Genomic DNA, 72,089 nt, shown 5'->3' with positions numbered 1-72,089 from the left:
AGTAAGTACGACCCTCCAAGCCACAGCCTGAGTGTGCTCTGCGGGGTGTGGGCGGCGGTCCTGCAGTGACTGAGGTGAAAAGCCTAGGCAACCCCAGTTCCGCTCCCGGGTCTCAGCTGAACCGCGGGCTCACAGCTTTCTCTCTAACTGCTCACCTGACACCCGCATGCGACGCCTACCCGGTGGTCTGCCGGGAAATCTTAGGGCTTTTCTATTAGATGTCTAAAACTTACATTTTCCCAAACTAGAACAATCAGTCCCAACGTTTTCCCTGTCAGTGCTTATAACTGCTAGCGTGGTGACCTGGTGTCCTCCAAAGAAAGTGCGTTTACGCCCGTCCTGGCTCTGCGCTGTGGGGAAGCACCGTGTCTGATGTCCATAGACCTGAACTCCGATCTTAGCCCCTTGTTCCTGCTCACAGGCAAGTCACATCGCCTCTGAGTTTCAGCTTCCTTGCTCTAAAATGGCATAGCCACACATGTCTCTACTACATGCAGAAAAGTATAATATCCCTTCAATAGGCTGAAATAACCCAAGGATTTTTATTGTCCTAAGCAAGCCCTAAAACTACAAATCATTGTAATGAATAATCCAGCAATGGAGATAACATGGAATACAGAAATACACAATACAAAGAAGTTACCAAAACAGAAAACGTAAGCAAGTCCCAGATAAGAATAATTTTTTTAAAAAGAAGAAGTGTATGATGATGAATTTAAACCCAACTAAAAATAATCACATGAAATGTAAGTAGTCTAAAACATTGTACTGGAGACAGAGATACAGAAAAATGGTATCAAACAGAGTAGATTTTAGAGAAAAAAATATACAAGGACAAAGAAGATCACTCATAATGATAAACCAGTCAATGAAAAATTCACCAAGAGTACCCAACCCTAAACCTTTATCCTACCAGTAAAAGAGCTTTAATATACAGGAAAATAAAACTAACTGAAAATAGACAAACCCACAATTAAAGTCAAATACTCAAGTACTCCTCTCTTAATAATTAATTTTAAAAAGTACATTGAAAATCAAGAAAGATGTACAAGACTTGAATAACATTATTTACCAAAATGATTGCCTGATGGACTTAATAGAACATTGCATCAAAAATAGCATAATACACATCTCAAATGTGTGTGTCTACATAGAGAATGCTATGCACTCCATAAAAAACTTAAAATTCTGAGTTTGGCAAAGTGATACAAGATCAACATACAAAAATAAATTATATGTCTATGTGCTAAAAATTAACAATTTGACATCGAGCTTAAAACAATAGCATTCATAATAACACAAAGTATGTAGCACAGGGATGCAAGTGACACAGATGTCATTCGTCACTAGGGAAGGAGAGGAAAGAGCAGGTGCAAAGGCCCTGAGGCAGGAGCCTTGCTAGCCTGAGGGAGGCAGTAGCTGCAGTGAGGTGGAGAGAGGGAGAGAGTCAGGGGAGCGAGCCAGGGAGGCTGCAAAGCACTGGATGTTGCGGGGTCTTGAGGCCTCGGTAAGGACGTCAGATTTCATTCTTAGTACAGTTGCCCCTTGAACAATGAAGGGGTTAGGGCACCAACCCTGGCGCAGTCTAAAATCCATGTATAACTTCAGACTCCCCAAAACTTAACTACCAATAGCATACTGTTGACTAGAAGACTTACTGATAACGTAAACAGTTAATACATATTTGGTATGTTACATGTATCATATACTGTATTCTTGCAATAAAGTAAGCTAGAGGGTGAAGAAAATGTTATTAAGAAAATCATTAGGAAGAGAAATATAACTACAGTACTGTGTGGATTTAATGAAAAAAGTCATATGTAAGCACAGTTAAAACCCATGTTATGCAACAGTCAACTGTAATTATTTTTCTAAATGATGAAATATGTCTTTACCAAAATTGTAGCATTTTGCTGATAATCATTTCCCCCAGATTCTAGGTTTTAACATCCACCTGTTCTCGAAGGATCTCTCAGACCACATGAGCATGAGGACCTTAATTCGCTTCTTACCCCAGCTCCACCTCTAACCCCAACCCCACGGGCTGTGTGGCGCTTTGTTGAGTGGGCAATGGCTCCTGGCAGCCAGCCGTTCCTGCGCTGAGACGGCGAGTGCGGCTATTTCTGGAAACCTCTTTCCTTAAGACACATGCTGAGTAGAGAGAATCTGCTTCCTACCATTGTGATTTGAGAACTTGTGACTCCTGACAACACTGTTAGTGGCTAAAAGACTTTAAACAAGTTACCTAACTTCTCTACATCTCACGTTCACCATGTATCGAACAAAGGAGTGGCAGCAAATACCTGCCACTGTTGTCATGGAGATGAAAGGAGGGTCGGCCAGGCAGATGCCGACAGGAGGTTCAGAGTAACACGCCATGTACAAACATTAATGATTGCTGCTGCTAAGAGTGTGCTTAGAGTAAACATAATAGTAAAACATTTACTTACACTCACTTGCTATGTTTTGCCTTAAAGTCTTAGTCCTCTCATTTTAGTGAAGAACACCCTACGTGACAAAGCATGCAAAGCCAGAAGCCCTGTCTCTAACAGTAAACTGAGCCTGTTTTAGGACCGTACAGCCTGCAGAGGCTCTGACTAGCCCCCACGCCTCTGAGGCCCTGAAGGAGCCCTGTGACCAAAAACCACTGTCCCAAAGACCACCACACAGAAACCAAGAACAGCGGAGAGCTGTGTCCGATGTTGGTCCTTGGCAAAAGTTAGACTTGAACGAAAAGTGTAGACTAGAATCCGTTCGTCCAACAAACAGAGCCAGTTCCTTGCAGCCGTGCAAATAATCAGAAGCATGAGTCCTCACATCCTAAGGAAGCATCGGTTAACTCCTCATTCTGACAGTGGGGCAATGACTGAGATTCTGCAGAACCCCGTGTCAACTCCCAACCTCGGCGCTTGGCTGTAAGGCATCTTCCGGCTCACGCAGGAGATCCTAACAAGGGATTCACACATGTCTGTGTGTGTGTGTGTGTGTGTGTGTGTGTGCGCGCGCACGCACCCTAAATGACTGCTCAGTATGTGGAAGTCAAACCAGGAATCTTTTGAAAGACATGTGGAGAAAGACACTGACTCATTTTCCCAGAACTGGTGCGGCCGGTTCAATCTGAATAATCAGAGACAGACCTCTTGGTCTGCCGGATGCCACTATGCCAAAAGGAAATGGAAATGGCACACACTTAGAGCCACTAACTGCTGTGCGTGGTACAGAATAAACGACAAAACTACAGAAGAGCCGAATTCTTAAAAGTGACTAGGTTTCTATGGAAACTCTCTCTAACACTACGAAAAGACAAAAGACATTTTGCATGATGCTTGTTTTTATCCACCATGGATACTCCCCTCAGCAATTTGCCTTTTCTTCTAATTAAATGGTTAAACACACAATGCTTTTCAGAGTTACCAATAATTATGGCATCACCAAGAATTGAGTCAATGTCCTTTCTAGGTGATAGAGAATTTTAAAAACTGGCTTATTCATGTCTGGTCATTTATATCAAGATGCAACTGCTTTGCTGAAACCACACAGATGTAAAAGCATGCTCCTATTTCTTCTTTTGGTAGCAAACAAATGGCTAGTACAAGGCATAGTGAAAAATACCACAGAAAGACTGTGTCACTGAAAGACTGATACAACAGATATCCTTTGACAGAAATATAAGCAGCGGGACACTGTAATTAAAAAAAGGCTGGAGGAAAGATGGTGAAGGGATCAACCAAAGAGCATTTGTGCTGGAGCCAGGGACCTGGACTCCGACATGGGGACTGACTGAGGGAGGGCAGAGGGCGGGGCTGGAGGGAGGTGGGAAGAGGGAGGAAAAGTGGAAACAACTGTAACAGCATAAACAATAAAAAAATAAAACAACAAAAAAACCAGCAATATGTGCGAACGCCCCCTGCACAGAGGGAAACGTACACTTACGTTACCATCACGTGACAGTTGAAAGGAAATGCTAAAAGTGGTTACCAGGTGGTAGAGAGAGCAAATAAAGGACTTAGTGCTTATCAAGAACAATATTACTGTATCAAAGGTTTCTTTTTCTTTTCTAGCAAAATGATCTCTTCAAGTAAAATCTTCCACATCAGTCAGTGGCCATGGGTAGAAAAGCCCCGGCTGACTGTGGGGAGAGGCAGTGATGGTGGAGGAGCCGGAGTTCTGGATACAGAACCTGTACCTTTCTAGGTTGCTCCCAGAACGATTCCAGTTTTTAACAATGTTTTACAATAAGGAAAATAGACGGAATAACCAACAGTGACTATCCACCACAAACAACCCTGAGGAAAAAAAAATTCAAGGTGAAAAACATTACTTTAAAATCCTATTATATACGTTTGCACATTCTTCTCTCATCCTCTCCCGCCACTCTCATCTGCAACGGTGCTGCCCAGCCCACCCAACTTACTGCCTACATACCTGCTCTCCCCTCAAGGCAGATGCTATGGAGACCTCTGCTAACACCTCCCACGTCAGTGAACGACCACTGGACAGCTGCTTGCTGCAGGGCAGTGTGTTTGAGACCAGGGAAGAGAAATGTCAGAACTGGACAGCATGTAACCCACTCTGTGTGGCCTGAGGCCAGTGCAACCGCCTTCTGTTGCCCAGTGTCACCTCCATAAGCAAGAAGGACGTTCTCTAATGAAAACGCCTATTATTTAATGAGAATCTACTGTGAACTCACATACACTGTTAGCTGAAGTACAAACTGGTACAATCACTCTGGGAAACTGCCAGGCAGTGCACACTAAAGCTGAACATGTGCATAACCTCCGATCCAGAAACTCCACCCTTGGAGGGCTGTGAGGGGGTGCATGTGTCTTCAAATAAACATGTGGATACAGTGGGAGGGACCTGTCTGAGACTGGTGACGTATGCACTGATCATAACCAAATGTAAACAAATAAATAAGATGTAAACTAAATGCCAATAAACAGTAGAACAGATAAATAGATTGTCACATATTCATACAACGAACACTGTCCAGGATGAGAATAGAAAGCTACAACTACTTGTAATAAAGACTGGTTATGCAAACATAGTTTTGAATGAAGGAAGCCATACGACCTCTACCCTAACCCCCCCACCCCAAATAAAACAAACTTGATCCGTGGCATTAAAAGTCAAGATACCAGGGACCTAACCCCCATGCCGACAGGAGTCGCAGAGTATTATAGATGTCCGAGCAGTGGCCCGTTTCTTCTCGTGAGAGTTGGGCGCTCTCACTTCATTTGTCAAAATTCACTGAGTTATACATTCATTGATTTCTGCACAGTTCCCCCCAAACAAAGGAAACAATCCATTTAAAAACTCACCACATTGACAAAATAATAGAGAAAATAAAATATCCCCACTGATGCAGAAAAAGAAAACCACCTATAAAAGTCGGCTTTCATTAATGAAGGCTTCCTTAGCAAACTTGGAATAAAAGAGAAATTCATTCACCCAATAGAGAATATCTATAAGAATTTTCCAGCAAACCTCACATTTCATTGTGAAATATTGCAAAGCTTCCCTTAAGATCAGAAACAACTAAGCACGCTTGCTTTCACTGATTCTGACATTTCACCGAAAGTCCTGCGTGATGCAGTAAGGCAAGCTTAGAATTAAAACCACCATCATTCATCCATGATCAGATGCACAAAGAGCATCCAACTGAATGCAGAGATAAGCTATTATAATTAACATGTAGGTTTAGCAAGGTCATTGGACAAAAGGAAAGTATGGCAAAATCAATTTCATTTCTAGAAAGCACAAATAAACAGAAACATGTAGAAATACACAGAATCAAAACATATCCAGATGTAGGCATTGTTCCATTACAAAGCAACTCAAAAACACTGCAGGGACCATTTCAAACCACTATTTTAAGACGTGAGAAAACATACAAGAAATAGTCTACTTATTGACATCCTAAGTAGTAAACTTTGGATGCAAGAGCCTTATTTTAACAGTGTTGATCAATGCATTTTTGGACTTTTTTCTGATTTCACTTAAAAATGATTCATTGCCACAGACTTTCATTTTACCATTAATAAATTATAGGCTACTTTTTCTGTTTAATCAGCAAATGATTTTCAGCTTCTTACAAACCACTAAATTTCCCACTTAAGAGAGGAAAACAAGATAAGGCCTTCATTGGAACTATTCAAAACAATGGATCTCAGATTCCAAAATAAATTTAAGAATTTTGAAAAGGTTTGTGTTTGAGGCTATCATTGTAGCATCTGAAGAGACCGGGCCCCACCTGACTGATTGGGAATATCCAGGCATCATTCACAGTCACCCTTGGTCAGTGAAGTTCCCTTGAACTTGAGTCATTTTTAATCAGTCACTATTCAGCCCACATTGTGTGTGCTCATCTGCGATGGGCCCCGTGTCAAGAATTAAAGAGAGGATGTGAGTGTGGTCTGCCCCAAACCACCCCCTCGCTGCCCCTCCCTTCCCACATGCTCGTTGACTCTCACACACACGGTTTCAGTTCCCACGAAGGGCTCTGCTGTCACGTGGCCGTGCTGACCAGCCACGGACGTCCCTCATGAGTTTCTACGTTTTCCTTCCAAATTACGAAAAGTATTCAAGTTTAGTTTCCCCTAACCATCTAAAGAGATTACCACAGAGATGAAGAAACATACTCTAAAAAATTAAAAGTATGATGGAGCCAGTATTTCATTTCAACAGGTTATGTGGTTGCTAAACACACGCCATCATGAAGCAGTCACTACCCGTCCCTGCAGCTCACAGTGAACCCTCGACATAGATGTTTTCAAGAAGCGGTTTTCTCATACTGAACATTACTGATTATCGCAAAGTAATCCGATCAAACCTGCGGATGTTAAAACATTGACCTTGAGAGCCCCGTGAAGCAATGAACCAGAGTTCTAGTGAGTACTGAGGATCGGGTTATGGTGTCAGACAATTACATTCATTTGTGAGGGGTTTGTGACACCACAAAGACGATGGTGACCGACATTGTTCAAGACACATGTGGGCTTCCCTTCAATTTCCTTTTCTGGTCTATATGTAAACCTCACAGACTAAGAGAGCAAGAGGGAAGTCATATTTCTTCTGTTTCCTTACTGAAGATAAAATTTGCCTTCAGTTTTGCTCGTTTCTACCTCGGCATTGATGGTGTTTTATAGAATTGCTGTCACTAGTGAGGTTATTCTTTTTCAAAAATATGTTCATGCTTTTGCTGCAATTTCTTTACTATTGAGTTGCCCAAAAAGCTTGTTTAGTTTCTTCTGTAAAATAAAAGACACATTTTCATTTTTGCCAATAATTTTATTTATTTGGATGTTTTGAGTATGTAATCTATCTCTGCTATTGGCTTCTAGTGGGCAGAGGCCAGGGGTGCTGCTAAACATCTTCCAACACATGAGATGGCCCCACAGCAAAGAATTATTTGGCCAAAGTGTCAGCAGTACCAAGAAACTTCGTAAACCACTTTGACACATTCTATCAGTCACAGCACCTTCTCCATATACTGCACAATTTTTTTTTGCATTTCAGGTGCATTTTTACCTTTCTTGAAATAATAAAGCATAATACACTGAAAACGTTGCATATCTTCTTCCATCTTCAATATTAAAATAGATGCACAAAAATTCACCAATTTTGATAAGTTTTTTTAATGAATGCTGATATGGCAGCTGTCACAATACAGTCTAACAAAATTTTGATGAAGTTAAAGCACTACTAGAGCCATGGTATGGAAAAAACTAAATGAACTTTTTGTCCAATCCAATATTTTTACTGCATACTAAAATGCTCTGTTGACTCTAAAGTAAAAAAAAGAAATGCATAATTGGTCTTCTTTATTTCTGAGATTTGAGATATAATAGACTGAATTATCTTAAAGTAGCATGCTATTATGACTTGGATTAGTATGGTTGCCCTTGGAAACCCAGAATATACCTATGTTTTAGGACCTGAGGAAGGTGGACGATGATACCTTACCATCCCTAAACAACCTTTTGAATATTTACTTCAAATCAACAAGGGTCTAGAAGAGTTGAGAAACTTGCTGATATTTATTTCTTTAGAACACAGGTTGAAGCAAAATTAAGTTTATAGTGGTGAGTACACGAAACATGGACTTTATCCTTGTATTATTTATAACTGTTTTATTTTCCATAGGAACAACTATACACCTATGTTTGCCTCCCCCTGTATGTCTGACAAGAATTATTTCTCATCCGCATCAGTGGTCCCCAACAACGTCTAAGTCAGCCCTATGGATTTGAAGACATGCTTACATTTTCAAAAGTCTCGAGTTCGAAAATTAAAAGCTAATTTGAAAGTGAAAGAAATGAGCCGGTGAGAGGCAACATGAAAGTAAACAAGCAACTAACTTTTAGAATTAGTATTGGCATTTCATTCAAAGCTCATAAACCCAGTTTTTGATGTATAAACCAATATTATTTAAATTCTACAGATGAGAAAATCTAGACATAGAATTTTGCAAGATTGGTATATTAAGGTTATATTTCCACTTAGGCAATGAGCCAGAATTTGAACTAAAAAAAAGCCTTTCTGTGACTTGTTTGGTAATTTTTCTAGAATAATTAGGTCAGAGAGTCCATCTGTAGTGGGTTCAATAGTGTCCCCACAAAGCTCATGTGTACTCAGAACACCAGAATGTGACCTCATGGGGAAATAGTGTCTTTGCAGATGTAACTAGTTAAGGATTGAAATAAGACCACACAGGGCGAGTGTGGGGTCTAAATCCGACAAGAGTGTCCCTAGAAGAGGAGGAGAGGAAGCCCGGAAGCACAGGGAGGAGCAGAGTGTGAAGACGGAGGTGGAGACAGGAGTGATGTGTCCCAGAAACACCAGAGCTTCGCCACAACCCCCAGCAGCAAGGCGGGGAGCACGGGGCGGCCTCTCGCTCACAGCGCCCAGAAGACGCCGACCCCTGCCGACACCTGGGTGTCCCACTGCCAGCCTCAGGACTGCGAAGGAACACATTTCTGTCGCCTTCAGCCAGTCGGTCTGCGGTATTTTTTCTCAGCGGCCCTAGGAAGCCAGTACACCATCACTCAGAGAAAATAATTTTTATTTACTAATAAAAACCATTTTCTTCATGAAGCCCAGTGACCCTTGACACCAGTGTCTCATGAAATATGAAATGCAGATTTGTCCTATAGAGGATCTGGAAGTTGTGAGAAATGAGAATGTTTCATAGTGTTTAGATTAAATCATCATCACTACTTCCATTTGCAGTTACAAATGAAATAGCAAAAGTTATGGCTGCATTTATTTGAGGTATAGAAGTTCCTTCTAAATTTCCCACCAGACCTCAATTTATTTTCTTATATTTTTATTCAAGTGTCCTTCCTTTTTCAAAAGAATTGAATTACAAACTCATTCAGGGTGAAAATCACGTTTGTGTGCATTTGGTTGATTACCTGCTGGACTGAACAACTGAAGTACCATTCGCTGCCTTTCTACCAAACCAAACCCTGGAAGTGATTTATATTATTCCACCTATCTAACTTTCTGAACCTTCAATATAACACAATCAGGAACAGGAATGTTTCTAGGGCCAAGGAAGAAAAACAACACCTTCTCTGAGGTTTGTAAATGCCGTGAATGCAGCACAACCTGCTGCCCGGCTGCAGAACCCACGACTGAAATGTTTTCTCTCACAGAACAAGCTTGTCCTTTACATGTCAGTCATAGCTGTCACACTGCACGGGATGGCCTGCCCTCCTGGGGATCTTCACGTCTCTTTACTTCACCTCCCCAAACTCCCTCACCCCTTCCTTTTTATGTAAAGTCATATCAGGAATGCTTTTTCCTGAAACTCATTTTTAGTAAAAATCTAGCACTTCTCTCTCCAGAGAAATAACAAATAGGGCTGGATTACAACCCCAGCTTTCATGTTTAGAATCAGCTCATTTGTAAAGTGCTTAAATGCAATACTGTTTCTTTCTTGACCACTTTATGGGGGCTGGGAGACTGAATGCACAAACAGCCAAGCACAAATGAAGCAGCCCTGACCCACCACCTGCAGCAACTGCAACCTGAGGGAAGCCGACCTACAAAACCTCCCCCACGCAGCAGCCACTCCCGCAAGCAGACCTTACCCGCTTCAGCAACTGTCCCAGGATGGCCAGGACTTGATTAAAAACTGATGGTTGCCCTAATTTTTGTCATTTCTGAATCAGAACCCACAGAAGAGACCTTACCCACTGCAACGGGAGAATGCACCCCCACTCATGACTAGGAGGCGCCACCAGCATTTTACCGGTCACAGCGTTCTGTGACAACAGCCCCCGAGTCCGGGCCTGGAAGCCTTCTCTCCATTTCCCACTCCAGCGCTCTCCTTGCCCCTCCTGCCTTCCTGTCCCTGCCAACCGCAAAGGGGGGCGGCCCACGCGCCTGCGCAGGGGGCTCTGCATCAGCAGCCTTCCCTCGCTCCCACCGGGGTGCCCCTCGCTGATGGCACGGGCTGAGAAGTGATGTTTGCTGCCTGACTGGCTCTGAACAGCAGGTGTCCTTGTCACTGTGGAGGAAACATGGACTCTGCTATCGCCGTTTTCAGTGGCCGACTCTTCTCAGGAACCGGGGCCTTTACAGTCAAGTCCCGTTTTCCTGCGCTCTGTGCTCACAGTCCCACTGTATCAATGCCTGCACCTTTATCCGTCCTTGATTCCTCCCATGTGTAACCTAACTCACGGGTTTCATCCCTTTAGGTTCTGCCTTTCCACACCTGCTTGTATTTTTACTCCTGTTCACCCGTGGGGATTCCCACTTACCATCCAGGCCAACAGGCTGTGCGTCAAATGTAATCACATGAGGACAGACTTCTGTTCTCTTTGCCCAGATGCCTTACAATACTCAAATTGAGGCTTAAAATTTTTAAAAAATATATTAAGTGCAACTGTTTGAAGAGGAGGTGTAATCCCCAGGAAAAGAGGCTGAAGAGAGAGAGGGGAGGGGCGGGAGGGACGAGTGAAGACTCGTCAGGAGTCACCCAGGTGGCAGGCGCTTCCCCAAGGGAAGGAGCTGCTCCCCACCCACCACAAGGGCCTCTCTGACCGCCCACACAGCGGCTGCTCCCTTGGACCAGAGCACCCGAGGACAGAGGGGGAGCAATATGTCTCCAGCTCCCTCTCATGGCCCGAGGTCGCCCCACTCGCAGTGCCATCCTCATTTCCCGCCGGGTCTCCCGGGCTTGTCAGACATCCTGTGGTGAGGCCACAGGGCGCACACTGTGCCAGGCACGTCACTCCCACCCGGGAGTGCTGGGAGGAGTCAGAGCCTTGGGGTCTCCCTGTCTCCCGCCCAGTGGTGACACAGCAGTCCCTCCAGATGCCAGCACCCACCCTAGAGGAGGGCAGATGGGAGAGCCTGCGCTGCTCCTACATCAGGTGGCTATGGCCACAGGGGGGCAGGTGCAGGTGGCAGCAAAAGCTGGGACCCTTTCCAGGAACAAGTAGCCAAAAGCCTAAGACACACCAAGGCCAAGAGAAACGTGACCCAGACGAGTATCACATGGGAAGATCTGACCAATGAGGTGTTGACACAATAAAGCTTCCCAAGAAAAGTAAATAAGTTCTGCCAAAACTGGAAATACAAAGCCGTAGTAAGTTACTGGGATATGGAGCCCCCTGTCCTCCCAACCGCGGAGCAGAATACAATGACAACATGTGACGATGGTCACCCCCGAACCATCGTCTCCAGCTGTTGTGAGCACAGAGACGCATCAGTGGAATCAAACTAATCTGCCCCCTGCAGTGAATAAGGGTTTCAGTCCGGCTGACCAGGACTAAGGCGCCGTACACAGAGGACACAGACACTTATGCCCAGACGCGGTTACTTTGAGGGAGAAGATGGATGCTGCCTGTGGGGCAGAAACACGCTCCTACACACACACACACACACACACCGCGGGAAAGGACGCTGGCCAGCGGGAACGCCCTGCTGCACGGGAAGACAGATCTTTAGCTGTTTAACTGCAGAAAATACTTTCCTAGTTAATCAACATGAATGAAAGTACCAATACAGCGCACCTGTCTCAGTATGAATGAGTCAGGCCCTGGGGCCCGTGGGCCCTTGTGAGACGGTCATCATCAAGTGTCCCCGAAGCGTGTGGATCTGAGGACGTGAACTTGAACACACATGGGACACGCGAATGTGTGGGTGTTGGACGGCTTTTCCCTCTGTGCTTCCGTGATCCCGTGGCCCACGGCACCACTGCTGCAAGTTCCCACTTGTGTTCAACAGTGTGGGTGAGAGAGGGCACTGCCGAGACCCCTGCCCTCCCCCGTGACCGCCCAGCCGGGGCCGTTTGCTCCCTCCTGCTCACTGCCTTCTCCAAACTGCACTGCTACGGCACTTCTTTACCAGAAAACCATTTCCAGAGAGGAGCCCACTGCGCCTCCGCGGAGTCCCCAAGCTGGAGGCTGGTACTGGTTACAGACTGACTGCCTGACATGATTAGCAACAGGATGTAACTGGAATCTCCATGGACCTGGAGTTAAAAGAGATAAATTATGTCTTGGCTTACAATGCCGAGTATGAGACTTCCAGCCCTGTGGTGTTGGGAAAGCAATTTACCTCTCTAAGCACTGGTCTCCTCACCCAGACAAGGGAACTCTGTTGTCTAATTGGAATACAGACAAGGTAACAAACTCTCGGGATGGGAGTAGCTTCAATGAGGTTACTTAGCAGAGGGGAACCTCTGCCCAGTAACAGGAGCACAGGGAGTCGGAACTCAGGCTCCTCCTTTCTAGGTGAAGCAGTCCCGTCCCTCCGCAGTGAAAGGGGGCCCATAGTCATGCCTGCTGGGCTCACCATCCCCCTGACCTGAGGGAGGAAAACCTGGGATGAGGAATGCACGCCTCACTCTCTGCTAAGGGCACGAGAGCATTGTTGCCCTGGAGGTGACTAGGATGAGCTAGTGAGAGCCAGTTAACTCGTCAGGAATTGTGTGAGTTAGTTGTTAAACACAACCTTTAGTAAGAAAGTAAACTGCAGAAACTCACAATTTAACAAATTAAGTTAAAAACAAGGGCAGCAGACACTCAAACTCACCCCTCCTTAATCACACATTAGGGTTTGCTGTGCCCCGAGCTCACGTGTTGCGTGCTCCCACCGCATGAGCATGGAAACCCGGAATCACGTGCACTGCTGCCGACGTCTCGTGCCGGTGCAGACCCTTCACGTGGGCAGCCTGAGATCAATCACGACCTGGTTACACTGCAGAGACGGACAAGCACCGCGATCCAGGCCTGACTTTATTTTGTTCCATCCATGGTTTCCACCAGAGCCTGGCAAACCAGCCCACAACCTGCTTTGGTTCCTTCCTTAAACTAAGTTGTTTTTTTTGTTTTCCTTTTTTACATTTTATATACAGAAGTAAGGAATGGAGTGGGAGGGACAGAGAAAATATGTGACAGAGAGAGGCTGTAGGTGGCTGCAAAGCCTGAAAATATTTACCAGCAGGCCTTTACAACAAATGTTTCACAGACCTGATGGAGAAGCTTTTAATAATTCAGTGGAACTGAAAAGTTTCCTTGCCGGCTGTCAGCTGGATGCTGCCCTCGGCTCAGAGAAGCAGCTCATGCCTTGTCCTGTGGCCCCTGGAGCCTGAAAGCCAGGAAGGGAGCACACCGCTCGTGCTGAACCCTTGTCAGACACTCAGTCTCTTTGGCTGCCGAGAAGCCCCTGGTCCCTGTCTCAGGCCCACGGACTCCGGCCCACTGACGTAATCACCCTTGTTGAAGTCAGCTGTGCCCTAGAGTACTGGTCTAACAATCACCGAGTGTTGTCCCACCCAGTGAAAGGTCCTGCCCCCAGGCACGAGGGTGGGTCACCTACACAGGGCTTTGGGTCATGGGGTCATCCTAGTCTTCCTGCTGCTTGGGGAACCTCAGTTTCTGTCACATCTACCCCTTTTGTTTAATAAATATTGTAAGAACTTAATGAGCTCATGGATATATACATATATATCAGCATCGCTGATGCTTTCAGCAAGAATAATTATGGCATCTGATCTGAGCTTCTTTTTAAGTGAAAGCAGTATTTTAAGATCAATAGTTTACAAGAACTTGCTTCAGAGGCAGAAATAAAGCAATAACCAACCAGCCGTATTTTTCACGAGGTCCACAGCAACACTTGGTTAACAAGAACTTGCTTCGGGTGCAGAAATCAAACAATAACCAAAAAGCTGTACTTCCCACAGCGTCTGCAGAAACACCTGGAACCCGCATGCATGCAGATGATACATGAAGAAGGCTGTGCACCTGCCATTTCACAGGCCCAGGATGTCACCTCCAGCCTGTCTTCTCAACAAGGACAGTGCCCCAGCCTTAGTTATGAACACGACCTCAGGCCTCAAACGGAGCTTGTGCTCGGCCCAGCACCAAACCAAGGCCCAACGGAATCACACTTTCAGCTCTCCCAGGAATGAGACCTTGAGCCAGTCAACCAGATATCCCCCCAGGGCAGCTGCTGACAGGCCACCGCCATCCCCTCGGAAAGGAACTTGGCCAGAACCAGCTTGCTTTTCCGCCTAGAAAAATGTCCCCGTTCCCGCGCCCTTCCGCCCATGAGAGTCTCTCACCTTCCACAGCTCCTCGGAGTGACTTTCTGGCTGCAAGACAGAATGCTGCCCCGTTATAACCAATTTTTGCTCAGACAAACTCAGAATTTTTAACCTGCCCCAGTTTATCTTTAACAGTTCTGGCCTCAGAAGAGGGAACCACAGACGACCCCCAAGTCACCCCAGGAGAAGCAAGCTGCCAGAAGGTACCTGCTGGGCCCTTGTGCGCACGGTTTGTTGCTGCCTTGGGAGGTTCTGGCCGAGGCCCTCTGGGCCCCTGATCCTGGCTCTGTAGCTTTGCATCGGGAGCTTTCAGCCTGTCTGAACACCCCTTTTCCTGGACTGCGTCTGGAAAGCTGCAGGAGTCAAACTGGGTCTGACTTAAAAACCAAGGGCAGTCAGGGTCGAGCTGGGTGTGAGAAAGGCTGGAGGGCCGCGTGAGGCCTCAGGTGAGTGGAATTTTGTGTTAGGGCTGAACAAGCAGGTTCAACTAATCAAAGTTAATCCAATTAGAGTGTCCACAGTGGAAAACTTTCAACCTAGAGGAGCACATCCGTATCCGAAGTCGGCACAGAGAGGTGGGTCTCAGCCGGGCACTCACCGTAAAGGGTGCAGGGAAAACTGTTTTTCCTTCTCTACCGCTTCAGGCGACTGGAAGGAGACCTGCTGGGACACTTGTCCCCGCCCCCCGCCCGCCCCCAGACCCTGCAGAAGGGACCCTGGGGAAACTGGCAGATGCCGCCCGGGGGGAGGGGGGGGGGGGGGGCGAGCGTTCCTGCTCACGGCAGCTCTCCCAGGTCTCTGCCTGGGGTGCTGGGCCGAGAGAGAGAAGTCAAACCCAAATTGTCCTTTGTAAATTCAGGCTTTTGTGAATTTGACTTTGGGGTACCATTCGTTGCTGAATCTTTCTCTCCCAGGGCAGCTCTTGTCTTCTTTTGTATCTGTCTGTATTTAAAGAGCAAGGGCCCCTGTGCCTGGGGGACGCGTGTGCCCGTGTCCGTGTCTGCACACTGGCTTGTGTGGACTGCGTGCACAGCACACACTTCCTCTGCCATCTCCACCAAGTCTGTGTTCTCACCAGAGATTTTTTAAATCTAAATACTGTGCTGATGCTAATTTTATTGTCTTGATGGAATGTGTCTTCCCCGTAAGTGCTCTGCAGGGCGTAAACGCTAAATCAGCAGACTCTACAGCGTGCAGTCAGCCTGCTATTGTGTAAGCTGATGCCGTTCCTGTTAAATGGTTCCCAGAGGCTTACAAAATGGGCTAACTTTGTCCTAAATGTCAATTTTTTATGGTTTTATTTACATACATTGTGAAATGATTACCACAGTAGGCTCAGCTAACATCTATCTTTTCATATAGATACAATAAAAAGAAAAAGGGAAAAATTTTTGTGATAAGAATTCTCAGGATGACTCTCTTAACTTTCCTATATATCACACAGCAGTGTCAGTTGTACAGGATTGGCAGTGTCATAGCAGAGTTGCCCTGTGGTACATCACATCCCCAGGACTCACTTATCTGACAACCGGGAGCTTGTCTCTTTTGGCTGTCCCCACCCCCTGACTCTGGTAAGCAAAAGTCTGACCTCTTTTCTATGAGGTTTTTTTGGGGGGTGTTTTGGTGGTTTTGTTTTTTAGAGTCCACATATAAGTAAAATCATACAATATTTGTTGAGCGTAGTTAGTATAATGCCTTCAAGGTTCATTTACATTGTCCCCAAAATGGTAGGATTCTTGTGGGGGTTTTTTGTTTTGTTTTGTTTTGTTTTATGGCTGAATTAAATTTCATTGCAGTTGTTCACTGCACACACACACACATATTGCAAATATACATACCATATATATTTACATATATAGACCACAGCTTCTTCATCCATCCTCTCCTGATAAACACAGAGGTTGTCTCCTGTCCTGGCTATTGTAAGTAATGCTACTACGAACACGGGGGTGAAGATATCTTTGGAGTTAGTGTTTCTGTTTCCTTTGGATGCATTCCCGGACGTGGGACCATATGGTAGTTCTATCTCTAATTTTTTGAGGAGCCTCCACACTGTTTCCCACAGGCCTGTGCCAACTGACACCCCACCAACACCGCACAAGGGTTCCCTTCTCTCCACCCCCACGCCAGCGTTCGTTCTCTCTTGTATTTTGACAGTGGCCGTTCTAAGGAGCATGAGGTGCAGTGTCATTGTTTCTAACTTGCATTTCCCTAATGACTAGTGACATGCATCTTTTCATGCACCTTTTGGCCTTTGGTATATCTTTTTATCAGAAACGTCTATTTGGGTTCTTTGCCCACTTCTAAACTGGGTTTTCTCTTGCTCTTGTTGGCAAAATAGACAGTTCAGGCGTCCCAGGTGCCGCGGTGGAGATGGGGTGGACTTGACACTCACTTATGCACTGACAGCAGTCACTGGACAGTGATTCACTGACAGGAACACTGACAGCATCCATCCTGCGTGAGAGCCAGCCAGGGCCTGGGGGGTGGGGTCCAGCGGAGGCCCCACCCAGAGTACCTGGAGCCCCGCCCCCTGCATCGGCCCCACCCCTCTCCACCAGCCCCACTCCTGCAACACAGACTAAAGCCGAGCGGGTGGAGGACTGTCTGAAATCACTGCCTTTATTTCTCGGTGGGCCTTGAAGTTCACTGGGGACCAGGTGGGTCCTGCTGGACTAGCGGGGCGTCAGGTCCAGCTCCACTGGCGGCTCCAGGTGCTTCCTCCTCCTGGCAGGCAGGTGCAGAGAGTGAAGCTGCGGGTCCTCAGCTACGTTTGCCCTGTCACCGTCACCACCCGGCGTGGGGCAGGGGGCCTGCTCCCCACGGACCCTCTGTCCGAGGGGCTCTGGGGACATCCTCATCCCCTCTGTCTCCCTCTCTGCCCACCGCGCCTCCATCCCTGGCTCCCGACCTCTCCTCTGTCATCGCCGTCCTCTGAGCTGCTCTGGGTATGGGTGGGAACTTGCTCCCCGAATTTCTCCAGCTCCACCTTCGGCCTGCAGAGAAGGGGCAGAGGAGAGAAGAGGAGGGAGAAGAGACCCAGAGTCGAGGGAATCCAGGAGGAAGCCACTGAGACAAGGCGACCCCACATGCTGTGGCCCCGTCTACCAGCCCCAGAGCCTGCCCGGGGCGGGGGGGGGGGGGGGGGGGGGGGGGTGCTGCGGGGAGCAAAGGCCCATTCCCTTCCTCCGCACCCCTTCCCCCTCGCCAAAGCCTCCAATCCCGTCTCACCCTTCCTTCGCTGCCAGGGTGCCCTCACCCTCGACCTCCGGCAGCGAACGCAGCCTCTGTCCCACCAGCTCCAGCTTGGCTCGCAGGGAGTTCTCTGCGGGGGTTGTGGGGGTTTCGGGGAGCCTCAGGCGGGACCTGGAGCTCCGGAGAGCAGACCCTGCTCCCTTGCCCCCCACCCCAAGCTGGAGTCCCACCTTCGATGAGCAGCTGATCCTTGCTGCTCTGCAGGGCACAGATCTCCCAGGCCAGTCGCTGCTCCAGCATCTGTGGGGAGAGAGGCCTGAAAATCTGTCTGCCCTGTACTCTGGGCCCCCACCTCCGACACGTCTCTCAAAAAGTCCTTACTTGAATTAAGTCATGCATTCATTCCACTATAATTTATTAACTAAATGCACAGTTTCTGCTGCGACTAATTGCTGGTGGGGACATAGTTCCTTGCAGTCGCTCCCCACGTCCTCACCTACCTCTCAAATCTCATGTCTTGCCTCTCTCCTCATCCTCCCTGCCCACCCTCCAGTTTGCTCTTCCTCAAAAGCTCCAGGCATGGTTCAGCCTTAGGGCCTTTGCCTTGGCCTTTCCTTCTGCCACAGACATTTGCACCCAGACACCTGCATTGCTTCCTCCCTCCCTTCCTTCCTGTCTGCACTCAGATGTCATTTGCCGAGGCCTTCGGCAAATGCCATTACATGATCTTATTATTTAGAGTCTGGGTATGCCTCCTGCTGCTCCCAACCATCCTGGGACAGGCAAACACTTGGCCCCTAGGGCTCCCCACTGTCTCCTTGTGCCTGCAATGCTGCAAAATGCATCCAGGGACATTAGTTGAAGGATTAACCTGAGCACAGCTTTGCCACTGCAAGGTACCATACTCTAGGTAAGCGGGAGGAGAGCAGGATTAGCAGTGGTCACTGCACCAGTCTGGGCAACCATGTGGCAGTGACGGGTGGTGGGAGGTGGCCGATTCAAGGTGAAAGCTGAAGGACTGGGTGGATGGGCAAAAAGACTGACGGAGGCAAGGGCTATTTCAGGAAGTTGGGCCTGGGCAGGAGGTGGGCCTGAGCAGCCAGCAGAGACACTGCAACCGGGCGAGGAGGGCCTTTGGTTGGAGGCAATGACGAGGGCTCACCTGGAATTCCCAGAGGTCCTTATGCTGGCCCATCAAATCCTCCAGCTGTTCTTCCACATGCAACCTAGGGGTCAACACCCAGGAATGACAGGACACCTGCCAGGACCAACACACAGCCCAGTCCAGGCGGGGGTTCCTCCTGCCCAGGCCTTTGGACTTCCACCTCCTGCTCCCTCTGCTGGGAGCCCCTTTCTGGGCTCCATCCTCCAGGCATTGGCTCCAGTAGCTCCTCTTCCAACAAACTCTCACTCCCCACCCAGAGCCACACCAGGGCCTAGACCTGGAGTACCCCAGCAGCTACCCCAGCTTCCTCTGTTTACAACCCTCTTCAATCTGAGAGTTACAGGTGGAAGTTTGGTCCATGAACGCCTACAAAATGTGCTTCCAGGGAAGAGAAAGACAACCTCGATCATATTCTCCGAATGATGCCCCCACTCCCTCCAGCAGGAGGAGAGGCCCTGCAAGGTGGGGGCAGTCTGCTCAGAACCTTCATCATTAGCCTTTTCTTCTATTGATCGAATGTGAAACTTCATGGGCCTCTGCCAAGACCATCATCCTGTCCATCAAACCAGTAGCTTAGGCCTGAGCAGTAGGTGACCCTGAGCAGTGAGCAGACATTGAAGCCATAGAGGAGTGGCTTTGATTGGAACAAAACTTTATAAGGGAAGCAGTTTAGTTTCACAGATTCTAAAGTCCTGGCGTAAAGCCTGGATCGGCTATTCTACTGTGATTCTGGACAAGTTACTTAACCTCTCTGGGTCTCAGTTTACTCATATGTAAAACAGTGGTAATGATGGGTGGATGGCATCACCCCTTGACACATTTAATTGGCATTGTGAGGGTTATGTTTGCAAATAAACATAAACCGTTTGTCAGACTGTGTGTGTGGTGTAGTTAAGCCTGTGCATACTTAAACCACCATCAGGTTTTCCTGCACAATTAAAATCACAGTGAACCAAGGTGTGACCCCTCTGGTCACAAAAACATGTTTAAGTAAAGGTTCAAATGATGGAGAGGTGGGTGGTTGGATGGACAGGTAACTGGACGGATGAATGGCTGGCCAAAGGGATAATGACTGGTGAGAGAAACGATGGGTGGTGGGAGATGGCTGGGTGGAGAAATGAAAGGACCGATGGGAGGATGGACAGGTGTTCGGGTGGATGGTTGGGTGAAGAAATGAACTACTAGATGAACGATGATTGGAAAGATGGAGAAAAGATAAATGAATGACTAAACTGATAGATGAGTGCATGGAGGGCTGGAGAGATGTCTGGCAGGCTGACTGGATGAAGGGCTGGCAAGTAGGACAGACGTATTGATGGGTTCATGGATAAATGGATGGACTGGCAGATGAGTGGGTAGGTGGAAGGGTCGGTGAATGGGTGGTTGGGAAGCCTGAATGAGCAGACAGATAAATGAATCAATGGCCGAAGAGCTGAATAACAAATAGGGGAAGATTTGGAAGGACACCAGTGGATGAAATTTATAAAGAAGCTAGGAAGGAATGGTTAAATGAGTGAGAACATCTTACCACCACTATCTAGTATCAGAGATGAGCAGAGAAGTGTTTTGTTTAGTTAATCTGTATTATTAAAAGGGGAAATGAGGAGAATGTGTCCAAGATTTATTTCCTCTAGCTCTTTCTTGCCCTCCTTCAAGCTGGGGACTGAGGTTGGGAGGAGCTGGGCAGGACCTCTTACCTCTGATCCTCACTTGACTTCATCTGGCTGTGCAGCTGAAGGGTCCTCAGTGCTTCTGTGGAGAGGAACCAAGGCCACATGCGAGCTCCTGGGGAGTCAGGTTTGGGTGGAGGTGGTGGGCACTGGAGGCACTAAAGGGGCTTTAGCTTTTACTTTGAGTCAGGTGGCAGCCAAGGAAGAAATCTGAGCAGAAAGGGAGGCACTGTGGCTCAGGTTTCAGTGGGGTTCTTCTGGCTGTTCTGGGGATTGTGGGCTTTTGTGGGGTAATGGGGTGTAATGAAGACAGCAGAGAAAAAAAATACCTTGCTTTTTACTCAAGACCTCCTCTAGGTGCACTTTCTCTCCATTCACTGGAAACACAGTGACACTCTGAGCCTCCAAGAAAGGGGTTATGTCCTCTGCCCCACTGCAACTTCATGCAAAGGGCATGCCCATGGTCGCACAGAAGGTCTGGAACAGCCCCAGGACAGCGGAGGTATGTTCTTGCCACCCTGCACCCATCTCCCACTGGGGACCAACCTGATCCAGCTCCTCCCCCTCGGTGCCCACATTCCCTGTAATTGCCAAAGGAGTAAAGGCTCTGCAGAATGCACAAGGTTTATACCGAGGAAAGGGATGACTAGCAATAAATACATGCACCGAGTCAGATGAAAACAAGGCTATGAAGAAACAAGTGGAGCGGGAGAGTGAGAATGACAGAGAGGGGATATTTCTATTTTCACACAGGACCATCAACGTAGACTTGTTGGATAAAGTTTGAGCTACGAGCTGAAAGATGACTTGAGATAGCAAGAGGCACTCTGGACTGCAGCGAACAAGAGCATTGCAGGTGGAGGGAGCAGCCCATGCAAAGACCCTGATCTGTACACAGGACACCAGCAGTGGCCATGGGGTCTCTGGGCCCCTCTTTCAGTCTCACTTACAAGAGTCCAATTCCCTGTGCAGGGTCTCCCAGAGAGCTTGGGCTTCTCCCAACTCCTCACTGGACTTCTTCTTTGCTGGGCCAAAAAGCGAAAGAAGACACTATGTGAATGCAGCCTTTAGCCATGCTGTTCTCTCTTAGACTGTGACACTGCACACTCATCTTCAAACATCCTGGAGGGGCCTGGGTTTTACAGGTGAGGAAGCGGAGGCATTCAAAGTAGAGGGCCTTCATGGCCAGCTGGCCAGCCTAGGTCCCAGTTTACCTTGTTGCAACTCATTGATTCGATGAATCAGGTCTTCTATCTGTGGCTCCAGGCTTCCCTCTGCAGAAGGCAAGATTGAACCAGAGAGGACAGATGCCTGACTGTCCAGTTCAGACGGAGGGGGTAGGTGTTGGCACTGTGTCTCCGCTGCTATCCGTCAACACATTTACTGAATGTGTGCTGTCTGCTGGGCTCTGGAAGAGGCCCTTGCAGGGTTGGTATGCTGGATGGGAGAGATGGACACTGCCCAAAGATGTATGATACCAATGCAGGTGAGCGGTAACTGCTGAGAAGGGATTAAAGATGAAAGGGTACAAGGTGCCTCTTGAAATATGGAAAGGCCCCAAATGAAGAGAGGGAAGGGAGCCCTGCAGTTTTGCAGGGGTGGAGCATGTAGAGGGAGGAGCTGTGTCAGGCAGAGGCACGAGTGCATACTCCCTGCAGTGAGAGTGAAGCCAGGGCCCAAAGCAATGCGAAGGGGCTGGTGTGGCGGTGAGTCTAGTAAACCAGTGGAGAGCAGCAAGAGGCAAGGGGGGCAGGGAGTGAGGGTACAGACCACTCAGGACCTCCTGGGACATGGTGGAGGCTTCCAGATGTCATTCTGAGTGTGGTGGGAGCCAACAAAGACCACCTGCCTATTAAAAGCCTGGCAGGGCAGATGTCACTCCTGTCCACCTGGACTCTGGTGTTGTCTCATTTGAGACATGGAGAAAATGAAGTTTTAATTTTGTGGGTGGCAGTTTTCAAGTTCTCCAGTGGCAGGAGGGTCACTGTCTCTTCAGGGGACTCATCTCTACCTTCTCACAGCCCCAACGGCAGCGCTTTATACAGAGAAGCCTTCTTCCTCTTCCCTCTTGGCTTCAGATGGACAGCACAGAGTTGGGGCAAAAAGCTTCCCAACCCTTGCTGGGTCTCACTACCAGCCCCAAACCTTGGATTTGATTAGGATCCAACCCTGCAAGGGCCTCTTCCAGAGCCCAGCAGACAGCAGACATTCAGTAAATGTGTTGACGGATAGCAGCTGGGTCTCACTACCAGCCCCAAACCTTGGATTTGAAATCTAAAACCTTTAGATTTGATTAGGCCCAAGCCTTGGATTTCCCAAGGCCATCAACTCCAGCCCCTGTGACTTCTAGAGCAGTGGGTGCTTCTAAGTTGCTAATGATGATGGACAAATCTCCAGGGGAGATTGTTTTACTGGTGGTGGGTCTGCAATTTCTCTAATTTTAGCCTAGGCGGGAGCCCCAGCGCACCTCTGCAGGCAACCAAGGAAGTGAGGGGGGAGGTTCTGTTTCATCAGGAATAGACCAATGGACGGTAGAATGTAACCTGAGAATGGGCTGGGGGAGCCGTGTGTCCAGCCTCAGACCCAGCCAGCATTCTGCTCAGCCCCGAGGTAGGCTGGCTACCAGGTGCTCCTCAATGAGCCAAGCAAGGCTCAGAGTCAATATATTTGTATTGCCATTTGTATTATACTAAGAGGGCGGACAAAGAATACAAACTCATGAATGCATTTTTGTATATCTCTGGAGAAATACCCAAGAATTTAAAAATAATTGTTGCTGGTCTGTGGGTCAGGGAAATGGATGGGGTGTGTATGTGTGTAAGATCCTAGGTTTTCCATCTTCTTATACTTTTTGAATTTTGAAGCTGTGTGTTTGGTTCAGAGAATACATTGTGTTTAGGGAGAAAGTGCCACGGGATAATTTCCTGAGGTTGTGAGTTGAGGGTTCTGCCTGACTCAAAACCCCGGGGCAGCCTCAGATACAAGGAGACACATGACCTTTCTGTAGCTTCTTCACCATTGCCAGCAAGTCTTCCGTCTTCGAAGACTTCGTCTGCCCTGTGGAGATGAGAATAGGAATTGCAGGGCTCAGGGAGAGGGAGAGGGACCGAGGCTTACATGGGAAGGGACGAGGTAAGTCCCATGGGTTCTGCAGACACCCCTGGGCTGGAAGCAAAGACGGGCTGAGGGCCAGGCTTCCAGCGAGAGCAGGGGCCCTGCGGGGCTCTGTCCCCTGTCCCTGAGGTTCATGGTGTTGCTGGATGAATCAGGGCCCCTATGGTCAGCTTCTCCCTGAGAGGTCAGATGCCTTAAGGAAGGTCAAGAATGAGGGAAGGGGAAGCACTTTTGCTGCTACTATTCAAAATCAGTATGAAGTTCTCATCAATGCACTAGAGCAGAAAGATTTCATACGAATTTCTTCAAAATCATTATAGGTCACAATTTACATATTCTTAAAGAATTTATGAGTCTAGAAAATAGTTACTAATGAACTCGAACAATAAAAAGAGACAACCAGCTAATGAATTTCTTGATGGAAGAACATAACACCACCTATGAAGGACTCTAGCCAACTCCCCCTGCTCCCCAAAAACGTCAAAAAAGAAATCAAGGTTTCTGTATTTAAATGTCAATTCAAAGAAAATATAAGGAGCTGAGAAACATGTTACATTATATCATGGGGATATGATCATGGGAATTATAAGACTCTGGTAAACTCCACAGGACAATCTTGTTTCTTCAACAAATAAATTGCAAAGAAGAAAAAGGGAGAGGAAAAACTATGATTAAAAGAGACTCAGGACAACAGAGTTAATTTGCATCTTGATTCAGACACACTTTTCACCATACATACGTCTATATATTCTTAACACGCACCTGTGTTACTTTTAGTATGATAACCCAAAAATCAGAAAAGAAGATTGATGTCTTCAACTCTTGAAATCCCCGATAAAAGGTCAAGTCCCAGTGACCTACCCCCTCCAAGGAAAACTGGGCAGAGAATGTGAACGGCGGCTCACAAATCACACGGCAGCCAAAACGCAGTGCGCAGTGAAAAGCCCCTTCCCCCCAGGCCCCAAGTTCCTCAGTTTCCCTCCTCAGGAGTCACGAGGGTTACAAGCTTTCTGTGTAGACTTGGAGATAATTCAATCCATATACAAGCCTATTTCCACTCTTTCTATATAAATGGTTTATCCTGCCATAGATGATGTTCCACAGCTTACATTTGCCACCTGACAGTGTACACTGGTGATCTTTTGTCTTTTCAGTGGCTGCATACTGGCCCACTGAGTGAATGTGCCATAACTTAAGTGCAGTCCCTACTAGTGGGTATTTAGGTTGTCTCCCTTCTTTTGCTGTTACAAACAATGCTGCAGTGACCGTCTTCATTAGTTTTCTTGGGCTGCCAAAGCAAAGTGCCACAGACCGAGGCTTTCTTTTGCGTCTGTCTGTGTTTTCACCTTTCATTCTCTCTCCGTGTCCAAATTTCCCTCTTCTTGTAAGGACACCAGTCATTGGACCGGGCCCACCCTCAAGCAGTATAACCTCACTTTAACTAGGGATAGCTACAAAGACCCCATTTCCAAATAATGTCACAGTTTGAGGTTCCGGTGTTCATGAAATTTTGGAGAGGGTACAGTTCAACCTGGTACACTTACCCTGGTACACTCTCCTTTGTGCCCACATGGCAGTGTATTATGGGGTAAATTCCTAGAAGGCTACCAGCTGTATCCAAATGCACGTGTATTTTTAAATTAGACTGGTATTATGGAATTCCCCTACACATGTTTTTGGCAGGTCCCCCACAAAACCTCCTTCCCCATACTCTTACCAGCCAAGTACATTTTCAACCTATTCCATTTTTGCCAATCTGATAGACAAAACCAGTAGCTCACTTCAAACTTCCTGGTAGTAAATATCCAAAACTTACTTCCGTGGACCACAAATTCAACTTCTAGGGATCTATCTTAAGGAAATAATTAAGGGTGATAGGCAAGAATTTCACTGTTTCATTGTGATCTTAAAAGGTAGAAGCAATCTAAAGATGCCTTAGTTGATTATGGCACATCGTAGGATGAAATTCTCTGCAGCCATGAAAAATCATGTTGCAAACCAGGGGTTCTTAACCCGAGTTTATTAATTTGGGGGGACATATTTGGTGGTATGTTCCTTTTCTTTACATGTTTTATCTTACTTGAAATCTTTTACAAATAAGTCTGTATAAATCTAACCTTGCATTTAAATTTTTAAATTACTTATTAAACAAATGTAGAAGAACTTAGAATAAAAAGTAAAAGTCTCTCCTCACCAAAAGCCCCTTTCCCAAGCCACTCCCCTTTCTAGAAGTACCCATGCCAACAGTTTGGTGAAGACACTCAGATCTCTTAGTAAAATGTATTTCATGTATTTAATTTTTATTTTCTTATCCAAGTAACATTCAAAAAACAATCAAACACTACATGAACACATAAAGTTAAAAATGAAACCTCCCTCTCCCTCCTTGGCCCCGAATCTCGGTGTCTCTCTCTGATATTGACTGGCATGTGTCCTCTTGAGACTTTCAACATTTTTCAATACTCTTACTATTTGGAAATTAAACAAAAAGTTAAAGCTACTTTAATAAAAATTAGATATTTGTTATTGTTTCCTTTTTAAATATTTCATTAGGAAACTTTCCAATTGCACACAAAAGTAGGACTACCATAATCAATGATTTACTCATCACCAGGATCTGAAAGTCATTAATATTCATAAACATTTGCTTCAGCTATATTTTTCTTGGGAAGTATTTTTTTTTAAATTTATTGCTTTTAGAGAGACAGAGCAATGGAGAGAGACAGAAACAGAGACAGACAGAAAGAAACAAGTATTTTCAAGCAAGACCCAAACTTCCCCAAATACGTTAAGTCTCACCACTTGAAGACATTTTCTTAGATGACCCCAATCCTAAAATCACACCAATATTAACAATTATCACTAATCAATGGATTATTAGCATCATCCAGGACCCAGAACGCGTGTGATTTCCCTGACTGTCCCCGTGTTTTTTACAGCTGGACTGTACAGCCATTTCTGTGAAGGCTCCATCTCTGCTCTTCCTCTCCCTGCATTTGTAGCCCTAGTCATGGGGTAAGATCATGGCTGATCAGTAAATCTTTTAAATAATCTAACTAACATCTTGATAATTTCTTTTTTAAAAATCCATGTTAAAAAACAACCTGGAGCATATGAGCCCCTTTTAAACATTTTATTTTGAAATAATTTCAGATGTACGTAAAAGTTGTAGAAATAGACCACAGTTCTCCTATTTGCCCTCATATCAGGTTTCCCGTGGGCGAGCGTCTCTGTACCACAGATTGCAGGGGTCTTGGCCCTTTATTCCTTAACGTGCCAGTGTGTGTTTCCTCTACACAAGGGGAACCTACCAGGTAACCACAGTCTAACCATCAAAACCCAGTTTAGTGTCAATATCAGTCAATATTAACATAGGATCTTCAGATACCAAATTTCCCCCTTCTCGTATTTTACAATGATATAGTATTATATTTTCCTAAAAGAAAAAAATCACAAAATGCCTCTGGTTTTGCACAGCCCCGAGATTCAAGTTCCTTGTTAAGAGTCACTAGTTAGGCCTCCCACCTTCAGAGAGTTTTCTGCGCAGCTCTCACAGGGCTATAGTTGATGCTGCCTTTATTTTTTAAAATCCAAACTTTTTTCCCCCCTCATAAAAATATCTCTTCTTGAAGTTCATTGTGTCAATAAATACTCATCTTGTCCTTTTAAAATTATTTTAAATTAAATTGGAATTTAATTATTTTTTTCCTGCTACTGAAAAAAGTAAAAAGCCCACCACACAGGTATTCCACAATATGCATGAAAATCCCTGAATTTAGCCATTTCCACGATCGCCTTTTTTTTTTTCTCTTCCACCAACACTCTAATGGCTTTTCGTGGTCCACATACCCATGTATCCTCCCCATTACTGAGAACGGTGACTGAAGATACGGAATAGTATCTTAGATGCTAAAAGTGTTCTGCCCAGCGGCCGCTCGCAAAGCCTTTCCTTTCCTGGTCAGCTCTCCCGGTGAGACGGGATGACCTTTCCCCCAGAGTAATCAATACTAGATATTATCCCTCCCTTTATCAAGCCAATTTTAATGGCTAGAAATGGTAGCTTGATATGCTTTTAAATTTTGTGTTGCTGATGAAATTAATGACTTCAATTTTGACAAATTTGACAACTTGATGCTAAAAATAAAAGTTTTTTTAGCAGCAGTGGCAGGTGCTTAATAAATGAGATCTATTTGCATCTCTCATTTGTGTCTGTCCTTTGTTGAAAGTTGGTGTTCAACGTGTGGCCCTGACCTAAGAGAGCTCATGGTATTATTATTCACACAATAAACAAAGAAAATTATTGAGCACTTATATGCCAAGCAGCCATTGTTTGGGTGTTGGAGAAAGAGCAATAAATGGCTTCCACAGAGCTCACACCCTAGGACAATAAACAACTGTCACCACTATTGTTGACGTCTGCACAGACAGGCCTGGAAAAAGGCAACCCAAATATGTGTATCAATACAGTGGTTTAAAGGCTATGCAGGAAAGGGTGTTATAGATGAAAGGAGGGCAAAAACTTAACAACTCCTGAAACAGTGATGGGTGAATGAGCATTTATCATTCTTTCTGTGTCCGTACATTTAAACAATTCCTACAGTTAAAGTAATGATCGGGGCATAGTAGCGGATCACTGTCTTGGGAAGTTTTCTACTTTTGTCTAAACTGCAATTCCCACTTGTCTGCAGGCAATTTTCCCCTCTCCCTAGGAAGCAGGTACCGTTACAAAACGCCCTGGAGAAAGGCTGTCTGTGGGAGTGGCCGTTAAGATTTAGGAGCCCCCACACAGTGTGGTATGTGCTGGAGGGGGTCAAGTGACACTAGGGAATCACCGTTCCTTTTCCGGGGTGTGGCAGCAGCGGAGTGGTTTCTGCGAGACTTTCCACCTCCATTCGATGACTGGAGATGCACCCTTAAGTAGTTTACTTTAAAATACTAAGTAATATGTCCAATGAAGCTGACAAGAGTTAATTCAGATAAAATTATGCATGTTGTCTCCACAATATAGAACCCTATTTCACAAAAGGCTTAAAATTACACTTTTTTTTTAGTACTGCTATCAACATTTCATTATTGGAACCGGACAGCCAATTCGCCCAACTGCCCTGGGCAGGAAAGGCCAGCTTACCCTCATCGTCTTCACCCTCCTGGGTCTCCTCCAAGACCTCCAGGGGCTCCAACTTCCCCGCCATTTCCCAACGCAAAAACCTGGCGCATGCGCCTTGGACAATTGGTAGAATAACCCACGAGGAAGGCTCTGTAGTGCGCATGCGTGCAGGGCGTAGGCTTCTCAGTTGACCAGGGTGTGAGCAGCGGGGTTTCAGCGAGCCTCTGATCCAGTGAGCAGCATGCACCTTTAACTCCAGTTTAGAGGAAACAAGGGCAGAACTGAGGTCTTAAAAGGCTGGGGAGTGAGTGTTGGGAGAACAGACACAAACTCGAGGGAGGTCCCTCCCTCTCCAGGTTGCTCCAGTAGTGCAGGTTGTGCACAAGTCCGGGAGAACTGTGCATGTGTCACGCGGTGGTACAAAGGAGTTCGAGTCCCTTTCCATTGAACCCAAATCCTGACTTATCTGCCTGTGAGAGGCGAGTTTTCTCCGTTTCACGAAGGTGCAGAACAAGCCTCAGAAGCTAAATGCACCTCCTGGGTAAAAACTCTGGATCTCATCCACCCTGTGAGGTCAGTGGCTTTGTCAAGGGTTACCAGACGGCAGCCTGTGGAGGCCACCTTTCTCATTAACATTAGCAGCAGCCGACATTGATGGGGGTCATTTTTGACAGGGTAAAGATGAAGTATGTGAATGGCCTCGTGGGGAGTGGTTCAGGCCTTTTTCTTCAGTTTTTTTTCTTTAAAGTATCCTTAGGCCAGTTCCAAGCACAGGCTGGCCCTGCGTTCACAACCTCAGAATCCCCCGTGGGCCACTCCAAAAGACCTCGGCCAGCCCAGGACCCTCAGGGCTAAAAGCCCACCACCAAAGGTAATTCCAGGTGCCGGACAGAGGGGGTGGTGCCCAGGACTGAAGGAGAAAGCCCCTGGCAGAGGCTGGAATATCATCCAAGTGGAGAAGTGAGGCAGAGGGAGAGGAAGAGGCTGCAGGACTTCTCCACAGGTGGGGGTATGTGAGGGGGCTGGGGAAGCAGCCTGCTCGCTGGTGTGCAGCCATGCCGCCAACCACCTCTCATTCGTGGGCAGGCCCTCCACTCCTGCCCCACTGCCCAGGGAGAGACCAGCCACAGACACCACCGGGAACGCTTCATCCCTCCCACCTGGCCCATTTCCACGGTAGAGAAAGAAGGTAAAAGCCAATGGTGGCCATGCCCAGCACTGTCCAGTCTGGGAGTTCTGCCTCTCATGGTCCACTGAACAAGCCATTGTGGGACGCTTGGTCTATGGAGGCAGATGAGGCTGCGGGGGGTGTGGAGTACTTGGGTGGGTAACGGATGAAGAGCCGATCCTCCTCCTTCTTCACCCAGCGCAGGAGTTTGGTCACTACCAAGATGGCACCTGCCTTGGTCACCAGGGGGCTGAGGCAGGTATAGAGCTCAAATTTGGAGGTCACCTGTGGGTTTGAGAGAAGACAGTCAGTTGGGCTTGAGCTGGCCATGTCCCATCCTGTCCATCAGACCCTTGGCCCATGCCTGTCTCCTGTTTGGAAGACATACCTGGCAGCAGCGCCCACCTGGTGCTGCCCGGTCACTGGGCTAAAGCGGTTAAGTTGGTATTATTAAGTCATGGGTGGGCCAGGGGTTCTTAGTTTAGATCTAGTGGATTCAATTGGGTGAATCGGGCTGTATGTATGAACCTGTTTGCTCCTCTGTGGAATGGGTATAACAGCTATTGTCGCATACAAGGTCCTGTTCTAAACTCCACACACCCATGTTTTCATCATCTATACCCTGAGTGTAATAAGAGTATTAATTTGATTTATCCTCACACCAATGTGAGAGACTTAATATGACTGGATCCCCATTATTTTTCCACACCACCTCTCACGACTCCCCGCCTCACTCCCTCTGTTTCTAGCCTCTGCTTGCTACTCCTGAAACATAAACCGGGCTCAGTCTCACCTCACAGCATGTGCACGGTCCTTCCCTCTGCCAGCTGTACTCTTCCTTCAGAAACCCACACGGTCGGCCCCCTCCCCCCACCACTCAGATGCCATCTCCCTGGTGAGGTATGCCCTGACCACCTGATTTACAATTTTCAGCCCACACAGCTTGGTGCTGAAATACCATTCTTTGCTAAAGGGTCAAAGGGCTGCTTGGACGAATGGACTGACAGAGAAAGTACAAGGTGAGCTTGGAACATCTTGTGCCACAAAGTAAGAAGTGCTTCAGCAGTGACGGGGACATATCAAAATGACACAGGGGCCAGCCTGTCCAAATCAAAGCTCCTGCTCGCTAAATCAGAGACAATTTGAGCAAAAAGAAAATAAATGATCGAAGAGGCTTTTAGCCCGCTGAATTAAAGAAAAATCCACGAGACCACACTGATATATGTGTAAAATTACAAATTCAACAAACAAATACGGGAAGAGGAAATGTTCTCTGAGACAATAGAATCTCAAACAATAACTATAGAAGGAATGACAGGGTTAGAAAAATCACCACCTAGTAAACGAGGTATTAACTGTTGCAGGCAAGAATCATGAATGGATCTTAAAATTAGTGGATGAAAGTATAATGAAAAACAGTATCACCTCATGCCAGTAATTACTGTACAAAGGGTAAAAATACTAAATTTATAAGTGGATAAATCTGGCAGACACCACCTTAACTAAATGATCAAAGTGAACCTCACCAACAATGGGACAAAATGACGTTGTGGGCTGCCCAAGGAGATGCGGAGAAGGGTAGAGCACCACTCCTGTGATGTTCTTTCCAAACGTGCATGACCTCAATTTAGTCATGATAAAATACCAAAATAACACAAGTTGAGAGACATTCTAAAAACTAACTGGTTGGTCAGTCATGAAAGACAAAAAGGACTGAGAAACTGTTCCACAATAAATGAGAGTAGGAAGCCACAATAAAGAAATCCAACATGTGAATCTGGACTGGATTCTGGGCCGGTAAAAAACATTATTAGTGGGACAACTGGTGAAATCTGAATGAAATCTGTGGATTCGATGTTATTATACTGATGTTAATTCCCTGATGTGATAAATACTATGGTTAACATCTGGAGAAACTGGGTGATGGGATTATTTATAGTAATTCTTTGTACTATTTTGCAACTTCTTCGTAAGTCTAAAATTGCTTGAAAATTAAAGTTTAAAAAATTAAAAATAAAATAAAATACTTGGCCTAGAACAATGTCTGATACACAATAGGAACCAAATAAATTATCTAATAAATGTACACTAAATGGCAGAGCCTGGGGAGAGGTGCCATTCCCAGTGGGGTCACCTTGACCTAACTCCCAGAATATCTGGCTTTTAATAGCCCCATAGGAAGTGAGGGCAGGAGCCCTGAAAAGACCCCAGGAACAATATCCCAGGCGGAAGGCTTAGCATGGTGTTCAAGGAGTGCTGGGGAGGGACTCATGGAGTCGAAACTGAACTGGTGCAGACACAAGGGCGGGCCTAGTGGGAAAATGGGAAATCAGCAGGCACAGGGATGGTGGTCAATGGGGCCTCCTGAAAGTCAAAGACACTGTACCGATTACTAATGGGGGAACAGCAAACAGAATGATGGAGCTAATGAGGTTTGTAGGCACTGTGACTGACCCTAATGGGTTTCAAAGACAGGTGTGTAATGGCAGGGACAGTGTTAAAGGCAAAAGTAAACACAGCCCAGGCAAAGGCATAGCATGGTTGATGGCTGGAGTGTGTTATGCCTGGGAGAATACAACGGAGGGGGAAAAGTATTGAAGCAGAGAATTAACCCCCTTAGTGCCCTACTCAACTCACCCAGGCCAGCAACGTCTCCTTCTCAGCCACATGGTAGATGAGGCGGAGGGGCCGGGAGGTGCTATGGAGGCGTGCGTGCAGGCGGTGGTACAGGTCCGACAGGCGCTGCCGTTCCTCCTCTCTGCTGTATGGGGCCTCTAGCTCGGGGCTGCAGCGATGGACGGAGGCAGGGGACAAGGTCAGTCTAAGGCTTTCTTGGCTGGCCCATCTCCCTTCAGTCAAGGGAGTTCATTAAATTAGGGAACTAAGCCTTCCCCATCAGACTTGAGGAACTCCATGGCTGGAGGCCCAGCTTCCCTATCAGACTATGGGACTCCTTGAGTACGAGGGCCCTATTCTCCATTAGAATAAGGGATTCCTTGAGGGGGGTCGAGCTTCTCTCATCAGTCAGAGACCCATTCTATTCCTTCTTTCTAGCACATGCCTGGCTCTCTTATGGAATCATGTCTATGAGATGCTGAACCTTCCAATTAGATAAACCTTCCTGCCCTGCCAACTGTCCACAGGCTCAGGACCCACCTGGTAAACTGGGGTAGCTGGCGGTGATGGTCAGGGATGTCCAGTGGCTTGTAGAGGAAGTGCCAGAGGCCAGGTGCCCCCACAGCCTGCACACTGTAGGAAGGGGCATTGGCTGATGGGGCATTAGAGAAGCTGGCAGCCTCCCCAAGAGTACGCATGGCACCAAGGTTGTGCATGCCATCTTCCACCAGGCGCCGGCAGGTGGCCATGTCATGAAAGGCCTCAGGGTCGGTGCCAAGCAGCAGCAGGCAGACAGGCATGGCGTCCAGGCGGGCCACATAGGCGTAGAAGAAACCATCAGGGTTGAAGCGGGGCAGGCACACAGGTGCCCATGCCTCCCCAGCTGCAAAGGCCGGGGCACTGACCCAGTTGAGCAGCAACTGCAGGTCGGCTGGGTCCAGCCGGCACTCAGCCAGCACACTCCGCTCCTGGGCCGCTGTCACCAGTTGACCACCCACTGCCAGCACGGACAGTGCCAGGCCAGGTGCTGTGCAACGTCGGAGCAGTGCACCCAGTGCTTCCCGCAGCGGACGAGCAAGGGGCACACAGCGCACGGCGCCCAGGAGCAGGGCACCTGGGTCTCGCTCCACACTGTCCAGAAGCCGGTCTAGAGTGCTCTCTGAGCCAGCCAGCAGGCGGCGGAGGTCGTAGTTCTGCTTGCGGGCGAAGATGCGGGCCACGCTTGCACGGGTCAGTGTGCTCACAATCTGTGCGTGCACGGCTAGCAGCTCCCTCCGAAGCTGGGCTGCTGACTGAGGAGTCCTTGACACAGCCACCAGCAGCAGTGGGCCCTGCTGTAGGAACACCAGCTTGTGGTCCTCTAGGGGAGGGAACGCATGGGCAGGGGTAGAGATGAGTCAGTGCTGGCTGGAGGGGTCAGGTGAGGTTCGTCCACCCTTTCCCTGAACACACACACCTGTGGCCAGAACTTGTGCGGCCACTGTGGACACTCGGACTAGGGTAAGGACAGGCTGGGGGAAGTATGAACATTTTAGAGACATGATAGGACTGTCAAAGATTCAGGTCGGACATACAGCATGAAGTGGGGGAAGATGACGCAAGGACTGACAACGCCAGAAACACACCCAACTCATCCACACAGCCCACAAAATCACGCTGTCAGATAAACAAGGAAGTATCCAGCTCACTTACATCCCAGTCAGTTAATCACTCAGAACCCAGCAGGCCAAACTGACAGACACAATGCCCACTACCCTGGACAGCCATCCACATACACTGACCCACACCTGGCTGGCTGGAGTGTGCTCCCGGAAGTCAGGCAGACCTACCACCAGCCAGCTAGCCATATCCACATCCCCATCACTACCCCCGTTCTGCCTCCTGCCCCTTTGCTCACCAGCATAGATGGCGCGGATGACGTCTCCTGCACTCTGCACGAAGGACACGAGGGCTGTCATCACGCCCATGGTGGTCGACAGTGCCTCCACACTACCATACCTCGAGTAGATGGGCTTGCCTGCCTCGCTCAGCACAAACACATGCTTCCGCTTGCTGCGCCAGTCCTCATCACTGGGGTCTCCGCCCTGGCCCCCAGAGCCACTCTCAGGGTCACCTGTGGGACTATTCTCAGAGGCTGAAGGATCCCAGAGCTCACAATTACATGAAGGGGACTCTGACTGGGGCAGCGATGACAGAAGGCTGGGTGGCTTGTCATTGGTTCCGGATCCTGAAAGAGAGCCCCTGGTGGGTCATCTGCCTGTGGACTCCCACCAACCCCATGTGCCCAAGGACCCACCAAATCAAATCCCTACCAGTCTCCTAATGACCCCTGATGCTGACACAGACCTCCAGGTATCTCCTTGGTCCCTAATATTGTAGCCATATGATCCTCTTAAAGCCCCAATAATCTAATCTCCCAATGTCATAATCAAACCCTCTATGTCCCTACAGACCAATTATTCCCCTTTCAATAACTGCTATGCTCAAGTCTTCAAAGCACCCCATCGCCTCTGAATAACCTTCACCTTCAGTGGTTCCCCCATTAATAACCTCTGACCCCTCATTATTCTCCTGATATTTACTCACCCCTCAAAAGACATAATGGCCACGATGATATCTATTAATATTTGGATCTTTGACTGCTCCCTGTCCCCACTACTGAACCCCTTAGCTATTCTCACTCATGTCCACTGATCCATAATGACTCCATTGACTCTCCTGAGCACCATTTGTATCACTGATGGTGACCACTAATTCTCCCAATGATTGCCATGAATATCTGCCAACACCCAGATTTTTGACTCCCTTAACCCTCCCCCTCCTTTACTCCCACTGCTGTTCATCAACATTCTAATCACATTAACATCACCAATACCTGGGTCTTCGATGAAATGACTGCCTTGACCCACAATCTATTCCACTTCTCTTCCATTCCATCCCCACCCACCATGAACACTATTAACCTCCACTAACTTTCAAGACTTCCAGTGACCTCTGCAGATTCCCCTGACCCTCTTTTATTCTATTTTCCCTTCTCCCCAAAGATCACTGTTAATCTCCACTGACACCCAAGACTTCAGTGACCTCCACTGACTCTCCTGACCCCCCTTTATACTGAGTGGTATCCACTCCCCTCCCTACAATAGCATAACATACACTGGCACATGGCACTTTAATAATGACCTCCATTGCCCTTCCCATGATCATCATTAACAATCACCAATGCAACCCATGACTTCAATGCCCACTACCGATCAATGCCCGCTACCAACTCCCCTGACCCCGCTTCCATCTGTTCCAGTCGCTGTCCACTGATCTCCCAAAGACAATCATTATTGTCCACTGGCAACTACGTCACAACCATTTTCCCATAAAATTCCAATGACTTCACATTCTCTCATTCTCTGATCCCAGATGCCCCAATTACCAATTACCTCCTCCCAATATCTGCCATTACTTGTCAATAATTCCCAAGTTCTCAAAGACCACCCTCCCCAACTACTACCAATTAGTCTCAGAGATGTTCACTGATCCTTCTCAGTGACCCCAGTAACATCCACTAATTCCAAAGTGGTCAATGAGCAATGCCCCCGTGATTCCCATTTATTTCTATAGAATACTTTTACTAGGATCTTTAAACACCCTCCTACTGGTCCTCTAATATTCCAAATAATCTCACTGATGTCCACTGCCTCCCCACCAATGATCACCATCAACATCTGATTCCTTAAAACGCTCCCACCAACAACTCCCCACTGTCTCTTCAACGATATAAACACTCTGAGTACCCACTGGCTCCCAGTGATCCTCTTCCCCATCTCAGTGACTTAAGCAACACCCTAGCCCCCAAGAAACTGATTTCTGAATAGTCCACGTTTGACCCTATTAACTTTCTTTTGGTCATTGGCCTATACAACCTAGGTCCCCAACGCTCCTCTTTGATCCCAAAAACCTAAACTCACTCCACGTTCCCAGTGAACATTCACTGATGCCCACTGATTTCCTTTTCATTCCTTGATGATTTAACCAATAATGCGAGTCAACAATGACCCCCTACTGACCACATGGCAAACCTGTTAGGTTCAAAAGACTCTTCAGTAATCCCTCACTGACCGCCTTCTACAATGACACCCCCTATAAATTCTTTCAAAGACACTAGTGAGGAAAAGGCGTACCTGTTTCCTCCAGGCTCCCATCTCCGAGATCTGTTGGGTCCTCGTGAACCCCTCCGCCGTCTCCTGCTTCCTCACTGGGAAACTGCGTGTCCTCCAAGTTCTCTGCGTCCCCGGGGGCTGGGGCAGCAGTGTCTTCTCCGGCCTCCATCTGCACATCCCTGTGCGGGAGGGGAATTGAGGGTGACGCACAGCAAAAGAAGCTTCTTAAACGCCTTCACTGAGCTTAGCCTTCTGGTACACACTTCTAGTGCCGGTTTCCCCTCGGTTTTCAACTGGATGAGACATTTAAAAATACGACCAAATACTTGCATCCTCCAACACTTGCTGAAAAGGAAGGCTCTACCGAGCCCCAGGAAATAAAGATACATAAACACCTGTTTTAACCCGGTATTTCAATGGGCCGGGTACCATCCCATCACTTCCCGTAGCCGCGGTATCACCACACTTCCGGGTGTGACTGCGGTCCCGCCACACTTCCGGATGAGACGACTCTCCGAAGGAACTTCCCGGCGCAGAGCTTCCTTCGCTCCCCGTGGGACCCGACCCCTCTCTCCCTCCACCCACTGGCCTTCGCTCACCGTAGAGAAGGAGCGCACTACTCCTGAATCTATGTCGGCTCCGGTTGGGAACTAAGCGAGGGCCCTGTGCACGCCTTTCCACCGTAGAGACTCGCTCGGCTCCCCTAGACGAGCCAGGCCCACTTCTGGTACTGTAGGCGTCGGCGTGAGGGGGCGCGGCTCACGTTCAACCAACCCGGAGTACGAGTACGGCACTGCCTCCGTAACGCCCAATCAGGAGAAGCCGGCTTCAAGTTTGCTATCTACCAATACTGTGCGTTGAATTGTGATTACACCCGCCCATCCCTTGACTGACATTTTTCCGGATCCAATTAAAGGCTCGAGCCAATTCCACCCAGCACTGGTGGATGTTCACAGCCTAAGTGATAATTGATACCTGTGCCCCACCAATAAAGGTGCTTCCCCAGAAGTGAGGCAACTTCACCCTCCCTTATCCACCAGGAAAGGCAGAGGGAGGAGGGAGGGTGAAGGGGGAATCTGGGCCGAAATAGAATGTTTGACGGACAGTCGTCGCTTCCAATTGGAATGCCGTGCGCAACCTGGCTAGCCTATAGAACTCTGTTGCTAAAGCGGGAGGCGGACATCTCAGAAGGAGGGTCTCTGTATTCCTGAGTCCCTCGGAATTCAGCCAGGTGAAGAAAGCCGGAGCAAGTGAACAGCCTCACGGCGTGGGGGAGTGAGTTTGAGAAGGTACTGTGCAGGCTGATGAGGGTTAGCCCAAACGACCTCATTTCGAATACAGGGCTTTGTGGTACAAGCTATAAAGATTAGAAGTTCAAGTTTAACAGGGTTGTAGATGGTCGTGGCCTTGCCAGCCTTCTGAGTCTTGTTGGCTGAGGAAAATGTCCATCGGCTGCTGCGCGCCACTTCTGGCTGGGCGAGGGCACTGGAGAAATGCAAATTAAAACCACAAGAGATACCTCCGCATACACATCAGAATGTCTACAACTAAATAGTAATGACATTAAAAATTTTTGATAGTGTATACAACAGCATCAAAAACACCAAAGAGTGTTACCAACATATATGCAATACCTATATCCAGATGAATATAAAATTTTGCTGAAAGAACCAAGATCTAAATAAATCAGGATGGTACTTTGATCACTGGTTGGAAAACTAAAAAAAGTCTATATTTTAATCTAATTGTAATGAAAAGCCTACCATGAATTTTTGAGGAAACATATGAAAATGCAAATATTTTAGCTAAAATCATTTAAAAAATAATAGAAGACCTGCACTAGCAGTTTGAATCACATAGTTAGGTTACAGTAAAAAGAGCATGTGGTATTGAGAAAGTTTACACTTATATATCAATGGACTGGACTGGAGAGCTCAGTCTCCCCACACCTACCTCTATGGTACAGCAGTATGAAAAGATAACTCAAGGTGGGGAATAATAGTCTTGCCACACATATGGAGCTGGAACAGTGAATATTTATACAGAAAATTTTTCAACCCTAAATTAACACTGTAAATAAATTAATTCAAAATGTATCAATCACTAAACATACAAACCAAAATTATAACATTTCTAGAAGAAGACATAGGAGGAAAATTTTCATGATTTTGGATTAGGAAAGATTTTTTAGGTTACCTAAAAGTATCAATCACAAAAAAGGATGATTTAAAACATATATAAATGATATTAAGATAATGAAAATAATATAGACGGGTAGAGATGGGTAAATAAACAGACAGATACTTGGACAAAGAAATTTTGCCAAAGGAAGTGTACATGTGGTAAGTAAGCATTCGAGATGATCAACATCATGAATCAATGGGGAAATGCAGTTCAAAATGTCTATTAAATGTCTAAAATTCACAAAGAATCTATTAAAAGAACTCTTAAACTCAATATGACAACCCAATAGAAATGGGCATAAGATTTTAATAAAGATACTTTTTAAAAAAAGATTTTATTTATTTATTTTTAGAGAGAGTTGGAGGGAGAGAGAGAGGGAGAGAAACATTGATGTGCCACAGAAACATCTTTCGGTTGCTTCTTACATGCCCCCTGCCAACCAGTTGCCCTGGCCAGGAGTCGAACCAGAGACCTTCGGGTTTGCAGTACCATACCCATTCCACTGAGCCACACCAGTCAAGGCAATTAAGATACTTCTTAAAGTATATGCATGACTAATAAGCACATGAGAAATGCTGAATATCATAAGCCAGACTGGAAATTCAAATTTAATCCAGAATTAATCTGGTGGGTGTGGTAAGTCCCCCCACCCCCAGTGTCACCATAGCCTCCACAAATAGCTTGCCTTTCATCTTCAACCTCCATCAAATCCCCCAGATGGCAGAGGTCCAGCTATTCATGTTTGGAGAACCTGGGAGAAAGGAATGCCGCACACTTTGTTCTCAGAAGGTTTCTGCTCTGAAGATTCGGATATATGTGTAAGGATAAACTCTTAAATTCCTTCACCGCAAGGAGTTCCAGAATTGTAACTCTTTCCCCCTCATTCTCCACCACCTGTACTAAATGTCTGGATCTTGGCTATGTTAGCAGGAATATGCTTTTTCCTGAAATCAATGTCACTAAGTAAGTTTTCCCACCTCCATATCTCCACCAAAATACAAGACCTGTAAAAATAGCTCTGGCTGAAGGAGCATGGTGAATTTCGGAAGCCCAACAAATTCTCATGAGATGTTAGGACTCTGGACATCCACCAAAGCACTTATATTAATTACTATTGCTACTGTAATAATTTATACAAATTTAGTGGCTTAGAACAATACAACATTATTTTCTTAACCATTCTGTAGGTTGGAAGTGCAAGATGGGTCTCATCAGGCTAAAATAAAGTTGTTGATGTGTTCTTTTCTGGAAGTTCTAGGGGAGAATCTTTGTGTGGGGGGGTGGGGGTTTGTGCCTTTTCTAGCTTCTCTTGTCTTCCTGCATTCCTTGGGTCATGGTCTCCTTCCTCTAGCTTCAAAGCTGGCAATGTTGCATCTCTTGGACCATTCTTTGTAGTCTCATCCACTTTTCTGAGAACCAAGAAAGTTTCTCTACTTTTCAAGACTCACATGATTAAATTCAGCCCACCCAGATAATCCAGAATAATTCCCCCAATTCAGTGTCCTTAAATGCAATCACACTGGCAAAGTTCCTTTTTCTAGGTAGGTAAAACTCACAGGTTCTTGGGACTAGGACATGGATATTTCAGGGGGGTGGAGAGGACGTTATTCTGCCTACCTGGTATGGATTAAAAGATGTCTCCCCAAAATTCATGTATTGAAACCCTAACCCCCAGGTGATGATGGTGACTTTGGGAGGTAAATAGGTTTAGAGGGTCATAAGGGTGGGTGCACATGATGGGTTATTGGCCTTATAAAAAGAGACCAGAGAGCTTGCCTTCTCTCTCTCTCTCCTCCATAGGAGGATACAGCAAGGAGGTGGTGGTCTTGAAACCAGCAAGTGGGTCCTCACCAGATAACAAATCTGCTGCCAACTTGACTTCGGACTTTCCAGCTTGCAGAGCTGTGAGAAATAAACGCCTGTCATTTAAGCCACCCATTTTATGCTACTTTATTGTAGTAGCTTGAGCTGATGAAAACACCACTGGACTCCTTAATCCCATGTCACAAGCCTAATTTTCATCCCAGAGGATCAAGGCAACTGAAGAGCTGAGCTCCTTTAAATGACTTCTAAGGAGGGTGATTGTGTTCACATTCCAAAGTGGACATCTCAGAAGAAATTCCTCACCTAGAGTAAACTGATCACTCTCCAGATTCCTACCCCTAACACTTGGCGTGTGTTCCTAAAAAGTGGACCCCACCCATCTTTCCAGGACAAAAGGCCCCTCTCTGTGCACATTATTCTTGATGAGTCACCCAGGGCACTGAGCTCTCAGGACTGGCCAACCACGAGCAATTCTGCACCTGCCTCAGGGCGCCCTGCGTCTCTGCAGTGGACTAGTTGTAAACCACGGTGTGTTCTTTTTTGTGGATATCTGCACACACTGAAGTGACCCCCGGCTATGACTTGTTCCCATGAACCTTTCTGAACCCTAAGAAATTAAAATGTGCTGCAGGAGTTACTGAGAAGACTTCTAGCTGGGAACGGCAACAAGGCAAAACTGTGAATCTAACAGAATGCAATTATGCTGGTTTATACTGTGTCTCACACATTTTGGGTATTATATGACATGCTTCCTCTTTAAAGCTTCCATTTTAGTTAGTGGCCAACCTGTGTTGGTTTGTATAGTAACAAACACTCTGGCCTGGTGTTTGGTGGGGCTGCAGCTCAGCTATGAATTTAGCTTTCCAAGCCTTTGCAGCGCAGTTCTGGTCTCCCTCACTTGAGTGCTATCCACAGGCCACTTCTGAAACCTGTTCAGTGTTCTGCACTGTCGTTCACTTCTCAAACCTTTTGCTTGTGTTGCTTCTGGTCATTTTCACAGAGGCACCTCTTATAGGTTTGCCAGGACATTATATGCACATTTACAGAATTCCTTTCTTTTCCTTCATCACTTCCATAAATCTCCCCATATTCTCTAAATAGAATAGAGGTAAATGCCATGTTCTAATTGCAGGGAGGTAACAAGGATGTAGGGGTGGAATGCCAAGTTCTAGGCAACAAGATGACTGCAGTCACACACACAGAGGGGGAAACACACTTCAGAATTAGTCCAGGAAAGTCACTAAACAAACTAACGAACATATTTAGCCACCACAACCAGCCACAAGGCGGGAACAGAATCCAAAGTTGATGTAATGTATAACCTGCAACACCCATTTTTCAATAATACATGCAAAGAAATAGGGAAGTGTGCCTTATAAACAAAATTTGTCAGTGGAGATGCTCTCTGAGGGGGCTAAAGATTTTGGACTTATCTGAAAAGGACTTCAAAATAGGTACTATAGAGATATTTTTAAAACTAATAGAAACTATATCTAAGGAATTAAAAATACAGTCTTGACTGGTGTGGTTCAGTGGATTGAACGCCAGCCTGTGAACTGAAAGGTCACTGGTTCAATTTCCGGTCAGGGCACATGCCTGGATTGTGGCCCAGGTCCCCAGCTGGGGGCATGCAAGGGGCAACCAACTGATGGATCTCTTGCATATTGATGTTTCTCTTCTTCTCTTTCTTCCTCCCTAGCCCTCTCTCTAAAATCAAAGAAATAAAATCTTTTAAAAAATTAAAAATACAATTGCATGCTCATAAAATAGGCAATATGAGTAAGTAGATCGATATTGTAAATATGGACAAATAGAAATATCTGGAGTTTTGAAAGTATAATAATGATACAGGTAATTCACTAGAGAAGTTCAACTGCATGTCTGGGCCAGCAGAAGGAAGAAATAACTGAAGACAGATCAGTGGAGGTAGTCCAGCTGGTGAACAGAAAGCTAAGGGGATGTAGAAAAATGAATGCATACAAACGAGCTCCTTGGGAAGCCATGAAATATATTGCACTGAACATGCGCTGTGGGAAGGAGATTGGGTGCAGGCAAAATGGGTGAGGAGGGTCAAGGGTTACAAACTTCCAGTTATAAAATAAATAAGTCACGAGGTGTAATGTGCAGCATGGTGAGTGTAGTCCGTGATATTGTATTCTACTGCATATTTAAAACTTGCTAAGAAAGTAAATCTGGAATGTTGTAATCACAAGAAACGATGCTGTGACTTTGTATGGTGATGGATGGTAACTAGACTTTTTGTGCTGACCATTTTGCAGCGTATACAAATATTGAAACATCATGTTGTTCACCTGAAACTAATATAATATTACATGTCAATTATCCCTCAGTTTTTAAAAAGAGCAATATTAGTTCCAGAAAGAGAAGAGAAAGAGGCAGAAAAATTTGGTGGCTGAAAGCTCCTCGCATTTGAAGAAAAGATTTAATATGTGCACTTGGGAACTTCAACAAACTCAAAAATAGCTTAACCAGAAAGATATCTACCCCTGGTTCCTGGGGACAAGATGCAGCTAGTCTCGGCCACTGTTTCCCTTTGGCTGACTCGGCTGAGCCTCCCCACAGAGGCCTGCGGGGCTCTCGCTCCTTGGAGGACAGTGTACTGCATTTTATTTTCATCTCTAGGGCATATCTACGAGGAAAATAAGGCTGGTGATGGATTCCCAATAAATAAGAGTCATTCTTTTTAGTTTCATTTGTAAGAGTCACAACTCCCTCTGCCCCTGTCCTCTGCTGTATTTTGTTTATTCTTTTTAGGGCCTTTGTACAGTGTGGTTTTTACACTTTAGCATATTAAATAAACTTTTAATTTTGGAATAATTTTGAATTTTCAGAAAAGTAGGAAATCTCGTATGGAGAGTTCTTGTATACCTTTCATCCAATTTTCCCAAACTTAACATTTTACATAACCGCAGCACACTGGGCAACACTGTGACGTTAGTAGTGGTACAGTGCTGCGAGCTGCACTCTAAACTTGTTTGTGTTTGATCTGTCTTGTCACCCATATCCACTTTCACTTCCCTGATCTAATTCTGGTGACAAACTGCATTTGAGTCTTCACGTGCCAGTAGTTTTTCTGTAACATGGGACAGTTCTCAGTCTTTCCTAGTTTTCTTTTCTTTTTTTTTTTTAATAAACTTGAGAGTTTTGAAGAGTACTGGTCAGGTATTTTGTAGAATTTTTTTCATTTATGGTTTGTGTCATGATGAGATTTGGATTATGGGATTTTAAGAAGACCACAGGGGTGTATTCCACTGCTCACTACAGCATATCAGGTGGTACATGTTATCATATGAGTGATCACTGGTGGTATTGTATTCACCTTGGTCACTTAGCTAAAGAGGTGTCCGCTGGGCTTTTCCACTGTAAACCATTCCACACTTTATTCTTTGGAAGTGAGTCGCTGAGTCCAGCCTGCACTCAAAGAAGAGGGAAGAGAAATCCTGGAGGGGCATCTACACAAGTTGTTTGGAATGCTTCTGTAGGGAAGATTTGCCTCGTCTCCTTATTTATTCCTTTATTCAATCTATTTACATCCATATGCTTATGGATGTTTATTTTATTCTTTTGGGGTATAATTCTATAGTATCATGTATTGTATGTAAATTATTTCTGCTTTAGCCTTTATGAGCTCTCTCAGATCTGCTCTTAAGTCATTTTGATATTTTTAAAATATTTACATATTTAAAAATATTTAAAAATTGTACTGTAAATTCTTCTAGACAATGGTTACCTGGGGTGAGGAAAGTAGGGAGAGGTTTTGGTTAAAGGGTACAAACTTTCAGTTATAAGATAAATGAATTCCAAGGGTCTAATGCAATAGTGACTATAGTTAACAATAATGTATTGTGCACCTGAAATTTGCTAAGAGAGTAGATATTGTGTTCTCAGTATGCTAAAAAAAGGTAACTATGTGAGATAATAGATGTGTTAATTTAGCTTGAACAAGGCAATTATTTCAAGATCTATACATGTATCAAACAGTCATGCCATACAAATTAATAATATGCCACTTTTATCAATTACACCTCAATAAAGCTGGGAGGAAATGCACATCCTTGATTTATGGCACTAGATGATGCCCAGGATCATGTTTTATTTTCCCTGCTTGAGCCCTACAACCAGCCAGTTCTCCCAGGTGCCATGCCCTTCGTCACATCCAGCTGAATTGCTTCTGAATGCAGAGCCTTCCAAGGGCTTCCCACCAAGTCCATAACTAGGGAAAAAGTCGTAATATACCCCAGTCAGAGACATGTTGAGTCGGCTAGTGAGAGAGGGACAATATCTCAATACCATGGCAGTGCGCAATGTCATGTACTAATAAGAGCCAGGGAGTGGCCACAGGATCAGAATCGGAGCTTGCCGGCCAAGTGGCATTGAAGATTAAATTTGAATGAGGGATGTGGGGGTGGGGCAAGGATACAGGATTCAACACTGTGGCAGGATCTGCACCAGCCAGTATGACCCTGTTTCTGGGATGGCTCCTAGAGATGTGGGGTGACTGAAGCACTTGATGGAGAAATGCCAGAACTGCTGTGGCGGGCAGTAGAGGCAGGAAAAACAGAGCCACTGAGGTGGGCCTGTTAGAGTGGATAAACTACGTAAGACCTGGTAATTTTTTGCCCCAGGCATCTGAGGGTTGTCAGTGTGCCTCCTGGTGTTTTTGAACAATGCCCGTCACTTTTCTGGCCTGCTCTCCTTTGCTGACTCCCCAGTTAATTGAAGCAGACAGTGAACAACTTGCATCCATCTTTCAGGTACCAGCCCCGTCTCCCCACGGGAGGTTTGAACGGATACACACAATACTTTCCGAATAATGTCTTCTCTCTTTCTCCCTGCCAGGGACCAGGGCGACTCTGTGGGAGTGTGTGTGGCCACTGCTTTAAAAGCACTGCCTAGCCTGGGAATGGGTGGGACAAAAGCAAATACAATCACCGCAGAACTTTTCTACAATTCTGAAGTCACATTTTTTCTTGATTCAGCATTTGCTTGGTTGCCGTAAGTTGCTGATTGTTTTTGCAGAGTTCTGATAGAATTGGTCCTGGCATTTTCTGCCTGTTTTTGATGTGTCTGCAGGGAGACGAGAGCCTGGAGCAGCTGCCTACTCTGCCATTCTGCTAACATGATTCCTCCAGATATTGGTTTTAAAATACCATTCTCTGATTTTAAAAAAAATAGGGACTTGGCAAATGGAGACAGAGGCCAAGTATGGACTTGGCAAACTTATAAAGAATATTAGTACTGCATTATAACCCAAGAAACAAAATAAATATCCATGAGTCCATCATAATATAGATGAATGATTGAACAAATAAGTAGACATGGGGAAAAGGGCAGATCTTATTTATGGGACAATTTGAATTAATTCCAATTACTTTCTTTCTTCCCCTGGAGTGTGAGCAAGAATGAGTGACTCACTTCCAAGTGATCAGGTATGAAAAGGGAGAATAAAAAGTGCTTTACGGTGTAGACACCTGGTAGAAACACTGGACCAAGCGGTCAAGGCTGACATCACCAGAGTTATCCTGTGCATACAATGCACCCTCCATATGATTTGATGAGAGGGGCGCTTCTTTTTTTGTGGCACTTTTATTTCCTATAAAAACCATAACTCCAGTCTAATAACGAGAGTATGGGAGAAAAATAAAAATTGGGGGATATTGTACAAAATATGTGATCAATGCTCTTTAAGTTTTCCTAGTTACGGAAAACAAAGAAGGACTAAGAAACTGCTGCAGATCAGAGGAGACGACGGAGACAGGGAGACTAAAAATTGTGATATTCTGGGTTAGATTCTGGCACAGAAAAGAGAAATTAATGGAGAGACTGGTGAAATCTGAAAAAAGCCTGTCATTTAGTTAATGGTATTGTATCTATGTTAACTGTTCAGTTTTGACGAATGTATCCTGGTTATATTATATAACCAGGATATATTATGGTATATTCTGTATACCATCTTAGAACCTTTTCTACAAATCTAAATTTATTCTAAAATCAAAAATTGAATAGGATAAAAACTAGAGAGAATATACTGCCTTTGAAAGACTCGAAAATTTTGAAGTTGATTAGTTATGTTAAAAAAAGAAATTCGATCAATTCCCAAAAATATGAATTATTCAGACCTCCTTTTGCTGAAACCCTCTATCATTCCAACGTGGGTCTGCATCTTAGGGTGTTTTCATAGTGTTTATGGTGCTTTATTTTTGGCAGTTAATAATTGCCTTCACGTTCTGTGCCTTCTGTATCTTGAAGTCCTGATGTCCCCTGTGTTGTTATAAAAGTTTAAAAGCATTGTGCTATGGCAGTGAGCCTGTCCTCCCTTCTCTCACCCAGTGGTTCTCGGCTCGGGAAATCACCAGGAGAAAGCTCACGGAACGTCAGATGGGGTCTGAACCCAGGTCTCTTTGCATCTTTTTCTTAGTGTGGGCTGTGTTTTGTTTTGGTGGAGTGAGGAGATGACAGGAGTCTGGGAATGAGAAGGATTAGGGTCACTCATGAGGTTGCCGGACGAATAAGCCATAAAAAGTGAATGGAGAATTCAGAGGATCAAGGGGATTTTTCATCAGGGTGGAGTTTGTCATCCCGAGACATATTTTTTGTGAGTTATACTGATGCATATACTACTTGCTGAAAGTGAACGAAACTGAAGTGTACAACTCAATGACCTTTCACAAAACTACCCCAGCTTGTTCCCATTTTTCATACCAAGGGACTCCACACGAATCCCTACAGGAAGAGCACAGGCTAAAGGAGCCCTGGGCTCAGAGTTGCCAGTGGACCGACTGGCTGGTGGACTCTGGACTGAACGTCAATGGGCTGGGGAAGTTCCTGCTCTGAGCGCTGTTGTTAGTGGACTTGATGGGAAAAGGGCCATTGGATTTAGACTTGGATGGGTTGTGGGTCACTGGGTGAGATGGTGGAGGTGCGTCCGGAGGGGCCGTCAGATGGGCTGCAGCAGTGGTTGGAATGCAGGTGGTAAGTGGGCAGGTATGTGGCAGGGTTCATCTTCAGGGGGCGGGGCACTGGGCTACATGGTCAGCTTGGGTCCCTTGCCGGTGATGAGATCCTCAGGGGACATCTGGGGGATACAGACTGGTTTCCTTCCCTTTTATTGTCACAGTTTCTTTGTTTCCACACACACTGCATGAAACCAGGTTGAGAGCAAAAGCTCACCTGTGATAAATAATTGTGTTCGGTCAGCAGTTCTCAGGCTGTGGCCGCAGTCCTCCCAAGGGAAGGGTGGGCAGGCATCTCGGATCTCTGGCATCCCCTGGGAACCGTGAGCATCTGTGATGGAGAGGAAAAGGGGTGATAGTCTCAGGTTTTCGCTGTATGTGGTGAGGCACCCATGACCATCGAATTCCCCCAGGGAGGACGGTGGAAATGGAGAAGGAAGAGGTGTTGGGCTTACCTCAGTGACATTTATTTTGAAACCTCGTTTATTCTTGGCATTGTTTTTCCGTCCAGCTTCACCAGCTACTAAGACTAGGAGGAGGAAGGAAGGGACCAGGGGCAGAGGGAAGTCATGGATTTAAGACTCCCCCTATCTCAAGTCTCTGGGAGACTGTTTAGATGGTAGAACCCCCCCCCCCCCAACTGCCGTCACTTTCCAAAGTCCTTTCCCCCCGTGAGGACTTGTAGGATGTCCCCCTGGGCTCACCGATACCTGCTCTGTCACATACCGAGAGGTTGCGAAGAGTAACTTTCAGATGCTCTTGTCACCAAACAAAATGGTAACTATGGCAGGAGAATATCCTTCATAGATAAGAATCTGAATCTTCATTGTGGAATCTAATTCTAGAGAACCCCAGAGACTATGTACTTTTTCATTCCTTCAGGTTTATTTATACATCATTTGAGAATATTTATAGTGTGTACACATATGTTTTGGACTTCTTATTTGTTGATGTGTTTAATCTTTTTGAAAAATTACATGCACATCTTGCTGCTAAGCCACTCTGAAGGGGAGCTGCAGACGTGGAGCTACCTCACCCTTGAATGCACGCAGCTCCCAGGAACTAGGATGTGTTCAGGTGCAGCCAGTAAACGGCACCTTGATTCAACAAGCTTACCTAATACATGATCAATTTTTGATTTTTTATAATTTTAGTAATTACTTTATAGATGGATTTTTTTTTAAAAAAAATCTAGGATCCACTTAATAATCACCCCTTGTATTCAGGGTTCTTTACTATGAAACAACTCTTCATTTTTTTTTTATTTCATCACCTCCACACTTTTTAACAGTTCAGTCAGCTTATTGTACACAAACTTCCTCCGTTTTGGTGTGTCTGATGTTTCTTATGACTAAATTCATATTATTCACATTTTACCTAATCAGAAACGTTAGGCGATGTGTGTTTGTGTGCAGCTCCTTTTTTCTTTGCAATTGTGCCCGGTCATTTGTTCCCTTACTTCCCATGACTGTGAATGGGGCGTCTTCCTCCAGGGTATCTTCTACTGGGCCAGACAGGTAGGTAGCAAGCATATTGATTTTTGTGTGTTGATTCTATAATTTGCTATTTTAATAAATACTATGGTTGTAGTGACTATTCCATTATTCTTTTGAGTTTTCTATCATTATAATCACGTTATCTGCTTTAGTTTACGGTGTGGAGCACGACCAACCCTTCCTTCAGGGCTGAGGCATTCGGGGGTGATGGTGCTGACACCTTGGGTCCGTGTCAGTCTCCGGGAACTGCCGGCGTTGGACAGGAATCGCATTCGCTCCATGTGCGCCCGCTTCTCGCAGGCGCCTGCATCGAATAGCTGGATGCATCTAGATGCGGATATATACGAGAGTCCACAGACACCCACTACTGAAAGTGTATGCCCCATTCCTTAACATACAGACCCCCGCTTTCTGCCCCAAACCCAGGACCAGCGATCCCACGGACCCCATTCTGACAGTAGAGGCTATCCATCACCCACATACTGACCTACAGCCTCGGGTTACTGACCCAGAGACCCCATCACTATACTCCGAGCTGAGACACTGGTGAACTCACAGACTCCCATCACTACTCCAGGAAGCCCCACCCACTCACCTGAGGCCCCACACCCTTGAGCCTCCAGACACACACCCCAGACGAAACAGATTCCACATCTCAGGGGTTTCTGTCTCCATTTCTAGAAACTACTTCTAGACACCCCATTACCCACTCTGGAGAAACGTAGTTCTGATTCCACAGCCTTTCAATCCCTCAGCCCTCGCCCCCCCCCCCCCCCCCCCCCCCCCCCCCGCCTCGGCTACTGAACCCGTAGACGTGCCTCTCTGACTCCACATGGGGTCATCAGTGTCTCCATACCCCACCGCATTAACCCCGAAGTCCCTGTCCCTTATTCCACAGACCCGACTCCACACCCCTCAGTTCCAGGGAGGTTAGTGGGCAGAAAGAAGAGAGACATCGAAGACCCCACCACCTTTGCTCACATCAAGACTGCTGTCCTTCTCAGAAAGAGCCAGTAGATGGCAGAAAAACCCATGATTTTGATTTGTGCACATTTGCTCCAAAGACTGTGAAGCTCCAGGAGTCTGTGTGACATGTTTGCCTGAGGGACCAGCTCCCCGTGCAAATGCAGAGAAGGGGATCATTGTGATGAGAGAATATTTTCCACTGAGACCTTCTCTTCTCAGCCCACCCATTATAACACAGCCCACCCCACCCCCACGGTGTTCAGCCAGATCTGTATTTGTCTGAAGAGTCTTGTGGTTAATCGCAACTTTCTCTTCATTAAAACCCATTAGGAGGGAATAATCTACTTTGAAAACTACTTTATAAAAGGCTTGAATGTGGTATCTCATGTTTCTTAAGAGTTTTCTGCATTACCATAGAGGTTTGGCAATCCAAACGGATGAATCTGTAATGGCTAGAATGGTGTATGTAATATTTTTGGACAAGCAAAGAATTCATCTGCTTCTAAGAAACTAAATTGGTGGAGGCAACCCTATGCTCTTTGTAATAATAATAATAAGAGCTGATACTTATTCAGCACTGACTGTGTGCTAGGCACCTTACTATGCCCTTGATATTATATGCACTATAATAACCCTACAAAATGATGGGTGCTTAACATTTTTTACTAAGAAATACCCCGATTCCCAGAGAATTCAAGTAATTTACTCAGGGCATACAATTAGAAAAGTGATCAGGACTATTTCTTTTTGTGTATTCACACTACATGCAATTAACAATATGTTGCTTGATGTTGGCATTGCTGGGCATTAAGGATTCAGATTGCTCTCTTGACTCTGTGACACCTGTTAAAATCTCATTACTAGGTCTGGGGAGTTGTTCTAACTGTGTTACCCCAGTAGGGGTGAGCATAAATTGTTAAGGGAGCATGCTGACAACACCTAGGCTGATGTCAGCAGAACGCTTTAAATGGGGACTGTCCTGCTGGCTCCATGTTACATGACCCCCTTTAGTGCAGTGAAGGGTTTAGGTCATCCCAGCTGCCACCAGGGACCCACTCACGTCTATCTTCTCCCTCCCCCACAGGTAAAACATCACTGAATTCCTCCAACCTGCTGTGTTTCTCTGTTGGTACAGGGTAACGCTCATGAGTTTTGTGTAACAGCTCAGCATTGACACCCTCAGACATGGTCCACATGGCCCTGGCAGCCTGTCCCTACTGTGAGCGGGAGAGGGGCACCACATGGAGGCTACAGACTGACAAGCCGGGAAGCTTCTCTTCACAGCTTTGCTTTGTGGAGAGCTTGCTCAGAACAGTAAAGGAGTAGCATGATGGTGCGTGAGGCTCTGTCCCAGGCCAGTGTTAGGCTCCAGAGGATGATTGCTGTCTGATCACAGTCCTTCTGGCAGAGAACACTCTTGGGTGAGAACTTTTCCTCCTTCCCCCATTAGGCCCTTTTGGTCCATGAATCACTCTGCCCTACCCTGCCCTGGACAGAAGAGCAAGCCCTGAACATAATGATTGGTTGGTGAAGGGCACGTGACCTGTGAGAGTTCTTGGACATTTTTGTGCTTGGGAAGAGAAAAGGCTGCCTCTTTTCAGTGGGCTTGCTCAGCTGGGAGGTGGGAGGCTGTCTGAGGAATGATGCCAGATGAGTTAAGTAGAGGCCCTGGCTGGTGGTTCAGTTGGTTGGAGCATCCTACTGATACATGAACGTTGTAGGTTCGATCCCTAGTCAGGGTATATACAAGAATCAACCGATGCATGCATAAATAAGTGGGACAGCAAACTGATGGTTTTTTCTCTCTCCCTTTCTCCCTCTCTCAAATCAATAATAGTAAAAGTTACAGAGAGCTGTGAGGTGGAGAAACAAGCCAAAAACCCTAGAGGTCTGGAGTTCGGGGGTCAAGCCAGGTCAGAAGCCAGGGGGCAGTTCTGTTTGAAGCAATTATGAGAGCCCGTTAGTGCTCTTCTGCTTAAGTGACTTTGAGATAGTTTTCTGTCACTTACAACCTAATGTACTTGCTTGTATGCCTCAACCCACAACAGGCTCTGAGGGTCCCTACAGGCCCTATTTAATCATTCTCTTAATGGTTATTTTATTTGTAAAGGTCTTCAAAGAAGAGAGTCTAATCAGCAACATAGCCCCAGGACATCACCATTCATCACTCTTCAAAGCAGCCTGGATATCTGGTGCTGGCATTAATGATGGTGGTGTTGCATCATGAAAGAATTAATAGATATAGCAGCATTAATCTGTTTCCTCTAAGGTGAAAATTATAGGGACAAGATCACGAAATAACTTTTATAAAGGTTAATTGCCTAACTTGAGGGGAAAATCCACTCACATTTTTTCACCCTTAATGTTAGGCATTCCTGAAGCCTAAGCACACACCCATCTGTGAAAATAAGTACCAGCTACACGCACACTGAAATGCTGTGCGGTCAGGGCATGAGCTGACTACTCCCCAGTCACTTAACTTGGTGAGTGTGAATGGCCTGATCCCTCACCTCCTTGATGAGCAACGATAGTATCAATTAATGTGAGAGATCCCTCAGTTCCCCTCAGCCTGCGAAACTGAAACCTGAGTTCAAAGTATGCAAAAGGGAGAAGTTTGAAACATGTTTTTTTGAAAAAAGAAAATCTGGAGGTTACCAAGAACATTATTTGTCAGCACATACACGCAGCCACCATGAAGGCGAAGACATAGCCACCCTCTGCCGTCAGCAATAGGAGCTGGTTCCCTCACAGGAACGTACTTCATTTGTGAGTCACATTCTCAGCAAGGCTCCTACCCTCCAGTAGCCACGTGCTGAGATTGTTTGCTTTAAGTCAGTGCGTTCTAGATGAGAAAATTCAACACAAAATGAGGATAAATCGGTAATGGTCAGCATTTTATCGTGTTACATTATTTTACAGTTGGTGGGTAAATGACTAGATAGTCATAGACATTTAGGAAGTTATGACAGAAGCTGGCAAAGGAATTTTAATTTAAATATAATGGGTTAGCAAATGACATGATACTATATAGAGAGAATGCTAAGGAATGTACCAAAAAACCATTAGAACCAATGAATGAATTCAGTAATGTAGTGGGATGCAAAATTAATATTCAGAAATTGATTGCATTTTTATACATCAATAATAAACTATCCGAAATAAAAATTAAGAAAAAAACATTTACAATTGCACCAAAAAGAATAAAATACTTAGGAATAAATTTAACCAAAGAGGAAAAAAACCTTTACTTGAAAAACTGTAAGCTTACATTGTGCTTACAAATAGGCAGAATGACCCCCTTAACATGCCCATACTACCCAAAGCAATGGAAAGATTCAGTGCAATCCCTGTCAAAATACCAAAGGCATTTTTCACAGAACCAGAACAAATAATCATAACATTTATATGGAACCACAAAAGACCCCAAATAGCCAAAGCAATCTTAAGACAGAAGAATAAAGTTGGAGGACTCACACTACCTGATACCAAACTATGTACTACAAGGCTGCAATCATGAAAAGAGCATGGCGTTGGCATAAAAACAAAACATGAGTCAATGGAACAGAATAGAGAGTCCAGAAATAAACTCATGCCTATACGGCTGATTAATTTATGACAAAGGAGGCAAGAAAATACCATGGGATGAAAACAGTCTCTTCAATAAATGGTGTTGGGAAAACTGGACAGATACATATGAAAGGGTGAAACTTGATGACTCTCTGATACCGTATACAAGAATAAACTCAAAACAGATTAAAGGCTTAGATGGAAGACCCAAAACTTCGAAGTCACTTTTAGTAATATTTTAAAAATACGTCTCCTCAGGCAAAAGAAACAAACAAAATAAACAAATGGGATTACATGAAACTAAAAAGATTTTTCATAGCAAAGGAAACTAGCAACAAAACAAAAAGACAACCTACTGAATGGGATCATATACTTTCCAATGAAACATCTGATAAGGGATTAATATCCAAAACATATAAGAAATTCATACAACTTTATACCAAAATAAAAACCCCAACAGCCACAATCCAATTAAAAAATGGGCACAGGATCTAAACAGACACTTCTCCAAAGAGAACATGCAGATGGTCAATAGACATATGAAAAGATGCTCCACATCAGAGAAACGCACAGTAAAAAACCACAATGAGATACCATCTCACACCTGTGAGAATGGTCGTCATCAATAAATGAACAAAGAACAAGTGATGGTGAGGATGTGGAGAAAGGGGAACGCTTGTGCACTGTTGGCAGAATTGTAAATTGATGCAGCCATTATGAAAAACAGTGTGGAGCTTCCTCAAAAAGTGAGATGTAGAGCTACCAAGTTACCCGCTAATTGTACTTCTAGGTATTTATCTGAAGAAATCCAAAACACTGATACAAAAAGATAAACACACTTCCCAAAAGACGCATGCCCCTGTACATTCACTGCAGCCTTATTTACAGTAGCCAAGATATGGAAGCACCCTAAGTGTGCATCAGTAGGTAAATGGATGATATAGAAGTGGTATGTATATACAATGGAATACTATTTGAGCATAGAATAAAACAAAAACTTGCCATTTGTGACAACATAGATGGACCTAGAGGGTATTAGTGAAATAAGTCAGGCAGAGAAAGACAAACCAAGAAGTGGGTGGGTCTGGTAGGAATGCAGAATCCTTCACTATGGTGCCTCACCATGTGCTTATAAGGGGTAAGAATTCTCTCTGCTCTGGTGGAGGGTGGGGATCTTCAGTGTGGGTGCAGTGGGGCTGCATGTTTTGTCATTTTGAGACTCAGCTGGAGGCACACAAGAGGCATCTTGAATACCTAAGCACCAGGGGTCTCATGCGTCCTCTCTCCCTCCGCTTAATCATTACTGCTTTATTCTAGGGCCAGGTCATATCTGCAGGAAAAGGCAGCTCTAAGCTCTAAGAGATCCCACCCCCAGGGTAACTTACAGCTCCTCCCCATACCCCTCTCCCTGTGAGAAGAGAAGACCTTCTACCCTGCTCTGACTGAGAGAACGCACAGAGTGCCTGGAGGCGGACAGGTCCTGGTGAAACACCAACACTCCAGCCCCCCACCCCGTATTCCTGGGTGCCAAATCATTTCCTCTTTCCTTCACAGGGGATCAACTCTCCTGGGAGAAATTTGAATTTACTTACACAAGAAATGAGGAAAAATATTATCATGGCATTCATGTGTGGATATTTTCAGCAAAGCATAACTCACCCAGGGTGAGGTCACATGCCTCCAGCCCTTGGCCTTCTCTGAGCTCCTGCACAAAACCCTCAGTGTTGGCCAAGAGACCAGAACACAGTAATTGTCTCTCCTGAGTGACTCAGGACACGGTGCTCCCAGGACTGCCCTGCCGTGGCTGATCTGGCTCCCTGCCCAGGGTATCCTGAGGCTGGACTCGCTTAAACCACAGAGCTCACACAGTGTGCTGACCTTCCAAGTCTGACTTGTGTCCTCATGATGAGCAGCTCTGACTAACAATAAATCAGAACTGAATCGAAGTCACAGGAAATATGGAGGGGAAAGAAGGTGTCCTGTATCTACAGGAGGAAAGGTCATTCTAACATGAGTGACGCACCAGCTGTTCTTTCAGGACCTGCTGCTTCCTCTCTGCCACTGTAGCTCCCTCCGTCCCTCTTGTCTTCTTCTCTTTCCCCCTGTGGTGTGTTTTCTCTCTGTCTTTTCCCTTTGTTCCCATTCGATGAGCCTCCCAATCTCCCCTGTGCTCTATCCTTTCTACCTGCTTCTGCTATCTGCTGTTTGCCCACTTGTAGTCTTTTTGTTCCCTCTCGTGGCTCCATGCTCCTTCTCTCTGCCCACAGGACTCTCTTCCAGTCCCTCATCTCCTGCCACCTTTTTTCCCTATTGTCCACCCGGGACAGGGCACATGATAAGGCGCGCTAATCTTTGTCTGCTTTCTGCACCCTCCAGAGAGGCGTCCATAGAGATAGTTGGTCACTGCTTCCTCACCCTCATACAGCCACACAGCTAAGACCGCTCCTGCCCTGTATTCAGGGAGGACAGTTTACCCAACCAAGCACCGCGCACACTCCGTGAACTGTCGTTTTTACTAACTCAGGTAAGGCCCTCACAGATTCCATGCCTACCTCCTCAGATCCGTCCACACGTAGGTGTTGTGTTCACTTTCTGGATCTGGATTCTGGTGAGAGGAGTACTATGAGCTGTCAAACTGGATGGAGCTGAGTCCCTAAGAGACACATACACTTCTTCATGGAGCATTTTTGTTTTTGATTGATAAATTTAACAGTCTTATGCACCATAGTAAGACTTTTTATCTTCATCTTATGTGCAATAAGAAGCAATCGATGTGTTTGGTTAGTGAGGACAAGGCTGGACACCGTTCCCCTCCTCAGTCCCCTTGCCCCTGCCCCTCAATAGTCTTTAGTATTGACCATGGCATGCATGGGAAAGCCTTTTGAAACTGGCAGGGTATCTATAGGTGGGAAGAAACCCTCAGGTAGTAAGTGTTAGGAAGTGTCATTCTTAGGAATCCTCATCCCCATCGTTGGACCAAAAACTCAGAAAGAAAGGAGTCCCCACTACAGAGACTGTGTACTTGAACCCACAGCATCACCCGTTGTCCAGGCTCATTTCCTCTGCATGTGATCTCTCTGAAACGGTGAATTCCCTTCTCCGCCTAATCTCAGGATCCTCACTGCCCCAGCAGAGAGTTGGAAGTAGCAACTCATCGTATAAAATTATTGTGCAAGTCTGCACTGGGCCCGGCTTTGTTGTTCATAACAAAAGTAAAACAGGGAGAAAATCCACTGAGGAAGAAAGTTTGGACTGAGGATAAAGTGAAATTCATAGTTAAGAACCACCTTTGTTCAAACTAAAGATGGAAAAGGAAAAACACTAAAGAGAAAAGAGAAAATTAGGCACCACACTATTGGGAATAAAGAGGGGGCATGCAGTATTGTGAAATGATGCAAACTCTGGTGTTCAGGAAAGCTGTCATCCGCAGCTTTGTCAGCTGAGGTGAGACTACCTTCCACCTGGGTTAGCATCACACGTAACCTTCTCTTCAATGACATTAAGCCTACAGTCGCAAGTGTTCGGGCACAGATCAAAGCCACTGGTAAATGAAGGCCTAGGGTAATTAGTTTACCCTCCGATCGGAACAAGAGGACATCGTTTACTCCACTCTTACAGCTCTCGTGTGTGTGCGTCAGACATGACCTGCTGACAACATTTTCACACTTGAATTTGTGGAGAAAAATGGTGTAAAAATAGACGATGTTGCACACATTCTAAAGATTAGTTTTAGACAAGTGTGCCAAAAGTACACTTTTGTATACTATATATTGGAGTTGAAAAAATGAGTAAGTAAATTATACAAAAGAGATATCAGATGTATTATTGTCAGAGAAAAAGCTACAGATAATCAAGTACTGAGGCCTAGGATAAATCCTGTATTACTGCATAACTGAAGGTAGTATGAACTCCTCATTTTAATACATATTGAGAGAGATAGAGGCATAGTTACAACTGTGGGTACATACGTGAGTTAGTAAGCACGTACGTGTCTCCTAGCTCTGTCTACTGAGAGGGCCTGGAAGCAGTGACACCCCAGCAGCCATGAATAACCCAGAGCCCAGATATGGATTTCTGAATTCCATTGTCCAATTAAAAAAAATGAGGACATGGTCAATGGAGAACAGAAAGAGAAGAATAGAGGCTTTCCAGGGGAGAAGGCTGGCAGATACCGCATGAACCAGCAAGGAACACCGATGCCACCAGTGATGTGGTGCCCACGCCGCGCTGTTGTGATGCGGGGCAGTGAGAAAGGAATGGACTGTCTCTTTGTGGCATTCTTCCCCCAGATTGATGGTCGCAGTTTCATCATGCAAAACACACGGCAAACCCAAATTGAGGAATGTCTGCAGAACACCTGTCCAACGTTCTTAAATATCGCCAGCTTGTCAAAAACAAAGTTAAGCGAAGAAGCCGCCACAGCGCAGGGAAGACGTAGGAGTGAGGATGACTCATTTTCTGCAGTGTCCTGGATTCGATGCTGGCACGGAGAAAAGGCAATGCTGTGGAAGTCTGAATGGAGTGTCATTTAGTTCATAGTATTGTCTTCATTCCATTTCTCAGTTTTCACAAACATCCCGTCAAGACACAAGATGTCATCATTAGGGCCGATTAGGGGAAGGGAGTACAGATGCTCCTCAACTTACTAAGGGGTTACAATATAATAAGTTGAAAATGTGTTTAATACACTTGACCTACTGAACATCTCAGCTTCTCCTAGCCTTCCTTAAACTTGCTCAGAACACTTACATTAGCCTACAGTCGGGCAAAATCAATGAATACAATGAGTACGCACCAGCATCTGGGTTGTTTACCCTCACGATCACGTGGCTGACTGAGAGCTGCGGTTTGCTGCTCCTGCCCAGCATCTTGACAGAATGTTGTATCGCATATTGCTACCAGGGAAAGGTCAACATTCAAAATGTGAAGCATGGTTTCTACCGAAAGCCTCGTGCTTTCGTGGCATCATAATGTCAAAAGCCTAAGTCGAACCATCATAATTCAGGGGCCAGCTATACACGACTTCTCTGCACCATCTTGGCACCTCTTGTTTGAAATCCAAAATTTAAAAACATAATTAATAAAATAAAGAGAGAAGAGACTGTTTTTGAAAGGACTGGAGAATTTTTTATTATGTTCAAAGGAAAACTTCAATCAATTTCCCAAAACATTCATTGTCCAGATCTCACTTTAACTATAAAGTTGTAAATCTTCTACAATTCTAATCTATGTCAGCATCTTATATTTTTATAGTTTGTGGTACTTTATTTTTGGAAAGATGTTTTATTTTAAAGCAGTCAAATTTGCCAATATTTTCCCTCGTATTTTGTGGGGTTTTTTGTGTGTGTGAATTGATGTCCTAAAAGTATTCCCTTTTGTGTTCTTATTAAAGTTTAAAAGTTTTATATTTTATTCTCAGGACTTTAATATGACAAAGAATGACTTTTATATTTCCACAGGGGTGTTGATTTTATGGGAAGGAGGAATATTCTTTCTCCCTCATCCAGTGATTTTTGGCTCTGCACGTCACCTGGGGAAGGTCTTGGGCATGTCAGGTGGGGCCTGATCCTGGTCTTCTGGAATTCACCCTTTTGTGTGGGCCCAGGGCCCTTGCTTTTTGGCAGGATGAGGAAATGCAGGAACTTTGGAATGAGAAGGATTAGGGTCAGGCGTGCTGTTGCTGGATGAATAGAAAGAAAATATAATTGAAGAACTGCGGTAATAAAGGAAATCAGTCACAGATGGTCAGCTTGGAATTTGTTTATTTTTGTAAATTTTATAGATGCATACACTGCTTGCAGAAATTAAACAAAACTTAAGTGTACAGCTCAATGAATGTGTACAACACTAACTCAGTTCTGTTAACATGTTAGCCAGATGAAGAAACAGAATATTACAACTCTAACACAAAACCGTAGGAGTAGTCATTGAAGAAGTTGCTGGAGCTGAGGTTTGGTAGTTCTAGATGTTGGCCCATCCACAGTGACCAGATATGGAGGGGACACACATGGAGGATAAGGAGTAGTTTCCTGTCCATGTATTATAGTCACAGTCCCTTTGTTTCCACACACACTGTGTGACCTCGGGATCAGGGCAGCCAAGCGAGCAGAGGAGGCAGGGTCGAACCTAGAGGTGGACGAAGATACAGGACTCGTTGCTGTTTTCTCCCCACCTGTTGTTCACACCCCCATTCTAAAAATACAAGGGTGACGGGAGTCTTAATACAGGGAGAAGCTAAAAGGAACAGTGAGAGGGGACAGGGAATGGTAAAGAAAAAAGGGAGGAGGCGAGGGTCATCCAGAGAGGGAGATGACAAAGAGGAAGCTCCGGGAACAAGGAAGTGGGACGAGGTCGAGAGCTGTCAAGAAAACATACTCAGGAGGCTACTCACTTGACATTTGCAACTTTTTTTGTATGCTGTCTCGAAACCTATTTTTTGCTCTCTGCTGAGCTTTTGCCAGGCATATATCAGGTGGCACTTTGTGAAGTTCATTCTTCCCAGCCTCAGGAAGCCTGCAGTGATCAGAGAGCAGGCCTGAGAGTCAGCGCAGCATGCACAGGTGGCCCCTGGGAATGATATGCTACAGCCCTTAGGGAGTCGGCCCCAGAGAGTCTGGAAACCTGGAGGCTTGTACAGTCAGCCACGAGTCATGGTCTAGCATTTTCCTAAGAAGTGCCTGTCAGATTGTGGAGAATCGGCCCTCGGTCCTCCCTGGAACCAGAGTTACAGAAGTAGAGTGGCCCTGTCAGAGGAAGGCGGCAAGGCTGAGCAGCTGTGTGTGGGTAGGGGTGCTCACCTGCAATAAGCATTTGTGATTGTGGAGCAGTCTCCAGCTCAAAACCACAGTCACTCGGATGCTTAGGTGTATAGATTACATGGATTTCTGGGGTGTCCTTAGGACCTCTGAGTATCTGTGATGAGAGGGAAAGAGAGGCTAAGAGCTTAGGTTCTCCTAGAAGTTGCTGGGCTCCAGGAACCATCCAACTTCCTCAGCCCAAGCAGATAGGGAAGTCTGGGTTTTTTAAGGAAGGGCTTAGGAAGAAAGGAGGCATTGGGTTTACCTTAGTGACGCTGACTCTGAAACTTCGTTTTAGCCAAGTGTTGTTTCCTGGTCCTAGTATATCAGCTATTAGGACTGGGAGAAGGAAGAAATGAGTCAGGAGCCCATAGGTTCATCAGTTTAAGTTTTTCCCATCCTAAGTCTATCAGAGACGTTCAGATTAAAAGAGCTCCTGACCTCTCCATTTCTTCACCCCCTGGAGACACCCTCATGAAGACTTCCCTGGTGTTTCCCTAGACTCACCAATATCTGAATTGCAGTAATATTCCTGAGGGTGCTGGAGCTTACACTGACAAGCACTGCAAGGTGCTGACAGAGCCAGGAGCAAGGGAAAGACCAGCAGGAGTGAGGGATCCATGGTGGGCGCTGGGGAATACAGGGCATGTGTTAAATCATAGGCTTTTCCTAGCCCAGTTCTCCCATCCACCTACAGATAGAAACTGAGCTGGCTTTGGAGGACTGTCTACCTCTCTTAAAATCTAGGGACCCAGAAGGACCGAGTCCAGCGCCCATGATCTTGTGGACCACATGCACGAAGTCTGTGCCCCATGGATGAAATGTCTTACCTCGGTCAGGCCAAGCCAAGGGAACCGCAGCTTCTACAGGATACCCAGCACCACAAAAGATAAATAGCCTTCCGAATTTCCTTTTCCCCCTGGGGCTGACCCACCAGGGGGGTAAATCTGATTACTGGGTGTACCAGTCACTTGGAATCATTCCTCTCTCATCTGCATTTTCTTCTCATCTTTCAAGCATATCAACCAGGCAGGTATGGTCCGATTAATGGGTACCCATGCCACGTGGAATTTTTCTCTGGGTGATTATTCAAAGAGCCACCAGTTCCACCTCTTCCCAGACAATAGTATGGATCCAACTGTGCCTCCCTAAAATGCACAGGTCGAAGACCTAACCTCCCTCCCCACCAACCAGGTCCCTCAGAATGTGACTATTCAGAGACAAGGTCTTTAAAGAGGGAATTAAGGTAAAATGAGCCCATTAGGTTGGATCCTAATCCAGTATGACTGAAGTCTTTATACAGAGGAGCTCAGGACACAGACAACCAAAGAGGGAAACCCATGTGAAGATACAGGAGGAGAAGATGGAACTAAGGAGATACTCAGAAAAAAACAACCTTGACCTTGGACTTCTCCAGAACTGTAAGGAAATACATTTTCTCTTGTTCAGACCACCCAGTCTGTGGTACATTGTTATCGCAGCCCTAGAAACCTAACAAACTTCTTAGTTTTATTTTAAAAAACATATATTTGGGGCCTGTTTACCATTTAAATTCGCATTAGGAATTTAAGAAAACAAAATCACCTCCCATACCAAATTTACCAAACAAGATTTATTCAGTCACCCAACTTCTCTTCCTGCTCCCTACCTCTCTCTCTGCCCTCCCCCTCACAGGCCTCCATTCATTATATTATGTTTTAGCCTCCCATTGCTTTTTAAATCAGAAAATCTGCAAGCACATTCAACCTCTCTCTTACACAAAATTGTAGCACACCATATACATAATTTTTGTTACCTTGCGATTTTTTATAGCATACATATCCTAAGATGACATTACCATAGTAAATGTTCCTTATTCTTCAGTCAGTTGTGTGATGCTCCATGTTGGACCCTGGATTATTCAATCAGGCCCTAACTATTAGTTCTCTCATCAGTTTTCTGTTGTTTGCTCTTATAAGTAGTTCTTCAATGACTAGACAGATGAATACCTCTTTTCTTATATTTGAAAATGTGATTTTAGAAATGACTTCCAGAAGTAGGATAGGGTTTAGGACCATTTGCTTTTTTTTCTGTGACTTGTTCATATCTTGCCCTATTTTTTTCTATAGGGTTGATTGACTGTTTCTTTATTTTTAGAAACTACATATTGAACATAGGAACTCTTCCCAGTATGCCTGCAAATATTTTTCTCATATAACATTTTACTGCACTTGAGGTTAAAAAATTATTTAATATAACCAGTTTAACAATGTCTTGATTAACTGTTTCCAGAGTTTTAGTCTTAGTTAGCAAAGGTTCCCCTTACTAACAGAAATTAGAGGATTTTACCCATGATTTCTTCCATTATTTGCATAATTTCACTTTCTATATTTAGATCTCTAACCCATTTGGAATCTCTCCTAGTATCTGTGTGATTCACTGACACAATTTTATCTCTGTCCTCACGTGTATCCAATTAACCCCATGCCTCTATTACAAAGATGTTCTTCCGTACTTGGATGTCGCCTTTCTCATATACTGAATTTCCTTACTCATTTGAGACTGTATAATGATATTCTATTCAATTAGTCTATGTGTGCATTCCTTCAACAATACCACGTTGCGGGGAAGGGTTGGGGGCTGCGTTGGGAGGGTGGAGAGATTTAGCAAAAAAAAAGAAATAAAGTGAAAAAACTCACGGGCACAGACAACAGTGTGGTGATTGCCAGGGCAGGGGGGGAGGTGGAGGACAGTGTGGGGGGTAAATGGTGATGGAAGGAGACTCGGCCTAGGGTGGTGAACACACAGTACAGTGAGCCGCTGATGTGTTGTGGAATTGTGCACCTTTAACCTACATAATTTTGTTAACCTGTGTCACCCTAATAAACTCAACAGAGAAGGAAAAAACATTATTGAATATGCCCTAAGTGTTTTAATATTTTTCTAGAGAAGAATTTTCTCTTTTGCAGATTTTGCTTTCTCCAGCTGCTAGATGTGGCTCCAATATTTCGTCTCAGGGCCCCTTTCCATCTTCAAAGCTAGCGATGGCTGGCTAGCCAAGCCTTACATCTCATAGGTGACACTGCCTCTTCTACTGTACCTTTAAGGGTCTTTGTGATTATGCTGGCTCCACTCTGATAAGGCGGGATAATCTCTTCATTTTTAAGTTGGCTGATTAGCAAACCTAATTCCATCTGCAACTTTAATCCTCCTTGTCATAACATTTACAGATTCCAAGGATAAGGATGTGGTTATCTTTGGAGGGGCATTATTTATTTTGACTAAACACACACACACACAGACACACACACACACACACACACACAGACACGCCACTCTTCTCATCCAAGGACACAGACGTGGGGCTCTTCCACCAGACACACCGTGTCCCTCACTCTCTGTGAGGCTCTTTATTGGAATGCGGGCTCCAGGCACGTGGAGCCTCCGTGCTGTGTTTCAAGAAATGGATTATCAGGTAGGCATGATTGTTTCATTTTGCAACTTTAGTGCATGAAATATTCACTATTTTCTCTTAGTCTGACTTGTTTTTTCCTCACAGTATGTTTTGAATGAAATAAGTATTTTCTTTTAATTTAGTAAAAGTTATTTTTTAAACCATTCATTCTTTTTTTCTCTAGTATAAGAATTCTTTACTTACGCCAAGCTTGCAAAAATGTTGTTTTCCTCCAGAAGTTGTAGGCATAAACTTTTACATGTAGTCTATGATCCATTTCAAGTTAATTTTTGTGTCTAGTCTGGGGACAGAATCAAAGTTAATTATTTTCTATGTATGTAACACAAATTGTTCTGGCATCATTTCTTTGAAAAGACCCATTTTCATTTTATTACCTTGGCCTCTTTGTTGAGAATTAACTCACTCTACATATTTGAGTTTGGTTTTGGATATTTTCTTCCATTATCTATATATCTATTCTCATGATAATACCAAATTTTGTTCCTATCGCTTTAAGATATGCTTGAAATTTGGTAGTGTAATTCCTTCAAATGTATTCTTCTCCAAAGCTATTTTGACTATTTCCATTACATGCATTTGAGATACTGCTTATCAATATCTATACAAATGCATAATGGGCTTTTGACTAGGGCTGATTTGAGTCTAGAGATGATTTTAAGGAAAATCGACACCCATAGAGTCTTCCAGTCCATGAGCATTTTGTGCCTCTCCACGTACTGTACCACTTTACCGTTCTCTCTGCAATATTTGGTGTACGCAGTGTTGTGAGCCTGGCACGCATTTCGTTAAATTTGTTCATGCTATTCCTTATATTTATGCTACTGTAGTAGGTATTAGTTTTTAATTTCAATTTGTGATTGTTCCTGTCATACAGAAATGTAAGTGAATTTTGTACATTGTTCTTGTCCCCATAACCTGGCTTAATTAACTTGTTGGTTATAACAGATTTTCTTTAGATTTCTTAAGAAACTTCACATACAAGATTATGTCGTCTGTGAATAAAGACAGCTTTTCTTCTTCCATTCGAATCACTACGATTTTAACTCCTTTGAATGGCCTTAGGTACGGACTAGAACTGCTGTTACAAGGAAGAACAAAGGGACAAAAACACAAATCCTTTCCCAGTGGCTGAGGTGCAGGAGAGATCATTCAGTCTTTCGCAGTTAAGTGTGATGTTGGTTGTGGAGGGTTATTGGTTATTGTACATTATTTAATAGATTCATAATGGTCTCTTTTTAGCAAGTATGATTGTTAAATTTTGCCAGATGTTTCTTTCTGCACCTACTTATATAATTAAACAGATTTTTTTAAACACTTTGTTTGGTTAATATAGTAATTTACATTATTTGGTTTTCCTAGAAGTAAATTAATTTTGCTTTTGGTGCCAAAATGCCAATCAGTCATGTATGGCTGGATTTTTTGGCTAATATTTTCTTGTGGAATTTATGCATTATGTACATGAGGAATGTTAATGTGAGAAGCAACTTTTTTTGTATTTTCTTTGATTTGAGTGTCAGGAAAAATTTGCATTGGTAAAATGCTTTAGGAAAGATTTATTTATATTCTATTTTCTTGAAGAGTTTATGAATGAATGTATTATATTTTCCTTAAATGTTAGAATTAACCAGTGAAATTTATTTAGACTGCAAGAAAAATTCAGTATACAAAGTCAATTTCTTTAATTGTTACAGAGCTACTGAAATTTTCTATTTATTCTTGCATATATTTTGGAAACTTTTACACATTGCAATTCACCTAAGCTTCAAATTTATCAGCATAAAGTTCTTTATAATTACTCTTTTATTCTACTTTTAGGTATATAAGATGTATGTGGCAATGTTGTTTTCATTCTTCCAGATAATGGTAATCTGCACATTTTCTCATTGTTCCTTCATTATTATAAATACTGGGTTGTCAATGTGATTGACCTTTTCAAAAAACAACCTTTTGGTTTAACTGATATTCTCTACTTCTCTATTGATTTTCACTCATATTCATTTCCTTTCTTCTCTTGAGTTTTAATATAATATGAACTTCTTGTCCAACATATTAAGGTAGAAGCTTCGGTTGTTGATATTGAATGTTTCTTCTTTTTCTAATTAAGCATGTTGAGCAGTAAATTACACTTTAGGCACTCTTCTGGCTCTACTGCACACAATTTAAAATGTTTTGGTTTAATTTTATTCAATTCAAAATATATTCTAATTTCCTCTGTGATTTCTTCTTTGGCCCATGGATTACTTTGAAAGTATGTTGTTTAATTTTTCAATATCTGGAAATTTCCAAATAATTTTATCAATTTAATCTTCTGTTATCAGAGAACACTGTATGATTTGAATCCTTTTAAGTAAGTAAAATTTACTTAATGTCCCACCATATTATCCGTATTGGAAAATGTTTCATTTGCAATTACAATGAATTAGTGTTCTGCTGTTGTTTGGTGAAAGGATCTATTATTGTCCAATAGGTCATGTTGGCTGATGGTGTTATTCATGTCTTCTAAATACTCCGTAATTTCAATTTATGTATAAGGTACTAAAGGGGGAAGCTAAAATATCTAATATATATATATAATTCATTTACTCTTATAGAATATAATTAATCAAAATCACATTGGTAGTTTGATTGGTGATGGGATGATAAAAATATTTATATCATGGAAACTGGCACACATGAAAAATCAGGGTTGTCCAACTTCCACAAGAATTGGTTATTGACTATTTAATACCACAGCACTGAACAATTCCTACAAAAGGAACATGGGAGCCCACTTTGGATTTTCCCAACTCACCCAGAAACAGTACCCCTTCTTGCTTGGCCTGTGTGTATATAGGAGACCTATTGGATGGAATGGGGGCAAGGCCTTAGATAGCAGGGGACAGAAGAGTACATGCACAGGAATTTGCTGAGCTCTCACTATGTTGACCACCAGTGATATTAACAATAATAGGGGAAGGGTAGCTTTTTGCTTCTCCAACTCTCTAGCACCTTTCCGTTCCCATTATGGCAATGTGAGATTGCCCAGTGGTTTAAGTATTATTCCTGACTCACTTAAAGATCCTTGGTCCTGGATTATCTCATAGGCAGAGCAAGTATTAATCTGACCATGGTCTATCATTACTTGTCCTCATCCATCGTGAATCCTGCAGCAAAGAAGGACAAAGACATGTGTCATACTGGTTGGGCAATGCACACCAACTTGTCACTGTAGCACATAATATTTTATCCACTGGTTTGGGTATCAAGAACTAGTCTTAACTTCACCATGAAATTGCTTTATAATAAAGGATTATTTTTGATTCAGTGTTTTCCTAAAACATTAGAATGCTGTGCAAAATGATTTTTCAGCTGTTACAGGAGGAAATCCCTTTCATATTGGTTGATATAGAGCAAAATTCAATTTCTGTTAACATTCAGTAAAGCTGGCTTTGAACTTCTAAACTCTACTTTGATTGGAAAACTCAGAATTTGACCGTTTTTCTATATTTTACCTAAAGAAGAGTAGTTAATCTGAGTAAAAGGAAGTGCCAATTAACATGGTAAAAAATGGGGAGTTTATGATGTTTAAGTTGGAGTGACCAAGAAAGTTTGGTAGTATGACTAAAATAAAGCTGTGTGAGAGATGGGGAAGAAAGTCTTGAATTTATTTTTAATTTTTGTCCTTATATTTGCTTCACTGACCATGAGAATAGTGTCCACTGATTCAATTGTTACTTATGGAGTGTCTAATATAAGCCGGGTCCTGAGGAAACAGGACAAAGGCAGTCTTTCCCCTTAAGGACTCCAAGTTAATAAATAGAAGGGTGAATTGGTGGGTGGGGGGGGAGAAAGCATATCACCGTAGTGTGACAAGTGCATTAGGACACATAAGAGGCACTTTATATGGTCTGGGGGCAGGAGAGAACATAAGAGAAATGTATTCGAAATGTATTCTAAACTTGAAATTTAGAGAAATATGCAAAAGGTAGTAATTAATAGTTCATCACCATGTTTTGGCGGAATCTGCTCTAGAACGGTGGATATAATTGTCAAATCAGTGACAAAGGACCAATATTCCAAATAGACATTGTACATATCTATTAAATTTTTTTAAAGTAAAAAATTTAAGGTCTTTTTTCTTTATAAAAGTTATTTTTTATAGTCTGAGACATGAAAGGGGAATTAAAGACATAGGAGGTGAAAAAGATTTTGTGGGTCAAAAGATAATAGGGACAGCATGACCGTAAGAACCCAGAACAAGCTCAAATAAGTATGGAGAATAATTAACATCTAAAACTTAGAAATAAAGCAAAGAAGACAGCATGTCCTTTGAAAGTCATACTAGGTCATTGTTAAAAGGTCTCATCCAAGGATTACTTAACTAAGAGAATACATCTGTATTTAATTGTGGTCTTTATTATTTGATAGGATCATGGATACTATGATTTTATATGTTAAGTTTTAGATTTCTGATAAACCAGAAATCTAAACTCCAAAGGTTTCAGGGAACCTGAGGAGCATTAAGCAGTTTCATATCTATTAACAAATTCATTTCAGCATTCCTTTGAACGACTGTTTAAATTTATGTTCCTTGAATTCTTCATTGAACCAGGTATATTTTCTGATTGATTCCATCATTTTAAATAAATTGAATTAAATCATTAGCATGCCCTTACTGTATATTTATATGAAAGTCATGTTTTTAATTTTTTGAAATTGTCCTTTAGCAAAAGTCATTACTTTAGTAGTGAGGTCCAACAGGGAGTGGTGATGTTTTCAACATGTTTGACATTAGACAATTCACAGCCCCTCTCTTAACCTGAAAGCCTAACTTGCTACTCATTGAGGAATTGGACCAAAAATCTGGAATCCCCAATGGGTGTATCTACCCCAAAGATAAAGCTTTAGAGATAAAATCGTTCTCAATCACATCAAGATCAAGTCTTACTGTTGAGTGAAAGATCATTATTATTTTCTAGCAACTTACTAAAAGCAAGAGAAATTTATTGTCTCATAGTTCTGGAGGCCAGAAATACAAACTGAAGGTGTCAGCAGGGCCACACGCCCTAGGGGAGAACCTTCCTCACCTTCCCCAGCTCCTGGCGGTGCCCGGCGCTCCTTGGCTTGTGGCAGTGTCACTGCAGTCCCTCCTTCCGTCTTCGTGTGGCCTTCCCTCGTCTCTTCCCTAAGCCTTTCTCTTACAAGAACATCAATCATTGGGTTTTGGGCCCACCCTAAACCCAGGATGACCTCATTCTGAATTCTTTTTTAAAAAATTATATTTTATTGATTATGTCTAGCACTATTCGTGTATGTACACAAAAACAAATTTGAAAGGATAATCACTATGTCTCAGAGCAGGAAAGTATAAAATTATAAAGGACTTCTATTTCCTACGTTATATAATTATATCATTTATATATTTGAAAATGAGTATATATTAATTAGCTTTAATAAAATATTAAAAAGTCAATTTCATATTACTTATTCATAATATTAATTATCCCTGCAGTAACCATTGCAGTCATCATAAATAATTTGTAATGGATTGGTCCACTTAAATGGTTTCTTTCATTGAATGAGTATTTAAAAATCGATAATAATATCACTATGACTAGCACCCCTCCACCATCAGTTAATTGAACCAATACTGGGTATCATCTATAAAAGATGTTTGATATATGAGGTCTGTCTGAAAAAAATCCAGCCATTGTTAATATAATGAAAATGGTTTGTGTGACATTGATTAACCTGGCAGCCAAAGAGGGTGGACTGGAATGCACATGTGTGAACAACAATGACTTCACTATACTAGTCAGTGGGGGTAGTAAACATTATTGAGTGAGCATGTGTACTGTGTGGCTGTCACAATCAAAATGACTTAGTGAGTAGAGCAACAGATCTGCATCAAATTTTGTGTTAGGCTTGAACATTCTTCCATGGAAACTATCCAGATGATTCAGAAGGCCACAGCTATGGGCAACTGGTGATTGGCAGCTTCATCGGGACAATGTGCCCACTCGTGCATCATGTCTCATGCAGAGCTTTTTGCCGAAACATCAAATTACCCAGGTGACTCAGCCCTGCTACAGCCCAGATTTGGCACTCTGCAGCTTGTGACTTTTCCAAAAAGTAAAATCACCTTTGAAAGGGAAGATATTTCAGATCATCAATTTGATTCAGGAAAATATGACAGGCAGCTGATGGCTATTGAGAGAACTGTGTGAGGTCCCAAGGTGCCCACTTTGAAGGGGACTGAGGCATCGTTGTCCTATGCACAATATTTTTTGTATCTTCTTCAATAAATGTCTCTATTTTTCATATCACATGGCTAAATACCTTCTAGAAAGACCTTGTACATTATCTTATTTAATCCTCAGCACTCTTTTGGAATGGATATAACAATCCGATTTTAGCGATAAGGTAAACAGAAGCTTAGAAAAGGTTAAATTATTTAGTCAAGTCAAACTGGAATCTGCATCTCAGATTTCACGGCCTCCAATTCTATGCTTTACGCACTGTTCCACACCACCTCTGCTCTCCCATACACTGTTCATATTAAAATGCAAGAACATGAGCAAATTTCCAGAATTCAAGGCCACAACCATCTCATTATTCCTTTGGATAAATTTAGTCTGGTCATCCAACTCAGAAGGTATAAATGGCATGATGATGATGACGGTGGTGGTGGGGAGCGCCTGTTGTCACAGGCGTCTGAATAACAGACCTGTCTCCCTGTGGAAGCAATGAAGCAAGTCAGCAGCTTCACTCCTCAAAACTCAGAAAACAAGAAGGGGCACAAAATCATTTCCAAGTCACCTGCTGCCAGTTAATAAGATTTGAATGGATTTTCTAATGTTTCAAAGCACTTCCTTGTGGACAGCTAAGAAATTCATAAAACCAGCCAGGAGAGTTATATTGCCTGTAAGTGTAAACAGTTATGACAGAGGAGTCACCGCCTACACCCAGAGAGCCCTTTAAAAGGAGACTGCTGAAAGGGAGAGGAAAGGGCCCCTTTGATCATTCGCATGCAAATCCGCAGCAGCTGACAGACACTGCTTTGGCTCGTGCAGTATTTTCTTTTTAAAATGCATATGAAACAACTAGCTCGGTAGTAATACTTTCCTTTTGAAGAGTTTCTCTTCAATTGGAAACAATTATGGGAGTTAAGACTCTTCCTATTTCTAAATAGAAATTCTCTGTGTAACTTTTCCTCTGGAAAATTCTGTTAGAGGTAAGAACAACAAAACAATGGAATCAGCTTCTGGGCTTTGTTTATCAGACGGTTCCAAGTCCCCTCTTCCTTCTCTCCATTGTGTACGTAATCAGAAGAAAGAAGCACAAAGCATCAGCACCAGCTGCTTCATTGCTTATTCCCTGGATTTCAACTGAGACACACCACATGGTCTCCCGACTCAGCTGAAGAACTGAGAAACATCCAGGTACCACCTCTCACCCCTGTTGCTGAATTTTCTGTGACCTGTTTCTGCAAGTGTAGTGCCTTCCTGGTATCCGTTACTTCTCTGGCGACTGGGTGGTGGCGGTGGGGGGGGGGGCAGGGGAGGGGGCAGAAGGGAGCTTGTTGGTCAATTCACTCTAGCTCTCTCTCCAATTATGTGGGACAGTGGTATAATTCTGTAGAACGCAGTGGTACTCCCCAGTGGTGTAGGGACACAGGAACACCTTTGCTCAAGAGCTCCCCTTCCAGCTTAGAAGGCTGCTACTCCCCTTCGTGCACTCATGTTTTCCAGACACAGCCTCAGCACAGCCCGCCCCCCCCCCCCCCCCCGCCACTGACAGACTGGCGTTCCTGCCAACAGGCATCACAGAACTTTTGAAAAACTTCATTATCAGACCCACAGAAGAGACTTAATTGTTCTCTAATTATTTTTGATGACTTAGCTTTTGCCTATTTGTTTCTTCATTAATTGAACAGATAGTCTTTGGGGCTTCTGGGGGACAGACCGAAGACGAACACAGTCCCTGCCCCCAAGGACCTGCCGGTTTGCTGGGGATGGTGGATACATGAGATAAGTCAGCAGCTTTTGCAGCACACTGTGAGGATTCTCCTCGAATTCCGATTGTTCTCCACGGAC

At 44.6% G+C, this 72,089-nt stretch overlaps 2 protein-coding genes across 3 annotated transcripts; both read right to left on the bottom strand.

Moving 5' to 3' along the window:
* Nucleotides 1-17,146: 17,146 nt before the first annotated feature.
* On the bottom strand, nt 17,147-23,645 carry SYCE1L (synaptonemal complex central element protein 1 like). The gene is made up of 9 exons (XM_036012241.1): nt 23,591-23,645; nt 21,808-21,867; nt 21,544-21,618; nt 20,923-20,970; nt 20,621-20,675; nt 18,921-18,984; nt 17,989-18,058; nt 17,795-17,888; nt 17,147-17,559 (listed from the first exon to the last, which is right to left on the bottom strand). The coding sequence occupies exons 1-9, from the start codon at nt 23,610-23,612 to the stop codon at nt 17,421-17,423; spliced, it is 627 nt and encodes a 208-aa protein (XP_035868134.1). The 5' UTR covers nt 23,613-23,645; the 3' UTR covers nt 17,147-17,420.
* A 3,181-nt stretch (nt 23,646-26,826) lies between these two features.
* On the bottom strand, nt 26,827-37,503 carry MON1B (MON1 homolog B, secretory trafficking associated). Of its 2 annotated transcripts, XM_028501961.2 has the most exons (6): nt 37,352-37,503; nt 36,774-36,931; nt 34,496-34,825; nt 33,139-33,958; nt 32,620-32,767; nt 26,827-30,267 (listed from the first exon to the last, which is right to left on the bottom strand). In XM_028501961.2, the coding sequence occupies exons 2-6, from the start codon at nt 36,919-36,921 to the stop codon at nt 30,058-30,060; spliced, it is 1,656 nt and encodes a 551-aa protein (XP_028357762.1). In that variant the 5' UTR covers nt 36,922-36,931; nt 37,352-37,503; the 3' UTR covers nt 26,827-30,057. The 2 variants fall into 2 exon arrangements, with proteins under 2 accessions (XP_028357762.1, XP_028357763.1); XM_028501962.2 differs by lacking the exons at nt 34,496-34,825; nt 37,352-37,503 and having other exon boundaries at nt 36,774-37,345.
* Between the last annotated feature and the right edge of the window lie 34,586 nt (nt 37,504-72,089).

This window comes from Phyllostomus discolor, chromosome 12 (genome assembly GCF_004126475.2).
Source record: "Phyllostomus discolor isolate MPI-MPIP mPhyDis1 chromosome 12, mPhyDis1.pri.v3, whole genome shotgun sequence".
Classification (NCBI taxonomy): domain Eukaryota; kingdom Metazoa; phylum Chordata; class Mammalia; order Chiroptera; family Phyllostomidae; genus Phyllostomus; species Phyllostomus discolor.
This window is presented reverse-complemented; position numbering and strand designations above follow the sequence as displayed.

Coding starts and splice junctions, on each gene's coding strand:
- SYCE1L (XM_036012241.1), bottom strand. CDS start 23,612: ATGGTGAAGAAGCTACAGAAAG. Junction 20,971..21,543: donor GCACAGGGAATTGGACTCTT/GTAAGTGAGACT, acceptor CTGTGTTTCCAG/TGAATGGAGAGAAAGTGCAC. Junction 18,985..20,620: donor AAGTCAAGTGAGGATCAGAG/GTAAGAGGTCCT, acceptor GTTGACCCCTAG/GTTGCATGTGGAAGAACAGC.
- MON1B (XM_028501961.2), bottom strand. CDS start 36,921: ATGGAGGCCGGAGAAGACACTGCTGCCCCAGCCCCCGGGGACGCAGAG. Junction 33,959..34,495: donor CATCCGCGCCATCTATGCTG/GTGAGCAAAGGG, acceptor TCCCTCCCCTAG/AGGACCACAAGCTGGTGTTC. Junction 32,768..33,138: donor CAGCTACCCCAGTTTACCAG/GTGGGTCCTGAG, acceptor CCATCGCTGCAG/CCCCGAGCTAGAGGCCCCAT.